This window comes from Oncorhynchus masou, chromosome 31 (assembly GCF_036934945.1).
Source record: "Oncorhynchus masou masou isolate Uvic2021 chromosome 31, UVic_Omas_1.1, whole genome shotgun sequence".
In the NCBI taxonomy this organism is placed as follows: Eukaryota; Metazoa; Chordata; class Actinopteri; order Salmoniformes; family Salmonidae; genus Oncorhynchus; species Oncorhynchus masou.
In genome coordinates this window covers 85,212,901-85,273,848 of record NC_088242.1, presented here as the reverse complement: position 1 = coordinate 85,273,848, position 60,948 = coordinate 85,212,901, and the positions used below count along the sequence as shown (strand labels likewise).

Sequence of the window (60,948 nt, the reverse complement as noted above, 5' to 3'; positions counted from 1 at the left end):
TCCAGGCATTGTAGGAATGGTAAATATTAAGGTGACTTTCCCCATCCAACATCTTTGCATTCTCAAGTGGGAAGTATTTCAATTGCTTTTATCCAAAACACTCCTGCCCTCCATGCGCTTTCCACACACACAAGCATCACTTACCTCATTACATTACCTCACATTGGGGACATTCCTGTGAATGTATTGTGTAAATGGTGGTTTCTACAGTGTTATATTGTATATCTGTATTGATGTTGATCTGATGATTTTTTTTTTGTTCTGAGCCAACACACAAAGATAAATTCCTAGTATTGTTTGTTGCATGGCTGTAATGTTTCCTGATTCTGATTCAATGTCCTATTAAAGTCACCTCAAAATGACTTGCAATAGAGCAGACATCCTATGAATGCTTTGAAGTTAACACAATTGAATCACATAGAATAAAAACATCATGCAAAAGTAATTCATAGCAACAAAACCTTACTGTTCAGTGTATTATTTTTCATTATGAAGGCATGATCGTTCTAAATAGATAATGCTATTGAGCAGAACATATTAAACGTCACTGACATCCTTTTCATGGCAAATCAAGGCAATATCCTTTCCTATGCAGGCTTTCCAATGTGTTCTGATTTACATTGGTATTTGACCAGATAACTATATTCTTCATAATTATTTTCATACAGTTATCACAAGCTAACTTAATTCCAAAACATTCCACTATGCACTAAATAGCTTGAAGGCAAACATGAACATATCTTTGTTCAAATAAATAAAGTATATTTTACGCTTCAGAGACTACATTTATGAATTAGAGCAGTAGTGAAACTTTCGCCATTTTTATAAAATTTAGAAACATCTGTTGGTAAAACAATAACTTATTTATCATTACTTACTGAATTTATTATCCCCAAGGGGAAATTTTGTTGCAGTGTCATGTACACGTTTAAAGTGTACATGACACTGCAACAAAATTTCCCCATTGACAAATGGCACTTGTCTAGGCCAACTACAACATGACAAAAAATGTTTTGCTCAATCATGACTCAATAATTTTGGCCACAAACTTATTTTTTAGATATTGTGATAAATATGCAAAGTTGGTTTTAATTTCGAAACATATTAAAAAGTATTTATATTATGTCTAAAACATCATAATGCATCAGTCACTTCCGCTGAGGTTTAAAGTACTTTCCACCGTTTCTGTCCCCTACTACTTCTATTGGGCACACATCCCCTTGCACGGATTGGTTGATTCGCCTGTCTATCATTGACTCATAAACCTGTTGAAGAGTGGGAAAGCGCAAGGGGTGGCATGTTTTTCCAGCCTAACTTTATTACCAAGAATGCTCGGAGAAATTATAGTGAAAGTTAAAAGAAAGCCTTAGGAAGTCTGAAAGGTAAGACAAACACATTTCAATGATACATTATTGCATGCACTACATATTCCTCGAACGGTAGCCTATCAAATGGGCTCAACATTTGCGTAAAAGCAAAGAGTACAGGTAAAGTTGCCGCTCTATCAGCTGTATGGACCATGCCTTGATTGATTTCTATCTCGTTTCCTTTTTACGTAGACCTACATAACATATTGTGTGCGCTTCTTATTTAGTGCATTGAAAATAGTGCTCAGATAGTTGTGAATGTTACCGACCCGTACGAAGCCCATCATATGCCTACGATACATTTGTTCCGTAACCAACTGTATTCTGAAAAGTCTGTAGCGAACCATCTGCCATAGTTTAAAACATAAACTGTACGGTTATATTTGTGTATAACCAATCTAGTAACGTTATATACGAATAAATTGTCCATAACATTTATTTATTTAGCATTTATTTAGTTTACTGCTCAGAGACAGCACATGAAAAGCCACAAGTAATATCCTGTGTGCATAAAGACAGTATCGTCAGGTCCACAAAGACCCCCATTTGAACAAAACTGGGCTAGTCCAAGAACATCTGTTTGAATTTAATTCAAATTAATTAAACATTTTTAGAGTGAGTTTAGTCTTGAGAAGAGAGAGAAATTTACACACCCCATGCAAGATAACTGTTAAAGTAGTACTTCATCGATGTATAGGCTACTGAACGCATAGAATGGCGTTATAAAGGTATTACATGAGGTTGGATGTCTGTTGATTGGTGACATTAGATTTAGACACGTACATTCAAGATTATAATCCACCCAGGAAGTAAAAAAAGAACTTTTTTACCCCAAGCAAAAAATATTTGGAGTTGTAGCTAAACAAAGTCGTCATCATCAAACAAACTGAAAGACATGACATGGTATGAAAATACTCCATTGTCAGTGAAATCCCCCCCCCCCCCCCCCACCTCTCTGCACATCCCCCATTAGGGCAACAATCTGTGGTGCTGTCAATTGTATTCACTCTGTGGAGGACAAGAAAGTTGTGTCTTGCTTCATAATAACACACATAATCACATTGTGATATGGGGATTACTAAATGAATCACAGCTTCGTGGAATTGGCTTGTTGTGATCACAATTGATTCTCCTATTGTGGGGTGAGTTGTGCTCCAGACATGGCTTGTCCAGACTGTAATTCATCCACTTGACTGCTAACCATCCCCATGTTGTCTGTCATGTGATTCTATGCTATAAACTGTCTTATTGCCAGCTCGAATTCATTAAATCATTGTTTTGTAACGTCCATATGCTTTCATCCTGAATTCACATGTTGTGAACCATCTGGCTTTCTTTGAAATGTGGATGTTAATTGTAAGATGACAAAATGTTGTGCATCTACAAGAACATACTGGTTCATGATGTACATTTCTAAATCTGTTTGTTTATATTTTAATGGAACATAAACCATTGATACAGGCTAGATAATTTCTACAACAATATACAGATAAACACAATTAAACCTTTCACTGGTTACGTGGGAAAGAAATTATCTAAGCTAAGGTTGGATGTAAAACAGAATTAATCATATTTGAGCAGCAAATATCTGTCCAAACAAGAGGCCTCTATTGTACATAGGATAATTGCATTGACTTGTTGTGCCCTTAGACAGTAGCCTCCATAGTTAAAAAATAAGTGGCTTTTTTTCTGTTGTCTCTTAGAAAAGGCAAACAGTTTTATGTTAAGTTTTTGAGTGTGATTATTTATGTTTAAGCATGAATTCACTGCCTCCGCATTTTCACACCATCAATGCAATGCTTTTCAAACTGTTATTGAAAACAATATTTCCTCCTGAGATCTATTTGAACAACCCCAAAGTTTTAGTAAAACGTCATATTTAACCTTTCTTGTTGTAAGTAAGTATCCATATGAAACGGCTTCATAACAATGTGAACATCCTCCTATCCAATAAAATATTAATGGTAAAAAGTTGGCAGTTGACACATTTGTATTCAGTTAGATTTTTTACCAAAACGCAATGTGGGAAAAAAACTAAAAAGTGGGTTTAAAGGCTTTAATAGGAGATGAAATTGCCTTTCTCAGATTGACAGTAGCTAAAGCACTTGCTCATGGCTGTTGTCAACCCGTTTGAGGAGCAGTGACTGATGTCTTGTTCTGCTATATATGTCTTGAGATTCATTGTAGCAAATCACAACAATTAAGCGTGTTGGACGGTAACATGTTAAGCTTTCAACAACATTGAGCTCACAGGGGGGATATGGTCGGGTTCCTGCAACTGTACACTTGAGTATGACTTACAGTGTCTGTCTTCAAAAATAGAACCACCATAATGTAGTGACGGGTGTTGTGGGGGCAGTGAAACTGTCTGATGCTGAGGACGTTCTCAGCATCTAACAAAACAAGAAAATATATATTACATTCTGTAATATATCGGTCTATATTCCAAAACCTTGATGCCATCATAGTAAATTTACTATGTTTCGTTTTCTTCTCTGCCTGTTCCCTTTACCTTTCATTCACCTTGAATATCCAATCTGCAGAGAGATTTGTTCATTGTTTGATTGAGTTAGATTATTGACTTATTCATTCAAGGCCACTTGAGGTTTGACCGTTCCCTGAACACTAGTTGTACAATCATCTCCTTTGATCAAGGCCTTCAGTGGATTTGATGTCTGCATCCCCATGGTTAAGTTGGCTCCATCTGCCATAGAGAGGTCTTTATATTGCATCTCTATCAATGAATCAATCAAATATATTTACAAAGTCCTTTTTACATCAGCCGATGTCACAAAGTGCTGTACAGAAACCCAACCTAAAACCCCAAACAGCAAGCAATGCAGATGTAGAAGCACGGTGAAAGGCCAGAACCCTAGGAAGAAACCTAGAGAGGAACCAGGCTCAGAGGGGTGGCCAGTCCTCTTCTGGCTATGCAGGGTGGAGATTATAACAGAACATGGCCAAGATGTTCAAATGTTCATAGATGACCTGCAGGGTCAGATAATATTAATCACAGTGGTTGTAGAGGGTGCAACAGGTCAGCACCTCAGGAGTAAATGTCAGTTGGATTTTCAAAGCCGATCATTCAACGTTAGAGACAGCATTTGTGGTAGAGAGAGGGTCCAAAACAGCAGGTCCGGGACAAGGTAGCGCGTCCAGTAACAGGTCAGGGTTCCATAGCCGCAGGTAGAACAGTTGAAACTGGAGCAGCAGCATGACCAGGTGGACTGGGGACAGCAAGGAGTCATCAGGCCAGGTAGTCCTGAGGCATGGTCCTAGGTCTCAGGTCCTCTGAGAGAAAGAGAGAGAGGAAAAAAAGAGAAAATTAGAGGGAGCATACTTAAATTCACACAGAACACCGGATGAGACAGGAGAAATACTCCAGTTTTAACAGACTGACCCTAGCCCCCGACACAAACTATTGCAGCATAAATACTGGAGGCTGAGACAGGAGCGGTCGGGAGACACTGTGGCCCTCTCTGACGATGCCCCCGGACAGGGCCAAACAGGCAGGATATAACCCCACCCACTTTGCCAAAGCACAGCCCCCACACCACTAAAGTGATATCATTCACTACAGCAGCCATATTGTTTATTGTTGATGATGCAAATGGCTCCAATATTCCGCAAAGAAGGCCTCTACTTGGATGTTTCTGACATTGGAGGAGTTATCATTCAAATAAAATAAAATGTTATTGGTCACAAACACATACAGTTGAAGTCGGAAGTTTGCATACACGTTAGCCAAATACATTTAAACACAGTATTTCACAATTCCTGACATTTAATCCTATTAAAAATTCCCTGTCTTAGGTCAATTGGGATCACCACTTTATTTTAAGGATGTGAAATGTCAGAATAATAGTAGAGAGAATGATTTACGTAAACTTCTGACCCACTGGAATTGTGATGAAGTGAATTATAAGTGAAATAATCTGTCTGTAAACAATTGTTGGAAAAATTACTTGTGTCATGCACAAAGTAGATTTCCTAAATGACTTGCTTTAGTTTTTTAACAAGAAATTTGTGGAGTGGTTGAAAAACGAGTTTTAATGAATCCAACCTAAGTGTATGTTAACTTCCGACTTCAACTGTATTTAGCAGATGTTATTGCGGGTGTAGCGAAATGCTTATTTTCCTAGCTTCAACAGTGTAGTAATATCTAACAATTCACAACAATGCACACACATCTCAAAGGAAAATAATGGAATTAAGAGGGTGCAGGGTTGTATAACCGATGGTAGGCGGCTAGTGATGGCTATTTAACAGTCTGATGGCCTTGAGATAGAAGCTGTTTATCAGTCTCTTGGTCCCAGCTTTGATGCACCTGTACTGACCTCGTCTTCTGAATGATAGTGGGGTGAACAGGCCGTGGCTCGGGTGGTTGATGTCCTTGATGATCTTTTTTTTTCTTCCTGTGACATCAGGTGCTGTATGTGTCCTGGAGGGCAGGCAGTGTGGCCCCGGTGATGCATTGGGCAGACCGCACAACCCTCTGGAAAGCCCTGCGGTTGCGGGTGGTGGCGTTGTCTTCACCACACTATTTGTGTGGGTGGACCATTTCAGACTGTCAGTGGTGTGTATGCCTTCTCCACTGCGGTCCCGTCAATGTGGATAGGGGCATGCTCCCACTGGTTTTTCCTGAAGTCCACGATCATCTCCTTCATTTTGTTGACGTTGAGGGTGAGGTTATTTTCCTGGCACACTCTGCCAGTCCCCTCACCTCCTCCCTGTGGGCTGTCTCATCATTGTTAGTAATCAGGCCTACTATGGTTGTGTCGTCTGCAAAGTTGATGATTGAGTTGGAGGTGTGTGTGGCCACGCAGTCATGGGTGAACATGTAGTACAGGAGGGGTCTCCAGGGCCCCGATCTTGATGATGAGCTTGCAGGGTACTATAGTTAATGAACAGTATTCTTACATAGGTATTCCTCTTGTCCAGATGGGATAGGGCAGTGTGCAGTGCAATGACGATTGCACAGTCTGTGGATCTATTGGGGCAGTAGGCAAATTGAAGTGGGTCTAGGGTGTCAGGTAAGGCAGAGGTGATATGATCCTTAACTAGCTTCTCAAAGCACTTCATGATGACAGAAGTGAGTGCTACGGAGCCGCGTTGATGGCACTGTGTTATTCTCAAACCTGGCGAAGAAGGTGTTTAGCTTATCCGGGAGCAAGACGTCGTCGTCCGCGACATGGCTGGTTTTCCCTTTGTTATCCGTGATTGTCTGTAGACCCTGCCACATACAGTTGAAGTCGGAAGTTTACACACACCTTAGCCAAATACATTTAAACTCAGTATTTCACAATTCCTGACATGTAATCCTATTAAAAATTCCCTGTTTTAGGTCAGTTCGGATCACCACTTTATTTTAAGAATGTGAAATGTCAGAATAATAGTATACAGAATGATTTATTTCAGCTTTTATTTCTTTCATCACATTCCCAGTGGGTCAGAAGTGTACATACAGTGGGGCAAAAAAGTATTGTATCAGCCACCAATTGTGCAAGTTCTCCCACTTAAAAAGATGAGAGAGGCCTGTAATTTTCATCATAGGTACACTTCAACTATGACAGACAAAATGAGGGAAAAAAATCCAGAAAATCACATTGTAGGATATTTTAAATGAATTCATTTGCAAATTAAGGTGGAAAATAAGTATTTCTGAGTCAGGTTTGTCGGCCTCTTTGCTCACACATGCTTTTTCAGTTCTGCCCACAAATTTTCTATAGGATTGACTTCAGGGCTTTGTGATGGCCATTCCAATACCTTGTCTTTCTTGTCCTTAAGGCATTTTGCACAACTTTGGAAGTATGCTTGGGGTCATTGTCCATTTGGAAGACCCATTTGCGACTAAGCTTTAACTTCCTGCCTGATGTCTTGAGATGTTGCTTTAATATATCCACATAATTAACCTAAGTGTATATAAACTTCCGACAACTGGACATCTCGTGTCTGAGCCGTTGAATTGCGACTCCACTTTGTCTCTGTACTGACTGTACTGTTTGATTGCCTTACAGAAGGAATATTCAACCATATTCCAAGTCACCTTGCCATGGTTAAATACGGTGGTCGGTGCTTTCAGTTTAGCGCAAATGCTGCCATCTGTCCACGGTTTCTGATTTAGATATGTTTTAATAGTCACGGTGGGAACAATATCAACATCTCCTATACACTTCCTGATGAACTCAGTCTCCTTGTCCGTGTATACATCATTGTTATTCTCCGAGGCTACCCGATACATATCCCAGTCTGCGTGATCAAAACAATCTTGACGCATGGATTACGTTTGGTCAAACCAGCGTTGAATAGACCTTAGCACGGGTACTTCCTGTTTGAGTTTCTGCCTATAGGAAGGGAGGTGCAAAATGGAGCCGTGATCTGATTTGCCGAAGGGAGGGCGGGGAAGGGCCTTGTAGGCATCCCGGAAGAGAGAATAGCAGTGGCCGAGTGTTTTCCCAGCGCGAGTACTACAGTCAATGTGTTGATAGAACTTCGGTAGCATTTTCCTCATATTTGCTTTGTTAAAATCCCCAGCTACAATAAATGCGGCCTTATTTGGCCAACTTGGAGATTGACACACCATCCTAAAAAGGACTGGTTGTCCTAGAGAGAAGATTTTATTGATATGAGTAGGAGCATACTAGAGGTCGACCGATGATGATTTTTCAACACCGATATCGATTATTGGAGGACCAAAAAAGCTGATACCGATTAATCGGCTGATTTAAAAAAAAAAATATTTGTAATAATGACAATTACAACAATACTGAATAAACACTTATTTTAACTTAATATAATACATCAATAAAAATCTATTTAGCCTCAAATAAATAATGAAACATGTTCAATTTGGTTTAAATAATGCAAAAACAAAGTGTTGGAGAAGAAAGTAAAAGTGCAATATGTGCCATGTAAAAAAGCTACCTTTTAAATTCCTTGCTCAAGACATGACAACATATGAAAGCTGGTGGTTCTTTTTAACATGAGACTTCAGTATTCCAAGGTAAGAGGTTTTAGGTTGTAGTTATAGTTATAGTATTTATAGAACTATTTCTCTCTATACCATTTGTATTTCATATACCTTTTGACTATTGGATGTTCTCATAGGCACTTTAGTATTGCCAGTGTAACAGTATAGCTTCCGTCCCTCTCCTGGCCTCGAACCAGGAACACATCGACAACAGCCACCCTCGAAGCAGCGTTACCCATGCAGAGCAAGGGGAACAACTACTCCAAGTCTCAGAGCGAGTGACGTTTGAAACGCTATTAGCGCGCACCCTGCTAACTAGCTAGTAATTTCACATCGGTTACACCAGCCTAATCTCGGGAGTTGACAGGCTTGAAGTCATAAACAGCGCAATGCTTGAAGCATTGTGAAGAGCTGCTGTCAAACACACAATAGTGCTGTTTAAATGAATGCTTATGAGCCTGCTGCTGCCTACCACCGCTCAGTCAGACTGCTCTATCAAATCATAGACTTAATTATAACATAACACACAGAAATACGAGCCTTTGGTCATTAATATGGTAGAATCTGGAAACTATCATTTCGAAAACAGAATGTTTATTATTTCAGTGAAATACGGAACTGTTTGGTATTTTATCTTACGGGTGGCATCCATAAGTCTAAATATTGCTGTTACATTGCACAACCTTCAATGTTATGTCATAATTACGTAAAATTCGGGCAAATTAGTTCGCAATGAGCCTGGCTGCCCAGACTGTTGCATATACCCTGACTCTGCGTGCAATGAACGCAAGAGAAGTGACAAAATTTCACCTGGTTAATTTTGCCTGCTAACCTGGATTTCTTTTAGCTAAATATGCATGTTTAAAAATATATACTTCTGTGTATTGATTTTAAGAAAGGCATGGGTGTTTATGGTTAGGTACAGTCCTGCAAAGATTGTACTTTACTTTAACTGTAAGGTTGCAAGATTGAATCCCGGAGCTGACATGCATGTTTAAAAATATATACTTCTGTGTATTGATTTTAAGAAAGGCATGGGTGTTTATGGTTAGGTACAGTCCTGCAAAGATTGTACTTTACTTTAACTGTAAGGTTGCAAGATTGAATCCCGGAGCTGACAAGGTAAAAATCTGTCGTTCTGCCCCTGAATAGGCAGTTAACCCACTGTTCCTAGGCCGTCATTGAACATAAGAATGTGTTCTTAACTGACTTGCCTAGTTAAATAAAGGTGTAAAAAAAAAACATTGGCCAAATACCGGCCCAAATTAATCGGCCATTCCTATTAATCGGTCGACCTCTCGAGCATACTGCTTAATGGGCTTTCATTGCACTGAAACATTATTAAATTGAATCTATCTTGGATATTAGATTGAGTCTCTACAACACAATATACAGTGTGTGAGAATAAATGAGCTAAAAATACCCATGTAAACTCTAACAAGGTCTGGGGGAGAGAGCCTATTTACTAATTGAATCTAGTGCCTTGAGATGCTGTTTATTCCCGCTTAAAGTGCAATCAGCTGCTTCTAACAATTTCCCCAAGGCCACTTTTTGAAACACCTAAAGGGATAATTTGGGATTGTGCCTCGATATATTTTAAGGCTCCCGAGTGGCGCAGGGGTCTAAGGCACTGCACCTTAGTTCTAGAGGTGTCACTACAGACCCTGGTTCGATCCTGGGCTGTATCACAAGCTGTGATCGGGAGTCCCAATTGGCCCATTGTCGTCTGGGTTAGGGGAGGGTTTGGCCGGGGTAGGCTGTCATTGTAAAATAACAATTTGTTTTTAATCGACTTGCCTAGTTAAATATACAGTAAATATACAGTATGATTCTCAGCTTTACTTTGAGGTGAGCAGAGCTTACGCATTGCCATTTTTGTTAAGTCTTGGATCTGGAGAAGGTTTTCCCACAAAACAGCTGTCCCTATCCTCCTTTATAAACTTGAAGTAAAGATGTTGGTGAATAAGTGTAATTTGCATCAGTAAAGGAAATAACTGACTAATAAACAGGTTTTGGAGTGTGGTTTTAGACAACTGCGGCAAGCTGACATCTGGTCTTTTTACTGGAGGTATGAAAATAAAACATCTGGCGGCTTCATTTGCTACTGTTGTGAAGAAGGCAAATGGTTCAGTCTCAAATGGTTCAGTCTCTATGCTGCATGCAGCTCCTAGGCTTGCCAAATGGGTCAATAAGATCATGTTTCCAGAGACCTAGACATTAGGCTATGTTTTTATTGCATCATTTATTGGACCATTCCAAGTCCAGTCAAGTCGTTTTCTTAGTTGACAATATAACAGTTTGAAAATAAACCATTTGAAAAAGTAAAGTAGTTAATTCAATCTCAGTACAGTGACTTGGGTTGAAGTTGAACAGTAAGATGTTGCAGAACCATGGCACTAATTTTAATTTGATCCACTTTCTCCCCAGTGACATTACAGACAGTACATGTCAGAATGTCTTACCATTTCTGTTTTCCACTAAGGCCTATATGAGGACCCTTGCTGATGAGCTAGACCTTCAGACCATTTTAGAAAGGGCTTTGGCAGTACATTGACCATTGTAAAATCTGCATGCAAATAGCTCCACTTTGAGTGTGGTGCTTGGAGCCAACATGGTTAGACTGGGTTTTGTACTTGGCCTTCCAAACACCATTCAAAGCCACGGACTTCCCCAATGCCTGATTGAATTCACTTTGTGACATTTTGAACCCTTTGGGGAGGGAGAGTGAGGGGGAACGGGAATGGGAGATTGAACAAGGAACAAGGAGACCTCAGAAAACTTTTGCAAACAGCCTCACCACCGAAGTGGCATAATGCCTCATTGTGGGGCTTGAATGTGTGTGGGGGAGGGGGGGATGCATGTGATGTTTGATACCCAAGTTGATAGTTAAAAGATTGGGTTTTAGTCTAGAAGCGTATTTAAGGCTGTAAGGGCAAAACTTTGGACTGCAATGTGTTTGTGTATCTCGAAATCCCTCATTGACATCAACGCATGATTTACGAGACAGAATTACGGATACGGATGTGGCCCTAAATACCTGGGGAAACATCTGGTGGCAGGGGTTATTTCTGTGAACTTCCCAGGCACTTCATGCTGTGTACACATTTGCATGTCTAATTTCTGCATTATGTGTCGTGATGGGATGCTTGGATGCCAGGAAAAGACCAGGAGCTGTAGTGGATTTGCGTTAATGTGTGTTTGCGTTAGAGGTCGACCGATTAATCGGAAAGGCCGATTAATCAGGGCCGATTTCAAGTTTTCATAACAATCGGAAATCGGTACTTTTGGGCGCCGATTTGCAAATTGTTATTATTATTATTTTTTTATACCTTTAATTAACTAGGCAAGTCGGTTAAGAACACATTTATCACACACTTATTTTCAATGATGGCCGAAGAACGGTGGGTTAACTGCCTTGTTCAGGGGCAGAACGACAGATTTTCACCTTGTCAGCTCGGGGGATCCAATTTTGAAACCTTACAGTTAACTAGTCCAACGCAATAACGACCTGCCTCTCTCTCTCGTTGCACTCCACAAGGAGTGCCTGTTATGCGAATGCAGTAAGCCAAGGTAAGCTGCTAGCTAGCATTAAACTTATCTTATAAAAAACAATCAAACATAACCACTAGTTAACTACACATGGTTGATGACATTACTAGATATTATCTAGCGTGTCCTGCATTGCATATAATCTGACTGAGCATACAAGTATACAAGTATCTAAGTATCTGACTGAGCGGTGGTAAGCAGAAGCAGGCGCGTAAACATTCATTCAAACAGCACTTTTGTGCGTTTTGCCAGCAGCCCTTCGTTGTGCATCAAGCATTGCGCTGTTTATGACTTCAAGCCTATCAACTCCCGAGATGAGGCCGGTGTGACCGAAGTGAAATGGCTAGCTAGTTAGCCTGCGCTAATAGCGTTTCAAACGTCACTCGCTCTGAGCCTTCTAGTAGATGTTCCCCTTGCTCTGCATGGGTATCGCTGCTTCGATGGTGGCTGTTGTCGTTGTGTTGCTGGTTTGAGCCCAGGGAGGAGCAAGGAGAGGGACGGAAGCTATACTGTTACACTGGCAGTACTAAAGTGCCTATAAGAACATCCAATAGTCAAAGGTTAATGAAATACAAATGGTATAGAGTGAAATAGTCCTATAATAACTACAACCTAAAACTTCTTACCTGGGAATATTGAAGACTCATGTTAAAAGGAACCACCAGCTTTCATATGTTCTCATGTTCTAAGCAAGGAACTGAAACGTTAGCTTTCTTACATAGCACATATTGTACTTTTACTTTCTTCTCCAACACTTTGTTTTTGCATTATTTAAACCAAATTATTTACTTTAGGCAAAATTGATTTTATTGATGTATTATATTAAGTTAAAATAAGTGCTCATTCAGTATTGTTGTAATTGTCATTATTACAAATAAAAAAATTAAAAAATCGTCCGATTGATAGGTATCGGCTTTTTTGGTCCTCCAATAATCGGTATCGGTATTGAAAAATCATAATCGGCCGACCTCTAGTTTGCGTTCCTGTGTGCACGTGTTCTTGTTTTGCAGAAACTTAGGCTGCTTTTCGACAGTAAAAGCAGTGTTACACTAGTGTACATCTCCTTTGTTTATACTAGGGAAATTGTGTTTCCAAAGCTAGGGCTGACAGTGAGAACTTGTGAAGAGCAGAATCAACAACCTCTTCATAATCAAAATAGTTGCTTTGTGAGAAGGTGTTAAAGTTCACAGTTAGACAGTGTTATGTAAATTACAGCTGAAAAGTAACAGTAGCCTGGCTTTGGCTCAGTGAGACACGGGTAGATGGAAACAGAAAAGTGAGTCTTTTTGGTAAAACAGGGGTTAATCCTGTATGGCAATACACAAGTAGCGTGTTTGTTCAGCTCCTCGTTTTTGCTTGTCTTCTCCCTGGATTTTTCTTCTGGTGTCACAGGAAGCAGCTTTTTGGCCTTAGCGATGGGTTTCCTGTCAGGATTGGAGCGGCCCTGAGTTCCTACTGCGAGACAATAGGAGGTTTCCCCTGTGGGCCGGGTGCTGTTCTCAGACCTGCTTCCCTTCAGGAAACTGCAGATTTATCCCAGCAGCTGAGCTGTACTGAGCTGAGCCACACTGACTCAAACAAGGATTAGAGTGAGGCACTACCCTATGAGTGTGTGTCTCTTCTGAATGGGGCTTTTGTTATGTTCAGTAGTCTGATGGTAAAGATGAGCCTGTAGTTGTGGTGGGGTGGGGTGGGCTGGAAGGATGAAGGAATAGCCTTGCCCAATAAGACCCGAATCTCGGTTAATAAGTGTGGGCTGATCTGGAGTGACTATCGTCTATCTATGGAGCTAGAAGCCTTGCTTTCTCTATTGTCAGCCGGATTTGCTGTTGACCCTCTCCTTTGAGGGAAAAGGGAGGTGGTGGCCGGGATGAGGTCACTTTTCCAAAACATGGCTCCTACCATGTAGCCAGCAGCCCTTGGCCAGAACACTTCCTGTTGAAAAGCAGCGCTGGAAAAGTATTCTTCAGTGTTAGAATTATGGTGAATGCCGGGGAAACAGTCACCTCAGTGATAATGGTAGAGAGTCGTTATGTTAAACAGGATATCAAATCTCTATAGAAACCCTCAACAGCTATTGGAAATATGTGCAATTGCTTAGTTTATAGTAGCTTGGCTTCAATTTGTAGAGTATTCCAGTGTGTCCGAATCCAATGACGGCTTTACAAAGTTAAACCCTTCTATTAGTTTTATATTGACTTACAGCCATAGGCATTTGTTTTTGTCATTTATGGGATCATATGACATGATCTACAAGATTGCAACAACAACATAGAACATTGTGTAACAGGCAGTTGCGCTTGCATGTGTCTGTGTGTGCGGTCACATCATGCGGGTGTATGTGTGTGTGACATGGCTGTGGCTGTGGCTCACTGCTGTTGATGAAACAAAGGGGGATACCTAGTCAGTTGTTCAACTGAATGCCTTCAACTGAAATGTGTCTTCCACATTTAACCCTACCCCTCTGAATCAGAGAGGTGCGGGGGGCTGCATTAATCGACATCCACGTCCTCGGTGCCCGGGGAACAGTGGGTTAACTGCCTTGCTCAGGGGCAGAACGACAGATTTTTACCTTTACAGCTCGGGATTTGATCCAGCAACCTTTCAGTTACTGGCCCAACGCTCTAACCACTAGGCAGAGGGATGTGGCTTCTCCCGCTGATTGTGTGTTGTAATTTGGTGCCTGTCATCAGGACCTGGAAAAACATCTTGAACGGGCCTGTTTGTGCTGAGTGGGAGCTGGTGACACTAAGTAAGGAGGAGTGAGGGAAGGAGTGGGTGGCATAGAGGCTCGGCTTCATGTCTATTTTACACTCCTCTAATCTGAGGAGAGGGAGTGGGTGGGATGGAGGCTACGTGTCTATGTTAAACTCTTCTGATCTGAGGAACAGGCATCTGGGGCAAATCTGAGACACTTGGAATTTGGCGGTTGCTAATACCTGACTAAGGGTTTCTTTGTGTTTATCTAAGTGTGGTCAATCCTGCCTCGTTACCCCTGGCTTTTTCACAAGGTTGGTTATGAGTTTGTGGCTGTGTAGATAACCTAATCCTTCCAACATGATGATATGTGCAACAGTGGCAATTGTTACTGAGTGGACTATCCTGGCTAAATAAAATAAATTAGTTGTTTGGAAGTTGAGATGATTTAGAGATTGGTTAATATGCGCAGCACCTTGACTAATTTGACTGGATGTTGTGAAGAAGGCCTTGGAGTTATACCAGACTGGGAATTGAAATCCTGGCCCTAGTAAAGTTATAGGCTATAACTAAGGCCCAGAGTTTTCCCTAGCCAGGAAAATGTTTTTGCTAGATGGCCTTAGAACCCTGTGTTTGAAGGAGAGGGTTTTCCCTCTGGCTGGAAGAACGAAGCGGTGACAGCAGGCATGTCTGAAGCTAACCAGAGTCCCCCAGACACCTCTATTTTTTTTGTGTTTTATTTTAATCCAATGCCTCTCTTTGTGGAATATTAATGTAGGCTACGCTGGGCTTTGCTGTCAGTGTCATCATTTTGTGCATAGCTTCTCCTTGAATTACAACGAGAGATTACAGAAAATCCATGTATTTGGAGATGTTTTTTAAATTTATCCTTCTATGTTATCACAACTGCCATGTCGGTCTACATGTCCCAGCCTGGTCCATGCCAGAAAGTTGTGAGAGGGAAGTGTGGTGGAATGTGCCAGAGGCTATAGGGAAACAGAATCTGTGTATTTGTGTGTTAGGGTGCTCTGACCCTGTGTCGATCTCTCTTTCTTAGTCTAGTTGTCTAAGGAAATGTGACCCACAACTCTGGACTCTGTATATGTGTTGGTGTGTATGTTAGCTTTTCTATAAGAGTTGTCATTCTGGGTCGGTGAGAGAAATAACATACTACTTTAGCTACGAAGGCTTTAAAAACCCCACCCCAGACCAATGGAAGAAATTGCTTTTCAACAAGGGGTGAATTCAGAAATATTGCTAAATGGATTCTCTCTACTTGTAATTTGCCCAGCAGGCTGTCTTGTAAGCCATGTGAGAACATATGTGACCGACTGGCTCAATTCGGTCTTCTGTAGCAAAATTTGAAATTGTGTTTTTTACATTGGATAAAAGTAAAGACTCAGAGCTAGAAAGTATATATTGAACACAACAGTTGAGGAACAATGGGAAAGTAATTCTGCTTTGAAAGTTGATAAACTTGTAACCCCACTTTTGAGAAAATGTTCCTTGAATGTTTTGGTACACCTACTGGAAAGCTCTTCGTTGTCTACACTCATTCAGCATCGTCACACCCTCTTAAGCATTAGCCCCACCAGTCTCTTTATGGATTCACTTGAGGCCATGTGCTAAACAACCAAAGATTTCAATACTGGTTTATACTACGTCTATTGACATGTCTGTAGACAGTTGTCGCAGTGACATCATGAACATTCTATTGTTGTTCGACATCAAACTTGTCGTTGTTCTTATGAAAAAGTATAAACACAAAAATGACAGGCTGCATGACATCAGCAGCCTGGTGGTCCAAAATAGCATAACTGGTTTATTTTAACACCAATAAACCCATCTGTTTAAAAATGAATTTAGTATATGTCAATCTAGCAAACCAGGCAACTAAAAGCAACTTTCTCAACAATGTTTTGGTTCGTTTCTAGCTTGTTAACTGGCTAGCTAAAGTTAAGTTAAGTTAGCTGGCTAGCCAGTTCAAATAATTACCATATCATATAGCTGACAATGTCTCAACTTTAGCTAATTTGTATTCATTATTACAGGAAAATAAACTCACAACAAGATCATTATTTGCTAGTTAATGGCGAGCTAATTTCAGAAAATAGCTTATGGTTGTGAGTGTGACGAAATAAAAGTCGGGCATTCTACCGGAGAATTTTAGAACTTGGTCTCGTTGGCCTAACGTTTATAACCTAATTTTGACTTTGGTGCAGGTCATGTTGATCTTCACATTACTGTCTCTGGTAAATGCACACTATATCAAATAAAAGACAGGTTTATTTGTCACATGCACAGGATATAGAAGGTGTTAGCTACCAGGCTATAACTATATATATATATTTTTTTACATTTTAATTTAAGCAGGTAGGCCAGTTGAGAACAAGTTCTCATTTACAACTGTGAACTGGCCAATATAAAGCAAAGCAGTGGGCCAAAAACAACAACACAGAGTTACACATGGGATAAACAAATGTACAGTCAATAATACAATAGAAAAATCTGTATATAGTGTGTGCAAATGAAGTAAGGAGGTAAGGCAATAAATAGGCCATAGTGGTGAAGTAATTACAATTGAGTAATTAACACTGTGGTGAGAGATGTGCAGATGAAGATGTGCAAGTAGAAGTACTGGTGTGCAAAAGAGCAGAAAAAACAAAGACAAATATGGGATGAGGTAGGTAGTTGGTTGGATGGATGGGCTATTTACAGATGGGCTGTGTACAGTTGCAGCGATCGGTAAGCTGCTCTGACAGCTGATGCTTAAAGATAGTGAGGGAGATATCAGTCTCCAACTTCAGGGATTTTTAAAATTTGTTCCAGTCATTGGCAGCAGAACTGGAAGGAAAGGTGGCCAAAGTAGGTGTTGGCTTTGGGGATGACCAGTGAAATATACCTGCTGGAGCGTGTGCTACGGGTGGGTGTTGCGATGGTGACCAGTGAGTTGAGATAAGATGGAGCTTTACCTAGCAAAGACATATAGATGACCTGGAGGCAGTGGGTTTGGCGACAAATATGTACAGCCATAGCCCAAATTTTTGAGAATGACACAAATATTAATTTCCACAAAGTTTGCTGCTTCAGTGTAATTAGATATTTTTGTCAGATGTTACTATGGAATACTGAAGTATAATTACAAGCATTTCATAAGTGTCAAAGGCTTTTATTGACAATTGCATGAAGTTGATTCAAAGAGTCAATATTTGCAGTGTTGACCCTTCATTTTCAAGGCCTCTGCAATCTGCCCTGGCATGCTGCCAATTAACTTCTGGGTCCCATCCTGACTGATGGCAGCCCATTCGTGCATAAGCAATGCTTGGAGTGGTGCTCCATCATACTGGAAAAGGCATTGTTCGTCACCAAATTGTTCCTGGATGGTTGGGAGAAGTTGCTCTCGGAGGATGTGTTGGTACCATTTTTTATTAATGGCTGTGTTCTTAGGCAAAATTGTGAGTGAGCCCACTCCCTTGGCTGAGAAGCAACCCCACACTTGAATGGTCTCAGGATGCTTTACTGTTGGCATGACCTTGTCTTCTCTGGACAAGCTTTTTTCCGGATGCCCCAAACAATCGGAATGGGGAATCATCAGAGAAAATGACTTTACCCCAGTCCTCAGCAATCCAATCCCTGTACCGTTTGCAGAATATCAGTCTGTCCCTGATGTTTTTCCTGGAGAGAAGTGGCTTCTTTGCTGCCCTTCTTGACACCAGACCATTCTCCAAAAGTCTTCGCCTCACTGTGCGTGCAGATGCACTCACACCTGCCTGCTGCCATTCTTGAGCAAGCTCTGTACTGGTGGTGCCCCGATCCCACAGCTGAATCAACTTCAGGAGACGGTCCTTGTGCTTACTGGGCTTTCTTGGGCTCCCTGAAGCCTTCTTCACAACAATTGAACCGCTCTCCTTGAAGTTCTTGATAATCCAATAAATGGTTGATTTAGGTGCAATATTACTGGCAGCAATATCCTTGCCTGTGAAGCCCTTTATTTGCAAAGCAATGATGAGGGCACATGTTTCCTTACAGGTAACTATGGTTGACAGAGGAAGAACAATGATTCCAAGCACCATCCTCCTTTTGAAGCTTCCAGTCTGTTATTCAAACTCAATCAGCATGACAGAATTGTCCTTGTCAACACTCACACCTGTGTTAACGAGAGAATCACTGACATGATGTCAGCTGGTCCTTTTGTGGCAGGGCTGAAATGCAGTGGAAATGTTTTTTTTGCGATTCAGTTAATTTACATGGCAAAGCGGGACTTTGCACATTACAGCCCTATTCTTAAATTGATTAAATAAAACATTTTCATCATCAATGTACATACAAAAACCCATAATGACAAAGCAAAAACTGTTTTTTAGAAATGGTTGCAAATAATTAAAAAACAAAACAGAAATACCTTATTTACATAAGTATTGAGACACTTTGCTATGAGACTTGAAATTGAGCTCAGGTGCATACTTTTTCCATTGATTATCCTAAAGACTCTCAGACCATGAGAAACAAGATTCTGTGGTATGGTGAAATTAAGATTGAGATCTTTGGCCTGAATGCCAAGCGTCACGTCTGGAGGAAACCTGGCACCATCCCTAAGGTGAAGCATGGTGGTGGCAGCGTCATGCTGTGGGGATGTTTTTCAGCGGCATTGACTGGGAGACTAGTCAGGATTGAGGGAAAGATAAACGGAGCAAAGTATAGAGAGATCCTTGATGAAAACCTGCTCCGATCCTAAGCACACAGCCAAGACAATGCACGAGTGGCTTCGGGACAAGTCTCTGAATGTCCTTGAGTGGCCCAGCCAGAGCCTGGACTTGAACCCGATCAAACATCTCTGGAGAGACCTGAAAATAGCTGTGCAGCGACGCTCCCTATCCAACCTGTACAGAACTTGAGAGGATCTGCAGAGAAGAATGGGAGAAACTCTCCAAAAGAGCTTGAATGCCAAGCGTCACATCTGGAGCAAACCTGGCACCATCCATAAGGTGAAGCATGGTGGTGGCAGCATCATGCTGTGGGGATGTTTTTCAGCGGCAGTGACAGGGAGACTAGTCAGGATTGAGGGAAAGACGAACGGAGCAAAGTACAGAGAGATCCTTGATGAAAACCTGCTCCGACCCTAAGCACACAGCCAAAACAACGCACGTGTGGCTTTGGGTCAAGTCTCTGAATGTCCTTGAGTTGCCCAGCCAGAGCCTGGACTTGAACCCGATCGAACAACTCTGGAGAGATCTGAAAATTGCTGTGCAGCGATGCTCCCCATCCAACCTGTACAGAACTTGAGAGGATCTGCAGAGAAGAATGGGAGAAACTCCCCAAATACAGGTGTGCCAAACTGAATACTTATGTAAATGTGATATTTCCTTTTTAGAATAAGGCTGTAACATAACAAAATGTGTAAAAAGTCAAGGGGTCTGTAAACTATCCTCAGAAACACACATACAGTACACAGGTATCTGAGTCTCTGTGTCCATTCTCTGCCCAGGTTGTGAGTAGATTCTCTGGGGGCTTCTGCTGAAAGGTGTCAGTCCACAACCATGACTCAGTCTGTGCAGGTCAACCCAAAGCTGCCTGGTAAGCACATTTCACCTCTATTTTTTTCATTAGACGTTCAGTTCCAGCTGGTATTTACCAAGTCATTATGTGGTAACAAATTATGGATATAGTCTAATTGCTACCTGTTATTATAATGTTTTATTGCGACTTGCAGATCTGGGCGCACCGTTTCTATACTCCAGTCGGGAAGAGGCGGATCAACAGGGCTCTTATTCGGTCCAGACACCGTATGGCTTCCAGCTGGACCTGGACTTCCTCAAGTATGTGGAGGAAATAGAAAGCGGCCACCACGTCCGACGGGCACCCGTAAACTCCCGCAGGTCATCCCGGGGGGTCAAAGTCTCCCAGCGGAGCCCGAGTGTGGGGGGACGCGCCAGCGGCTGGACCTCCACAGAGTCCCTCTCCTCGCCCGCCAGTGAAGATGGTCGAGTGCCCCCTCCCCCACCCCCACGGAATCGCATTGGCTCTGCTCCCAGTGAGGGGCAACCCCTGTCCTCGCTATCTGTCCTCAGCCCTCCTCTCTCTGCCGGCGCCAAAGTGCCACCACCACCTCCACTACGTAACTCCAGAGTAGAGAGGACCCTCCTGGAGACCAGCCTGAGACTGCAGCAGGAGCAGAGCCATCAGCACCAAAATGGCACCCGTTTCCAGCTCTCAGACCCACCAAAGCAAAACTCTAGGACTGCCCCTATCCATGTCACCCCAGCTAGTGCAGCAGCCAGCGTGGATGGACAGCTCTTGCACCTGTCCTCTGCCTCTCCCAGCCCATCTCAGAGTAGCCTGCACAGACCCAGTCCCCACACCTCCGGTAAGAGCACCCCGGCCTCTAGCACCGGAATGGCTACTCTGCCCCCCAGCCAATTGCAGACGGTGAGAGAACAGATGGCCACTGCCCTGAAGCAACTGAAGGAGATGGAGGAGCGAGTAAAGGGTGTCCCAGTGCTGGAAAGAGAGGTGGCCAAGCTACAGGCTGAGAAAGACATGCTCCTACTGGCACTGCAGGAGAAGAAGACCTTGGTGGCCCAACAACAGGCTACAACAGTAGTCAGCAGTACTAATACCACCACGTTGGACTCAGGCACACAGAGTCAGGAACGTCCTATTTTATCCCCGAAGAGTCCCAGATGTCCAAAGAGTCCCAGTAAATTAGAGGACCTCAGAAAGCTGACAGAGAAGTTCGAAGGCAAGACAGAAAAAGATGGAGCACGTTCTGAGAAAGTTCTGGAAAAGGTTGTGGAGAAGAAGTCTGTGGCCATCGGGGACGACATGTTGCTGGATGCTGGGGTCTTCTACTACAGCCTGGGCACCAAGGACGCCTCAGAGGGCACGCTGCAGATGGACGTCTGCGAGAAAGGAATGGCCACGGAGGCGCCGGCCATCCGCGAGGAGGGGGTGCAGGCTGTAGTGGAGACAGAGGAGGCCTCAGTTTGGGTGATGGAATCCCAGCTGGGCCTAAGCAGCGATGCCCAGAGGGAGATCGACACCCTACAGGACAACATCAAGTTCCAGCAGGAGTCCATCTCGGTTCTGGAGGGGCGACTTGGCCAGGCTGACGAGGTCCTGGCGGTGCTCAAAGCCCAGGAGAATGAAAGGAAGTCCAAGGCAATGTCCGAAAAGGGCGTCCTTGTTAAACCAGACTCTGCCCATGCCCAAGTGGGGACTGAAGCCTCTACAATGTCCGCACCAGCTTCACAGAATGTCGCAGTCTCCTGTTGTCCTGAGGTGGTTGACGCATGTGTAGGTGAGGATTTGAGAGCCAGATATTACGACCAGAGCACTCAGACTGACTCTGTGGAGATCCCTGCAGAAGCGGAATCAACCCCAGTAGTACTGGTCAGCACTGGAAGTCAATGGGAGAATCTGTACAAGGAGGAGGACATAGAGCAGAAAGCTCCAGTCACTGCGCTGAAGAGGAGACAGACGACCATCGCGGAGTACAAGGTCAACCCTGGCAAGGAGACGGTCAGTTTACCCAAAGGAAAGGGAGTAAAAGAGGAGGAAATGGCGCCCAGCACTCCAACAACTGCAACAACGGTTGGAAGTGAGTGCCAAGTGTATTTATTTAACTGTTATACAATAGTACTTCATATAGAAGATAAATGATTCCCCCACACTAATAAAGCAGGTATAAAAGTAATATAGAATTCCATGTACTAGTATACTGGTTGGGTCACTCGCCACATCCGTTGTGGCCACAGGTCTGTTGAAATCAATCATGAAGAAGAAGGATGGGAGTAGTTCCAGTGAATCACGCAGCAGCGGCAAGAAAAGCTTGCAGTTTGTTGGCATTCTCAATGGGGGGTAAGTGGTGCTTTGCCATCAATGAATGTGTCAAGTAGCACATATTACCATTACACTGACAATACACGGGCCATATTCGAAGGAAATTATGATCAATCTTAAAGATAACTAACTAGACATGTGCTTCTGTCCAGGTATGAGTCGACATCTAGTGAAGAGGAGGAGGATGATGATGAGGAAGAGGGGAGTTCCTCAGGTGGCAGTGAAGTAGGTGATTGCTCAGACGGTAGTGATGATGAAGATGCAGCGGCCGCTCTGGAGGAGACCTCCGATGAGGAGAGGAGCATGAATATGGATGACACCGATAGTGATGATGTGGCCTTAGCAGCAGGGACTGGAGCCACTGAGGAGATTCCAGATAAAGTGAAAGAGAAGTATGTTTGATTATGGCTACAGCTCATAGAAGTCAGTGGTAGCAGATACAGTGCCTTCAGAAAGTATTCACATCCCTTGATCCCTTGACAAAGTGGGATTCAAAGGGATTGCATTTTTTTTTCAACGATCTACACAAAATACTCTATCATGTCAAAGTGGAAGAAAAATTCTAACATTTGTAAAAAAAAGAAAAAAAAAGAAATAAAACACTAATATCTTGATTAGATAAGGATTCAACTCTCTGAGTCAATACAGTAGAATCACATTTGGCAGCGATTACAGCTGTGAGTCTATCGGGATAAATCTCTTAGAGCTTTCCACACCTGGATTGTGCAATATTTTCCCATTATTCTTTAGCAAATTCTTAAAGCTCTGACAAATTGGTTGTTGATCATTGCTAGACAACAATTTTCAGGTCTTGCCATAGATTGTCAAGCAGATTTAAGTCAAAACTGTAACTTGGTCACTCAGGAACATTCACTGTCTTCTTGGTAAGCAACTCCAGTGAAGTTTAGGCCTTGTGTTTTAGATTATTGTCCTACTGAAAGGTGAATTCATCTCCAGTGGCATGTATTCATGAATGCCAAGAGAAACCAGGCTGCCCAAAAAAAATGTACCAAGAAAAAAGAAAACAAATTGTCTCTGTGTTTCATAAATTTCCTTCAATTCGAAGAGGCTGAATGTATCTCACTGGAGAAAGCATCCGAGAGAACAAAACAGCGCCCCTCTGTCTCAGTATGTCACGTGTCTATCTGATGCTGTCTGGTCAGAAACAGTATGACATTGTTGCTGCCCATAGCATTAAATTTAAGGTAAGCCAGCGAGTGTTTGGTCTCCCTTGATATAAAAATGAATAAATAAATAGACAATCGGCGTTGAGATAAAATCAGTGAGCTCAGCTGTGAATGGTCCTGGCATACCAAAAAAGGGGTCAAGGGACGCCAGTTTAGATTTGGCTAGAGGCCAATCCCATCACAAGCCAAACTTCATTATTGACAGACAAAAACTTGAATTGTTGCGTCTCGTTGTGTTGTTGTCCTCGGTGGCTAGCTAGCTAACTAAAATCATCCCTTTCCTAAATTAGCCATCGGTAGGGATTTGGACTTGTGGCTTTTAATTCATTTTCCGTACTGGCCAATAATTATAACGATGATTATGATCCAACCATAAATTCATACATTGTGCCCCTGGCCTGAGAAGATGGAAATTCTAGATGTAGTATGCAAATGTTAACTAGTTGGCCTGGTTGCCCATGAAAGGAAGCTAGCGAGCAAGTATTTTAGCCAGGAAGCCTAGGACAACCAAAACTAAAAGTGGGTACTGTATGACAGAGTCATACACCGTTTAGGCAACATGAATGAGGAGGGTGGCATTTTTCTACAAGTGGGGTGAGTCAACATGTTTTTTTAGCACAACTCTATACCATGGATATCCACGTCATATTTAGCTTATGTTGATTTGAGAGATTATATATTTTAGAGATTAGATGTGGTTGAAGTTGAAATGGTGCTGGAATAGTGGCGGCAGTTCCTGTTTTCTTTGCGACTTGCGGTAAATCTCCATGGTTCTAAATCAATAGTTGTTTAATAGTCCGAAATGTCGGAAACATTATCTTGCTTGTGTGGTTGAATTAATGTGTGGTTGAATTTATTCTGCCACTGTGTCTTCTTATTGTCTCGGTCTTAGGCCTATATATCACGATGTCAAGGCATATTAACTAACTGGTTATAGAGCAAACAATGCAATTATCACAACACATAGGTTGTAAATATGGCTTTTTTTTGTTCTGGATTTGCTTCCCCGGTGATTTTACCCATGCACTGTTCATCTCCCGGTGTCTGATGGAAAGCAGACTGAACCAGGTTTTCCTCAACGATTACAAACACCCATTTCATAATGCAACTACCACTATGCTTGAAAATATGTAGAGTGGTACTCAGTAATGTGTTGTACCGCCTCGCAGCACTCACTTCCGTCATCATGAAGTGCTTTGAGAGACTAGTCAAGGACCATATCACCTCCACCCTACCTGACACCCTAGACCCACTCCAATTTGCTTACCGCCCCAATAGGTCCACAGACGATGCAATCGCAACTACACTGCACACTGCCCTAACCCATCTGGACAAGAGGAATACCTATGTGAGAATGCTGTTCATCGACTACAGCTCAGCATTTAACACCATAGTACCCTCCAAACTCGTCATCAAGCTCAAGACCCTGGGTCTCGACCCCTCCGTGTGCAACTGGGTACTGGACTTCCTGACGGGCCGCCTCCAGGTGGTAAGGGTAGGTAACAACATCTCCACCTTGCTGATCCTCAACACTGGGGCCCCACAAGGGTGCGTTCTGAGCCCTCTCCTGTACTCCCTGTTCACCCACGACTGCGTGGCTATGCACGCCTCCGACTCAATCATCAAGTTTGCGGATGACACAACAGTGGTAGGCTTGATTACCGACAACGACGAGACGGCCTACAGGGAGGAGGTGAGGGCCCTCGGAGTGTGGTGTCAGGAAAATAACCTCACACTCAACGTCAACAGAACATGGGAGATGATTGTGGACTTCAGGAAACAGCAGAGGGAGCACCCCCCCTATCCACATCGACGGAACAGTAGTGGAGAGGGTAGTAGTGGAGAGGGTAGTAAATTCCTCGGCATACACATCACGGACAAACTGAATTGATCCCCCCACATAGACAGCGTTGTGAAGAACGCGCAGCAGCACCTCTTCAACCTCAAGAGGCTGAAGAAATTCGGCTTGTCACCAAAAGCACTCACAAACTTCTACAGATGCACAATCGAGAGCATCCAGTCGGGCTGTATCACCGCCTGGTACGGCAACTGCTCCGCCCACAAACGTAAGGCTCTCCAGAGGGTAGTGAGGTCTGCACAACGCATCACTGGGGGCAAACTACTTGCCCTCCAGGACACCTACACCACCCGATGTCACAGGAAGGCCATAAAGATTATCAAGGACAACAACCACCCGAGCCACTGTCTGTTCACCCCGCTATCATCCAGAAGGCGAGGTCAGTACAGGTGCATCAAAGCAGGGACAGAGAGACTGAAAAACAGCTTCTATCTCAAGGCCATCAGACTGTTAAACAGCCACCACTAACATTGAGTGGTTGCTGCCAACATACTGACTCAACTCCAGCTCACTTTAATAATGGAGATGGATGGAAATTGATGTAAAAAATGTATCACTAGCGACTTTAAACAATGCCACTTAATATAATGTTTACATAACCTACATTACTCATCACATATTCTGTATCCCTTTACACTTGTGTGTATAAGGTAGTAGTTGTGGAATTTTTAGGTTATATTACTCGTTGGTTATTACTGCATTGTCGGAACTAGTAGCACAAGCATTTCCCTACACTCGCATTAACATCTGCTAACCATGTGTATGTGACAAATAACATTCGATTTGTATTGGATATGCCCCAAACATAACACTTATTCAGGTCACATTTTTGCAGTATTACTTTAGTGCCTTGTTGTAAACAGGATGCATGTTTTGGAATTATAACGACACAGGGCGAGACCCAGATGCAGACACAGGAGGCAGATTGTTAGAGTCTCTGATATTTATTAAAGGGGCAGGATATTTATTAAAGGGGCAGGCAATAGACAGGTTGAGGACAGGCAGAAGTTCATTAACCAGGTCAGAGTCCGAAGGGTACAAGCAGGCTCGAGGTCAGGGCAGGCTGAATGGTCAGGCAGGCGGGCTCAGTGTCAGGGCAGGCAGAATAGGTCGGAAGTGGGAGGGCTAGAAAACGGAGACTAGGAAAACAGAAGCACGGAAAAACACGCTGGTAGGCTTGACGAGATAAGACGAACTGGCAACAGACAAACAGAGAACAGGTATAAATTCACTGGGGATAATGGGGAGGATGAACGACACCTGAAGGGGGGTGGAGACAAGCACAAAGACAGGTAAAACAGATCAGGGTGTGACAGTACCCCCCTCTAGGGGCGCCACCTGGTGTGTTACCTGGGTGCATACCTGGTTGACCGGGGTGCATGTGGGGACAGTCGGCGATGAGGGCCGGGTCCAGGATGTCCTTAGGGGGGACCCAGCACCTCTCCTCCGGGCCATAACCCTCACAGTCAACCAGGTATTGGAAAACCCAGCCCCTATGTCGAACACTCAGTAGGCGCCTTGCCGTGTACGACGGATGGCTGTCGATGAGACGGGGAGAAGGGGTGGGTCTGGAAACAGAATACATAGAGCTGTGAGACAAGTGCTTAATCCTGGACACATGAAAGTGGGATGTATATGGGGGGTACGGGGCAACAGAAGATGAACAGCAGTGAGACTAAGGACTTTAGAGATGGGGAAAGGACCAATAAAACGGGGAAAGTTTACTGGACTCCACCCAGAGAGGCAGGTCCCGCGTAGACAGCCATACCCTCTGCCCGAGACGATAGCGGGGAGCTGGAGTTCGGTGGTGGTCGTCTTGTCAACAATACCTGGAGGTGGTCTTGAGAAGAGCAGACCGAGCTCTCTTCTTTGTATGCCGACAGTGGCAGACGAACATCTGGGCCGGGGGTATGTTGATCTCTTCTTCTTGCTCTGGGAAGAGCGGGGGCTGATACCCTATGGACTCGATGGGTGAGAGCCCAGTGGCCGAGCAGTGAAGAGTGTTCCGGGCGTACTCCACCCACACAAGTTGCCGGCTCCAGGTGGTGGGGTTGGTTGAGACGAGGCACCAAAGCGTCGTCTCCAGGTCTTGATTGGCATGTTCCATCTGGCCGTTGGCCTGGGGATGAAACCCAGAGGACAGGCTGGCCGACGACCCAATGAGGGTGCAGAGCTCCTTCCAGAATCGGGACGAGAATTGAGGACCACAATCAGACACAATGTCGACAGTGACTCCATGGATTCGGAAGACGTGCTGCACCATGAGCAGGGCCGTCTCCTTGGCTGAAGGTAACTTGGGGAGTGGGATGAAATGGGCAGCTTTAGAGAACCTATCCACTACTGTCAGGATAATGGTGTTGCCATCAGACGGAGGAAGCCCAGTGACAAAATCCAGGGATATATGGGACCAGAGGAACAGGGAGTGACTGAAGAAGGCCAGCCGGAGCTTGCCGCGTAGTCTTATTCTGAGCACACCGTGCATGCGGCGACGAAGGCTGAGACGTCAGGAACCTTAGTGGGCCACCAAAGCATTGTCGGAGGAAGGCCAGGGTTCGACGGGAGTCGGGATGGCAGGTGAGCTTGGAGGGATGAGCCCATTCCAGGACCTGAGATCGGACCAAATCAGGGACAAACATCCGGTTAGCCTGGCTCTCGATACCCCAGACAACTGTAGTTGCAAGACATGAGGTAGGGAGGATGGTCTCAGAGTCAGAAGGTGTGGCAGCGGGACTGTACAGGTGAGAGAGAGCATCCGGCTTCACATTCTTGGACCCTGGGCAGTAGGAGATGGTGAAATTGAACCTGGTGAATAGCAGAGCCCAACGGGCCTGCCTAGAGTTACTGCCTAGAGTTAAGGTGCTTGGCGATGCGAAGATATTCTAAATTCTTATGGTCGGTCCACACCAAAAATGGATGTTCCGCCCCTTCCAGCCAGTGCCTCCACTCCTCCAACACCATCTTGACAGTCAGAAGTTCCCGATTTCCTACGTCGTAGTTTCTCTCAGTGGGGTTGAGACGATCGGACATGAAGGTACAGGGATGCAGCTTTTGGTCCTGGGCAGACCTCTGGGACAGGACGGACCCCACTCCAACGTCAGAAGCGTCGACCTCAACCACGAACTGATGGATGAGAATGGGGGCTGTAGTAAACCGATGCTTAAGGTTCAAAAACGCCATGTCTACAGCTGGGTACCATGTGAACGACCCCTTGGGAGAAGTGAGTGCAGAGAGGGGAGCAGCCAGGGTGCTATAGCCCTGAATGAAGCGGCGGTAGAAATCCCAAATCCACCACCTCTCTCACCTTTTCATGATATATCTGAACATTCCCTTCAGCGATGACATATCCCAGAAAGGAGACAGTGGAGCGGTGAATTCACACTTCTCTGCTTTCATGAACAACTGGTTCTCTAGGAGGCGCTGAAGAACTTGTCGGACATGGAGAACGTGTTCTTGAGCAGAACAGCAGAAAACAAGGATGTTGTCGAGGTAGACAAACACAAATCAATTCAACATGTCACGAAGCACATAGTTGACCAGGGTCTGGAACACTGCGGGAGCGTCCAAACGGCATGACCAGGTACTCATAGTGTCCACTAGCTGTGTTGAAGGCCGTCTTCCACTCCGTGGTTGCCCCCTGGAGAGGTTTGAAAGTAAAGGAGAGGAGTGGTGTCATTGAGGCCCCGGTAGTTGATACATGGACGTAGGGTCTTGTCCTTTTTTTCCACGAAGAAGAACCTTTCGCTGGCAGAGAAGGCAGAAGGACGAATGCTCCCAGCAGCCAGAGAGTCCTCAGTGGTCTCAGGGCCAGACAGGGAATATTGTTATTCTGTCCAGGCATCCTTATTTTTCACCCGTCTACTAATAGGTGCTCTTCTCTGTGAGGCATTGGAAAACCTTCCTGGTCTTTGTGGTTGAATCTGTTTGAAATTCATTGCTCTGCATTTCAGATAATTGTATGTGTGGTACAGAGGTTAAAAAAATCATAAACACTATTATTGCACACAGAGTGAGTCCATGCAACTTATATGACTTGTTAAGCACATTTTTACTCCTGAACTTATTTAGGCTTGCCATAACAAATACATATTGACTCAAGACATTTCAGCTTTTTTTTTTTATTAATTAGTTAAAATTTTGAAAAAGATTTGACATTAATGGGGTATTGTGTGTAGGACAATGACAAAAAAATCAGGCTGTACAACAACAAAATCTGGAAAAAGTCAAGGCGCGTGAATACTTCCTGAAAAAATGTAAATGAGATTCAACATAATTTTAAAGGGATAATTAACAGAATTTTCATATTTTGTTGATAGTTTGCTTTCCTTGAAAGAAGTCTGTTGGGAGTAAAACTTGAATCCTTTATTTTGGTTTGTAGCCTATAGGTAGCCTGAATTTGTAAAAGTTAGCATAAATGCCAAATAAGTAATGGGAGCAAATCAGTCCTGAATTAACAAATGAAACCCTAATATCTCAAAGTTATTTCGCAACATTATCATCTGTGAAGCTATGCATCTGTATAATATTGCCGAGCAATTATAGCCAAGGTGTTTACAAAAATGAGTTGAATACTTTTTATAGGAGCCTCATCCATCGGCTAACTGCACAATTGTTAGATCCCCGTTTGTCACGGCCCATAGATATCTTCCACATCTAATTGCAGTAATCCTTTGTCCTAGGTTTGAGCTGAGTGCAAAAATGCGTGAAGCTTGTCTCATTTTGAAGAACCATCTGAATGATGATGTCAAAACACTGAAGAGTAAAGAAGTGGTGAGTTTCAGCATGCCTCTAATTTCTCTGTTTGATAATATTCTGGAAATTTTACATTTCCCATACAATTTCCGGTTAGTTTTTTTCCAAAATGCACACAATCTCTCAAGTGTTCCCTTTCAGTATTAAGAGTGATATTTTAAAGTTCCATGACTTGAAGTGTTTATAATCATATTAGTATGATAACTTTTATGTATTTGTATTCCATCCTTGATCTTATCCCACATCCTCTCTTCTTCTCCCTTGTCTTGTCCTATAGATCTCCAGCACTCACACTGTGCAGCTGGAATGGTTCCGCATCTCCAGTGCCAAGCTGGCCCAGCAGCCCCGTGTCTCAGACTACCTGATGGCCTTCACAGAAGTCTCCTCTTCCTTGCTGGCCCACGTCGTCAACATTACCGATGGCAATGGCAACACAGCCTTGCACTACAGCGTCTCCCACTCCAACTTCACTGTGGTGGGGCTACTGCTGGACACAGGTTAGTTGGAGTGAGGAGTCTTCACTTATCTTTGGGAAGTTGTGTTAGGGTCAAGGTTTATGACCTTAGTGAAGAGGGCCTATTATAATGAATATTCAGAAGTTTGGTTATTTATAGTTTAACTACAGGCATAAACTCACATTAGTTATGCCGGGGTTTCAACAAGGTGTGTGTGTGTGCTCTGTGCAGGCATGTGTTGTGTAGATAAGCAGAACAAGGCAGGCTACACTGCGATCATGCTGGCGGCCCTCTCAGCTGTGAAAGAGGAGGATGACATGGTGGTGGTCAGGAAGCTCTTCAGTCAGGGCAACGTCAACGCCAAGGCCAGCCAGGCAAGTCCTTCTCAATCACTTCACATCCACTCTATCCCCTCTGTCAATACTGCTTATGTGTTTCTCTAACACTATGCTAACTGGGCTAAGTTGTGTTTAGGCTGGCCAGACGGGGCTGATGCTAGCTGTTAGCCATGGACGACAGGAGATGGTGCGGGCATTGCTGGACTGCGGGGCTGACGTGAACGTGCAGGATGACGAGGGCTCCACGGCGCTCATGTGCGCCAGTGAGCACGGCCGTGCCGAGATTGTCTCGCTGCTCCTGGACCAGCCGGGCTGTGACATCTCCATTGTGGACAATGTGAGTTCCTTTGCTGTCTGTCTGTCTGTCTGTTTACCCTGTACACTCACAGAGTGTGTCTTGATATGCTTACCTGGCTTCCTCTTCCTGTCCACCTTCCTCATCCTCTACTTCTTTTCTGTTTCACGCTGAACTGAAAAAACTAAGCAGATCAAAGCAAGTGCTCTGATAGGCTTTAGCCATATTTCCCATCTTAACATCAGAGCTGCAGATGAAGGACAGGAGAGCAGAGGAGGAAACCACAATAGATTATTTGAGATGCACCCAAGAAGTGAATACAAAAACACATATTCAATTTATTTATTTGATAAATTCTTGTTTGTATGAACACTTTTATTTTCACAATAAGAGAGAATCATTTTAGAGTCTATACACCAAGTGTTTTTATACAGTAGGACTTTACAATACATTTTTCTCAGACTACTTTGAACCTCCAGCCCAGACTCATATCTGGGGGAAAATGTGTTAGCTGTGCAGCACATGGATTGGGTTTCAGTAGGACACAGCTGGACTGAGAGGGGCTGGGAAAGTATTTGGGAACATGCTTTTTTTTCCCAAGCCTGTGACAATTGGATATAGCTAATTGTTGAGGACTGGGAGACAGACAGAGATGTGGGTTAACCTTTGCTGGTGTGTAACCTAGAGCGAGGGTTGGGGGTTGGGGGACGACATTAAGAGCCAGTGTGGGTGCAGGGTTTCGTTCCAGCCTGATTCCAGCTTCACTTAGTTGGTATGTTGCTTAGCTGCCTAGAAGAAAACCCTGTACCCACACCGGCCCAGCAGTTTAAAACCTCTACAGGATCAGTGGGTTCCCCGTGGGACGGTTGAGCTAACGTAGGTCAATGCGATTAGCATGAGGTTGTGTGTAACAATTTATTTTACCAGGACATAGACATATCTGATATTGGCAGAAAGTTTAAATTCGTTTTAATCTAACTGCACTGTCCAATTTACAGTAGCTATTACAGTGAAAGAATACCATACTATTGTTTGAGGAGAGTGCAGTTATGAACTTGAAAATGTATTAATAAGCCAATTAGGCACATTTGGGCAGTCTTGATACAAAATCTTGAACAGAAATGCAATGGTTCATTTAATCAGTCTAAAGCTTTACACACACTGCTCCCATCTAGTGGCCAAAATCTAAATTGCACCTGGGCTGGAATAATACATTGTGGCCTTTCTCTTGCATTTGAAAGATGATGGAACAAAAAACATATTTAAAAAAAGTGCTTTTTTTCTTTGTATTATCTTTTACCAGATGTGATGTGGGGCGGCAGGGTAGCCTAGTGGTTAGAGCGTTGGACTAATAATCGAAAGGTTGCAAGTTCGAATCCCCGAGCTGACAAGGTACAAATCTCTCGTTCTGCCCCTGAACAGGCAGTTAACCCACTGTTCCTAGGCCGTCATTGAAAATAAGAATTTGTTCTTAACTGATTTGCCTAGTAAAATAAAGGTTAAAAAAAATGTGTTATATTCTCCACAAACTTCAACGTGTTTCCTTTCAAATGGTATCAAGAATATACATATCCTTACCTCCTGAGCTACAGGCAGTTACATTTGGGTGTGTCATTTTATTGGCCAAATTTGGCTCGCAGGTGATTTTATTTGGTGCCCTAAGTTTTCTGAGGATAACATATATATACTGTGCCTTCAGAAAGTATTCACACCCCTTGACTTTCCCCCCCAAAAATGGTGTTACAGCCTGAATTTAGAACGGATTTACATTGAGATTTTGTGTCATTGGATTACAGACCCCATAATGTCAAAGTGGAATCATGTTTTTAGAAATGTTGTCAAATTAATAACAAATGAAAAGCAGAAGGCCTCCCGAGTGGCGCAGCTGTCTAAGGCACTGCATCATAGTGCTTGAAGCGTCACAGCAGACCCGGGCAGAGAAATGTGGCAGAGAAATGAACGTTATGTCCTGAATACAAAGTGTTATGTTTGGACAAATCCAACACATCACTGAGCATTATTCTTCATCTTTTCAAGTATGGTGGTGTCTGCATCATGTTATGAATATGCTTGTCATTGGCAAGGACTAGGAAGTTTTTTGGATAAAAAGAAATGGAGTAGAGCTAAGCACAGGCAAAATCCTAGAGGAAGATTTGGTTCAGTCTGCTTTCCAACAGACACTGGGAGACAAATTCACCTTTCAGCAGGACAATAACCTAAAACACAAGGCCAAATACACACTGGAGTTGCTTACCAAGTCAACACTGAATGTTTCTGAGTGGCCTAGTTACAGTTTTGACTTAAACCAGCTTGAAAATCTATGGCAAGACTTGAAAATGGCTGTCTAGCAATGATCAACAACCAAGTTGACAGAGCTTGAAAATATCAAAATAGAATAATGTGCAAATATTGTACAATCAAGGTGTGCCAAGCTCTTAAAGGACTCACCACTGTAATCGCTGCCAAAGGTGATTCTAACATCTATTGACTCAGGGGGTTGAATACTCTAATCAGAAAGTATTCATACCCCTTGACTTATTCCTCATTTTGTTGCTTTACAGCCTGAATTCAAATGGATTAAATAAAAATAAATCTCACCCATCTACATACAATACCCCATAATTACAAAGTGAAAACATATTTTTTGAAATTTTGGGAAATGTCAAAGTATTCACACACCTCAATACTTTGTCGAAGTATCTTTGGCAGCGATTACAGCTTTGAGTCTTTCTGGTTATGTCTCTTGAGAGCTTTCCATGCCTGGATTGTGCAACATTTGCCCATTATTCTTTTCAAAATTCATTAAGCTCTGTCAAATTGGTTGTTGATTATTGCTATACAACCGTTTTCAGGTCTTGCCATAGATTTTCAAGTCAATTTGCGTCTACAAATGATTTGTAATTACGTTCTGGCATATAGCTTATTAATCTTCCTAAACTGTGTGTTGTGGCTATGAATGTGCAGGAGTGCTATGTGTATCCTCAGAGGATTTATAGCTAAGCCTGCTCTCCCTTTCGTGTTCCCCCCTCTCTAGGACGGCAGTAATGCTCTGTCCATCGCCCTGGAGGCCTCTCACAATGACACAGCTGTGCTGCTTTACGCCCACATGAACTACGCCAAAGCCCAGACAGCTGTGAGTTCCCCAGACTGGTCTGGAGGCCTGCCTTTTTTTATATGACAAACAGCCAGTTAGACCATGAATCCAGTATAGGTCGCACTCACAACATATCTGTGTCATGCGCAATGTTGCTACTATTTGAAGTGTGTAATTTTAGCGCTTCGGCTACACTCCAATGTTTAGTTTGGGTGTGGTATGTTGGCTGCTAGTTGAAAGATCCTGTCTTGACATGTGTAGCAGTAGTGACCCATAGAGCACATTCTATAAAGCACTATGTATTTTCCCCCTCCAGTTTATTACTGTTCATTGTGATTTTTGCCCTGTTTTATTACTATCAGGCTGAAAACGTTGGTATATTTCTTTCAGGGGACAACCAAGACTCGAAGCCCCACTAGTCCTCAAAAGACATGGCCTGCTGCGGAGTAACGGGCCACCAATATGGAAAAACAAACATAACTGGACTTGAGCATTGAAAATACGCCACTGCAATACTACCGCTGTCTACGTAAATATATGTATTTATATAATGGCATACGTCATTCATTTATTTGTATTGTTAATATAATATTATTTTTTCAATAAATGCCTTAAACCGTTATTATATAAGCCAATTATCTGCATTTGCAACATTTCTGACTAGGTCAAGGTCTGCAGCATATTTTTCTATGATACAGTAAAGCAGACCTCACATATATTTGCACTCATTGATTGTGTTTAGTTTGAGTTCCCCTCCCCCTTTTAAAGGCGCACTCCAGCTATTAAAAAAAAAAACTTTTCCTGTTGAAAAACAATATCCCACGTATAAATACAGTAATGTACACACACTTAAGTGTACAAAAAAAATGTTTTGAGCAAATTAGTGTTTTTTAGACACAAGTGCAAACTTCATGGAGTAGGCCATTCGACAGGTTGGTCTGATGGTGCCCTCTGATGTCGGCCTCCCCCCCTGCTTGTAGTAACAATAGAGAACACCTGGACCACCTATTTATATGTTTCTTTTGTTAAGTAAATCAGATGATAAATTAACTGAATATGAGACGAGTAGTAGTCTTCTCAATCTTCATGCCAAAATAGTTCCAAGTTTGCACTAACTGTCTATGCCTTGTATATCCATGTATCTATTTTCATGTAAAAAAATAAACATATATTTACATAACATGTGACTCTGTTAAATTTTGTACTAAGCTGATATACCAGAAGGTTGCTGTTAATGTTCATTAAATAAGATGATGTAAGGCAGGTATTCCCAAACTGGGGTACGAGTAATGCCTACGAGTAATGCCGTCCGGGGTATGCCAAATATAAATATGATTCACATTTAAAAATAATAATAATAATAATATTTGTTTTCTTTTTTTTCTTCACATTTTCTAACAGTATATTTATGTTTTCCAACGGGGCTATATATTTGGGTGAGTTTCTCTCTCTCGCCTAAGTAGCCTCATTTCACTGCCAAAAATAAAATGAAACCCTCCAGTGTTCAGCGAAATAACAATACAATGTCAAATACAGGTAGCCTAGTCAAATAATTAACATCCAATCACATTAACCACATCAACAGCTACCATTAATAAGAATGGGCTAGAAGCGTCTTATATGGTGAGCTACCGAGTGGCTAGGACAGGCAAGCCCCATACTATTGTGGAGGACTTAATTATTCCTGCTGCCACGGATATGGCTGGGACAATGCTGGAGGAAAAGGTCAAACAAAACCATACAGACAATGACTTCATCAAACAACATTGTTTCATGACGCATCAGGAGATGTTATGAAACAATTCCTGCTTTGCATACAAGCCAGTGAATTATATGCGTTACAGCTGGATGAGTCAATAGACGTGGCAGGCCTGGCACAGCTCCTGGTATATGTCCGTTACGTTTATGGGGGGTCAATTAAGGAAGACATCCTCTTCTGCAAACCAGGACAACATGAGAAGATATTTTTAAAGTACTGTACAGCTTTGTGACATCAAATGGACTTTGGTGGTCAAGATGTGTTGGTATATGTACTGATGGCACTAAAGCCATGACAGGGAGATAGTGGAGTGGTAACGTGAATGCAAGCATTTGCTCCCGGCGCCACTTGGGTACACTGCAGCATCCACCAAGAGGCTTTTGCTGCCAAGGGAATGCCTGACAGCTTGAAAGACGTTTTGGACACTACAGTGAAAAAGGTTAACTTTGATAAAGCAAGGCCCCTGAACTCTCGTATTTTCTGCATTATGCAATGATATGTGCAGTGACCATGTAACGCTTTTACAACATACATGCGCTGTCCCAGATGCTAATATATGCATATTATTATTAGTATTGGATAGAAAACACTCTGAAGTTTCTAAAACTGTTTGAATGATGTCTGTGAGTATAACAGAACTCATATGGCAGGTGAAACCCTGTGAAAATCCAACCAGGAAGTGGGACATCTGAGGTTTGTAGTTTTTCCAAGCTTGGCCTACCGAATACACAGTGTCTATGGAGTCAAGTTGCACCTCCTACGGCTTCCACTAGATGTCAACCGTCTTTATAAACTTGAATGAGGATTCTACTATAAAGGAGGGACTCATGAGACCTCTTTGAGTCAGTGGTCTGGCAGAGTGCCTTGGTCTCATGATGAGCGCTCCCGACAGAGTTACCTCTCGTTCCAGTGCTTTTCTTCAGACATAGGAATTCTCCGGTTGGAACATTATTGATGTTTTATGTTAAAAACATCCTAACGATTGATTCAACACATCGTTTGACATGTTTCTAAAGGACTGTAATGGAACATTTCGAGTTTTTATCTGGACAAAGTGCCAGCGCCTCATGAAGATTACTGGGCTGAACACGCTAACATGTGGCTATTTGGACATAAATGATGGACCTTATGGAACCGTTCAGTAATTTATTGTCGAACTGGGATTCCTGGGAGTGCCTTCTGATGAAGATCATCAAAGTAAGTGAATATTTATGGTGTTATTTCTAACTTCTGTTAACTCAAAAATGTTGGATGTTTCTCTGGCTGTTTTGGGCTCTGAGCGCCGTTCTCAGATTATGCCTTTTCCGTAATTTTTTTTTGAAATCTGACACAACGGTTGCATTAAGGAGAAGTCTATCTTTAATTCTGTGAATAACAGTTGTATCTTTTATCAATGTTTATTATGAGTATTTCTGTAAAATCACTGGATGTTTTGGAATCACAACATTACTGCACGTAACGCGCCAATGTAAACTGAGATTTTTGTATATAAATATGCATATTATCGAACAAAACATACATGTATTGTGAAGATCATCAAAGGTTAATGATTAATTTGATCTATATTTCTGCTTTTTGTGACTTCTATCTTTGGCTGGAAAAATGGTTGTGTTTTTTTTGACTTGGCTGTGACCTAACATAATCATATATTGTGCTTTCACTGTAAAGCATTTTTTTAATCGGACTTGATGGGTAGATTAACAAGATGTTTATCTTTCATTTGCTGTATTGGGTTTGTTAATGTGTGAAAGTTACATATTTCTAAAAAATATTTTTCAATTTCACGCGCTGCCATTTCAGCGGAATTATGTGGAGGGGTTCCGCTAGTGGAACGCCTGCCCTAGAAAGTTTAACCTATGGTGACAGTTTTTCATGAACCAATAAGGTTTTATATGTAAGATGGCTAAATAAAGAGCAAAATTACACCTATCTTCCCCATTATTTATACCTGTGTTTTCTGTCTGTGCCAGTTCAACCAAGACAACCAGTGTTTTCTCTTAGCCTCTATTTTTTTTCTCTCATCTTCCTTTGCCTTGCCTGTCCTGACTCTGAGCCCGCCTGCCTGACCACTCTGCCTGCCCCTGACCTTGAACCAGCCTGCCGCCCTGTACCATTTTGGCCCTGGCTATGAACTCTTGCCCCTCCCCGACCTGCATTTTGCCTACCACTTGGATTATAATAAATATCAGAGTTCAGACCATCTGCCTCCTGTGTCTGCATCTGGATCTCGCCTTGTGTTGTTATACCCTGGTCCTATATGAGCTCCTTGTTTACTTCCCACGAGCCGGGTCGTGACAAAAACACTAATTCTTATGTTTAATAAATGTATTGTATAGTTTGTGTGTGGCAGGCTTACAATGATGGCAAAAAACAACATTTGAGAGTACGCTGACCCTCGTGCTAGAGGGGGTACGCAGCTGGACGTTGAATGTTTGAAGGGGTACGGGACTAAAAAGTTTGGGAGACATTGATGTAAGGTATTCTTCTGTCAAACATGATCAAGCCATAAAGGTGAAATTTAGTTTAAATAGTATTTCAAGCAATAACCATCCTGCCAGACATCAAGACATCTTTTAATGCAAATTCGTGTAATAAAATGACATATTATATTGTTTATACAATTTATCACCTGACACAGAACCGTGTCTCTAATCTGTGTCAGAGAATCTTGCCTCATAAAATAGGTCTGACTGTCTGTATAGTCTACGGGCCAGTCCAGAGCCTTCTGTTGCAATAAATGGCTCTCATGGCCATAACTACATATGAGGACAACGAGGTCCGGATTTCGTATTTTTTTTCTAATTTGAAAAATGAATGAATAGTGCAAAATATACATTTGGTAAACAAAATCACTTACGTGTCAACATCTAAATATTACTCCCAGCATTGATCAAAGCTCAGAACACTTATATTCTTGATCTGACAGTTCTAATCACACTTGCCTTCTTTGCGAATGAGTGGAATCATGAACAGTGTTTGTTCTTTATGTTCGCCCGGATTGGCTTTTTTTAGCAGCACATTCACCCAGTGGCACATATTCATGGATGACAAGGTTTCCTCAAGAAATGTACCAAGAGAAAAAGGAATTCTTTCATCTCTGTGTTTTTATAATTTTACTTCTGTACTGCCTGGTACGGCAGCTGCACCGCCCGCAACCGCAGGGCACTTCAGAGGGTGGTCTGTCCAACGCATCACCGGGGGCAAACTACCTGCCCTCCAGGACACCTACAGCACCCGATGTCACAGGAAGGCCAAAAAGATCATCTAGGACAACAACCACCCGAGCCACTGCCTGTTCACCCCGCTTTCATCCAGAAGGCGAGGTCAGTACAGGTGCATCAAAGTTGGGACCGAGAGACTAAAAAACATCTATCTCAAGGCCATCAGACTGTTAAATAGCCATTACTGGCACATTAGAGGATGCTGCCCTATATACATATATTTTAAATCACTGGCCTCTCTAATAATGGAACACTAGTCACTTTAATAATGTTTACATATTTTGCATTACTCATCTCATATGTGTATACTGTATTCTATCCTATTCTACTTTATCTTAGTCAATGCCGCTGACACTGCTTGCCCAAATAATTCTATATTCTTAATTCCATTCCTTTACCTTAGGTTTGTGTGTATTGTTGTGAAATTGTTAGATATTATTTGTTAGATATTACTGTACTGTTGAAGCTAGAAACACAAGCATTTTTCTACCCCCGCAATAACATCTGCTAAACATGCGTATGTGACAAATAAAAATTGTCTCACCAGAGAAAGCATCCGACCGAGTGAAACATCGCCCCTCTGTCTCTGTCTCTGTATGTGTACATTGATTTAGGAAAGTATTCAGACCCGTAGGCATTTTTCACATTTTGCTACAGCAATTACAGCCTTGAGTCTTCTTGGGTATGACACAACAAGCTTGGCACACCTGTATTTGGGGAGTTTCTCCAGTTCTTCTCTGCAGATCCTCACAAGCTCTGTCAGGTTGGATGGGGAGTGTCGCTGCATAGCTATTTCAAATCAAATCAAAGTTTATTTGTCACGTGCACCGAATACAACAGGTGTAGAACTTACAGTGAAATGCATACTTACAGGCTCAAACCGATAGTGCAAAAAAGGTATTAGGTGAACAATAGTTAGGTAAAGAAATAAAACAACAGTAAAAAGACAGGCTATATACAGTAGCGAGGCTATAAAAGTAGCGAGGCTACATACAGACACTGGTTAGTCAGGTTTTTTGAGGTAGTATGTACATGTAGATATGGTTAAAGTGATTATGCACATATGATGAACAGAGAGTAGCAGTAGCATAAAAGAGGGGGTTGGCGGGTGGTGGGTGGGAAACAATGCAGGTCTCTCCAGAGATGTTAGATCGGGTTTAAGTCTGGGCTCTGGCTTGGACATTCAGAGACTTGTCCCGAAGCCACTCCTGCGTTGTCTTGGCTGTGTACTAAGGGTCGTTGTCCTGTTGAAAGGTGAACATTTGCCCCAGTCTGAGGTCCTGAGCTCTCTGGAGCAGGTTTTCATCAAGGATCTCCCTGTACTTTCCTCCAGATGTGACACTTGGCATTCAGGGCAAAGAGTTCAATCTTGGTTTCATCAGACCAGAGAATCTTCATCAGATCAGTCACTGTCAGTCCTTTTTAGTTTTGAGTCAGTCTCTACCGGACAAAGTCATGTTAGGATACATCAGTTATCCTGTTAGAGCTTTTGTGTCGAATCCACTGCGCTGCTTCAGGTGGAACATTTATGGTCATGTTGCAGCAGTGTCTCGGAGGGAGATTCCAAGATGTGGGAAGGGCATGGGACAGAGGATTGTGTAGTTTCGGTGGATAAAGTTGTGTGTGTCAACTGTAGGGGTGCCCGTGTTGCTGGGGTTCGAAGTGCTAGAGGCAGGTTGAAGTGGCCAGAGTCAGAGTATAGTGCAGAAGGTGTCATATGCTGGGTTAAGGTTGGGAGATCCTGAGAGGATCCCACTGAGGAGTGGATTTAAGCCAGCAGAGGGATAGAACAACGAGTGATATATGCTTCATTATAAACTGGGTGGTTGAAGCCCTGAACGCTGATTGGCTTAAAACCTGTTAAGGCTCGGGACAATACTGCCCCCTTTGGATGAATTGCGTGCCCATAGTAAACTGAAAAAAAATCTGTCCAAAATTGCTAATATATGCATATAATATTTAATTATTATTGGATAGAAAACACTCTAAAGCTTCTAAAACCGTTTGAATTATGTCTGTAAGTATAGCAGAACTCACAGGGCAGCCAATCTCCCAAACTAGTTTTGGAAACATGAAAGTTGGGCCAACTTTGACGTCATCGCCCCCACCCTTCCCAACCAGCTATGGATCTGGAAACACTTTCTATGTCTTCCACTAGATGTCCTCATTCAATAGAGCGTTTAATTGTGCAAATCCCGCGAGCTTTGACCCTTTGGGAGGCAAAAGAGTGGGTGTTTTGCGAAAAAATACATGCGCGTTAGGGCGCGAATTGTACACAGTCATTCCTCTGTTCCAGATTGTCTGAGAAGAATTGCTTTTGTCCGGTTGAATCGCCAATTGTTTTGTACGTTTATAACATCCTAAAGCTTGATTCTGCACTTAGTTTGACCAGTTTAGTCGACATATAATATGTAATTTTGAAGTTTTGATGCGCAACTGTTCGGGACCAGAAGTCATTTTGGATAAATTTCAGCTGAAAGTGGTAGCATATGCTAATACAAAGACACACGACTTGAAACAAAACGATGTATTGGGTAAATATGACTCCTTCCACTACATTCTGATCGAAGACCATCAAAGGTAAGGGAATATTTATGTTGTAATTTTGTATTTCTGTTGACTCCAACATAGCGGAGAAATATTGCTTACGTCTGAGCGCCGCCTCAGATTATTGCATAGTGAGCGATTTCTTTAACGTTAAAAATAAATGTGACAAAGCGGTTGCATTAAGAAGCAGTGTATCTTTCTAACTATATGTAGAACATGTATATTTAGTCAAAGTTTATGATGTGTATTTCTGTTATCTGGCGGAGCTATCTATAATTTCTCCGGACATTTTTGAGGATTTTATGAACATGGCATCAATGTAAACGGAGATTTATGGATATAAATTGCATATTATTGAAAAAAAACATAAATGTACTGTGTAACATGTCCTATTACTGTCATCTGATGAAGATTTTCAAAAGGTTAGTGAATTATTTTTCTTTTAATCCTGCATTTGTGATTGCATCTTTTGTTCGACATAATGGCTGTATATCGTCTGTGTCTTTGTGGTGGTTTGACATAAAAATGTGCTATGTTTTCGCCGTAAAACATTTTAGAAATCTGACTCGCTGGGTAGATGAACAAGGTGTTTATCTTTCATTTGAGCTATTGGATTGTTAATGTGTGGAGGTTAAATATTTCTAAGAATATTTTTGCATTCTGTGCGCCACCTTTTGAGTTGAGCGGAGGGGGGGTGTGGTGCCCTTGGGGAACCTGTACCGTGAACACGTTAAAGCCATGGTATATCAGACAGTATACCATGGATATGACAAAACACTTATTTGTATTCTTCTAATTACGTTGATAACCAGTTTATAATAGCAATAAGGGACCTCGGGGGGTTGTGGTATATCGCCAATATACTACGGCTAAGGACTATATACAGGCACGCCGCAACATAAGAACGGCCCTTAGCCGTGGCATATTGGCCATATACCATATACCGTTCATAGCAATGGTTATCAACTGTACTGCAGAAATGGAACGTAAATCACAGAAAATGTATGTTGTGGTGGCAGCTGCAGAGAAGTATTTGGGTATATGAGATTTGACAGAAGAGTTACAGGGTGTGTTGTGGGGTGATGTCCCATCCTCCCAGGCCATTGGCATGGTGAAGGGTCAAAGTAGTGGAATGGGGTAGTGGGTTTTTAATGAGTGTAGGTGGCAGCTGCAGAGAAGTACCTGGTTGTTTGAGGATTTACTGCAGATGAGTTCTAAGATGTTTTGAGATGTTTCTTTTTTTAAATAGTGTTATATAGGTGTAGGGTTGGTTGGGTGTGCAATTTTTTAAAACAATTGTTCCCCTTTTATATCACTAATGTCAGAGGATTGAACAAACACTACCACACAGTAAGTGGGGGCATGCACAAACAAAATGTGCAAACGCCATGATACCAAAGAAGAAGGCAGTAATGTTGAAGGGTTATGCCCTGCTTACATCGTGACGCATTTCATTACGTCGTACGTCTTCTTCATGCAATCTCGTTCCACTACTGGACGGAGAGCATAGGATACGGTTCACAAGATAGTACAAGATGGAGGAGAGCCTAGTCTCTCATCAGAGATTGCATTTATAAATGTCAGAATTCCACTTTTGTCCAAACCACACCATAATCCTGCATTGTTAGACAGTTAGACAACGGGCTACCATTAGACCACGCACTTCACGTGAGAATTCCTACCACAAAATCTACCACTGTTCACACAGCAGGAATATGGTGCGGTTTGTACAAAAGTTGGATTTTGACGTTTATTTTAAATGTTTTTTTTATTGAGCCTTTATTTAACTAGGCAAGTCAGTTAAGAACACAAACTTTTTTTTACAATGATGGCCTCCCAGGGAACAGTGGGTTAACTGCCTTGTTCAGAATGACAGATTTTTACCTTGTCAGCTCAGGGATTCGATCCAGCAACCTTTCGGTTACATGCCGCCTCAATAAATTGATAGCATTTCATTTTAGGTCTGGTAAATAGAGTTCCGAGAGATTATACATATGCTTTTGTTCACAGGAAAAAAAATGTTGGTGAAGCCAGACGGTTATATTGTGGTATGGTTATTTTCAGTCGCAAACCACCACCATGCACAACTCAGGGATTCCAACCAATACACAGACTCCTGATGTTGTGCCCCAAGGCTATCAAAATGCAAACAATACAGTTCTAAAAATGTCATGTTTTCATTCGTTGTTGATGCTACGTGTTAATGTGAATAATTTATCATATTTCCCCCTGTATAACGTTACAATTGTACAGCTAATAGGCAATAGCAACAGCACAACTTCAGATCAATAGAACACATTCACCTATCCAGTGGTGTAGTGGTGCCTGGAGAAGTGGGTATACTCTAATTATGCCCAAATATTAACAAACGGCTCACCAGGTGACGGAAAGGCCCCCTGTGTCAAAAATTCTATGAGAAACAGGGACAATGACCTACAATTATAAATCCCATATTGGTCTTTCACAGTCAGGCTAAACCAAGCTGTACTGTGCAAATAGTCTAATAGTAGGCCTTCTATTGAAACAGATACATTCAGAGTTTTCCATTTTTTTCAGGTTTTTGATCTCCAAGTCCCTTTTTTGATAGTAAAACAACAACATTGGATGTTGTAAGTCTATAACAATGCTTAACCACATCAGGAGACCACACAAACAAGTGAGTGTAGTTACCCTTTAATTAAAGTGTGCAGCCACTTAGCACTGTTGTTTGGTTAGAGGTGCTTCTGTAGCACATGAAATAGAGTTAGCAAAACAAATGGTCACTGGATTGATTGAAATAATCACGATATCATTCTGCCATTTAGCAGTGGTGTAAAATATTTTGGTAAAAATACTTGAAAGTACTACTGGGGGCAGCATTTTCACTTTTGGATGAAAGGCGTGCCCAGAGTAAACTGCCTCCTACTCTTTCCCAGATGGGAATATATGCATATTATTATTACTGGTGGATAGAAAACACTCTGAAGTTTGTAAAACTGTTTGAATTATGTCTGTGAGTTTAATAGAACTCATATGGCAGACAAAAACCTGAGAAGAAATCCAAACAGGAAGTGAGAACTCGATTTTGAAAACAGTGCCATTTGAAGTCCATTTTAGATATGGATGTTTATGCACTTCCTAGGGCTTCCACAAGATGTCACCGTCTTTAGATTATGGTTGTAGGATTCTACTATAAAGGAGGGGCTCATAAGAGTTCTTTGAGTGAGTGGTCTGGCAGAAAGCCTCAGTCTCATTGCATGAGGTCAGGAGAGAGTGTTCTTCCGTTCCAATGCTTTTCTTCAGACAATGAAATTCTCCGGTTGGAACCTTATTGCTGATTAATGTTTAAAACACCCTAAATATAGATTGCATACATCATTTGACTTGTTTCTACGACCTGTAACGGAACTTTTTGAGTTTTTATCTGGAGGAATTGCTCGTGCTTTTTGAGGTTTGAACGCTGGGCTGAACAAGCGATCAACAAGTGGCTAAATGATGGGCTTTATGGAACAAATCAGTAATTTATTGTTGAACTGGGATTCCTGGAACTGCCTTCTGATGAAGATATTCAAAGGTAAGTGAATATTTATAGTGTTTTTTTTGTAGCTTCTGTTGACGCCAAAATGGCGGCTATTTCTTTGTGTTCTGAGCGCCGTTCTCAGATTATTATTTTTCCGTAAAGTTTTTTTGAAATCTGACAGCGGTTGCATAGAGGATACGTTTATCTTTAATTCTGTGAATAACACTTGCATCTTTTATCAATGTTTATTGTGAGTATTTCTGCAAAATCACCGGGTGTTTTGGAATCAAAACATTACTGCACATAACGCGCCAATTACTCAAGTAGTATTTTACTGGGTGACTTTCACTTTTACTTGTGTCATTTTCTATTAAGGTATCTTTACTTTTACTCAAGTATGACAATTGGGTACTTTGCCCACCACTGCCATTTAGGCATATGCTAAGAGCCGGCTTTTGTAGGTGAACGTTGGGAGCCGGCTCTCATATCAGAAGAGCCGAATCTATTTATAAAAAAATAAAGATATGAATAATCAAAAGATTTAAATGAATAAAATTAACTATTTCAAAGAACGAAAAAAATAAAAATAATAATATAGGCCTAAATGCACAAGTGCACACACATTCATCCTGACTGTTGTGCTCAGACTAACAGACTCACCTGTTGTTCCTGTCAGACACGCAGTGTCAACCAATGAACTAAAGATGCATGTGGGAGGGCAAAGCCAACTCACTCACATTCACACACTTAGCAGCCGAGGAGAGAGAGTAACGACAGCTGTGAAAACAACAGCTGGAAAATTAGTCGGAAGCACAGTAGCATTTGGATGCATTTTAATAATGTAGACAATGTTAGAGCACAGTGTAGAATTTGCCAAAACAAAATCTCATATAAAGCAGGTTCTACCCACAACCTACACCGGCATATGCAAACTGTGCACCCAACTGTGAACTATAGTGGAACTTTGAGAAACTAGCTGGCCTGCTAGTGATAGTGGTGGAGCCAGCACCTCCACACGTGGAGATGTATCCACTCACTCTCGTAGGCCTACTCCGTAACCCACAGCAACGCAGTCTTCTATGGACCAGTTTATACCAACGTCTGTCTGTAGCAAAACAAGGCCAAATTGATATTGCATTGGCTAAAATGACTGCCACCGATTTCCAGCTATTTTCGATCGTGGAGAACAGAGGTTTTAGAAATTATAGCAATAGTCTAAATCCAATGTACACATTTCCAAGCAGGAAAACCCTTTCAAAATCACTTACTCCACAACTATACGAGAGTCCAAAAGCTACTGCAGTTTGCCTTACCACTGACTGCTGGACAGCAAGGGTAACCACTTCTTTCTTGTATGTCGGTTACATGTCACTTCATTGAAGATTTTTTGATGTTTAGCTGTCTTCCAAACTGCTTTGAGTTCAGCGACAGACACACCTCAGTGAACTTGGCAGATGAACTGTTGAGAGTGGCCAGAGAATGTCAAGTAGATGGAAAAGTGGTCTGTTGTGTTAGTGACAATGCAGCTAACATAACCAAAGACATGAACATTTTAAAATGGATCCATCATCCATGTCTTACCCAAACAATCAACCTGATTGTAAGAGATCCTCTGAGCTGGTGGAAGAACAAGTCCTCTGTCTACCCGTGGCTTCCTAAAGTCATGACAGGGAGACTCTGCATAGTGGCCACATCCGTTCCCTCTGAGAGGGTCTTCTCGAAAACTGGACAAATAATTACTGAGCGAGGAAACCGCATCAGCCCCTCAAGTGAGGCAGCTTGCATTTCTGAATGCAAGTCTCTCATGAAAGCAAAATATGGTCAGCATTGCTGTGTGCTGCTGGTTATAACATGGCAATCAAGAAGAGAGAGAAAAGTGGGACCAGTTTTGCACATTGCTGTGTCGCTACAGGCAGCAGAAAACACACACCCTGGTCCCAGGGTCTGCTGGGGATGTGGCCAGCCAGGCCATCTGCGCCGAGATTCCCCATGCCCAGCAGAGCTCAGGGAAACGGCTCGGGGTCCGCATAGACCGGGTAGTGCGGACCCCTTGCTTTCTATCCCAAACACCATCTTCTTCAGGAGGAGCCCACCGGCACAGATGGCGAAGCAAGGCTCCACTTCCCCCAGAAGCAGACGAGGGCAAGCGGATGGAGCCTGTTGTTGTGGTGGGCCGTACCTGTGTTGGGGACTTTTGTCATGTCACTGTAGAAGGGTGCCCTGCTCTGCCCTGGTGGACACTGGGTCCACAGTATCCCTGGTGAGGCCAGATATTGTGCCAGGTTGAACTCAGTGTGAGCCCACAACTGTGCAGCTCCGCACAGTCACAGGTGAGCTGGCACCCATGAAAGGGAAGGGATTAATGACTCTGACAGTAGGGGGCAGGTCTGTGCGTCATCCTGTGTGGGTGGCGGCTGTGCAGGACCCTTGTATACTGGGGTTGGACTTTCTTAGGAGCACAGGCTGCCAGTTAGACCTAAATGAGGGCACACTGAGCTTCCAGGGAGGGCCGACAGTCACCATGGCCCCCCCTAATCTCACATTCATGCAACCCAACAAACACTTTACTCCAAAAGTTAAAGCAGCAGAGACTCACGGCTGCCCCCCCCCCCCCACATCCGTGTGTGACTTTTCCCCAGCCCCCCTGTCACCTACAGCTGTGTGTTACATTCCCCCAGTTCCTCCACAACACATCTCTCCGTGAGTCCAGGCCGCGCCCCCCAGTCCAGCTACCCAGATGGGAGAGGAGAAGACACGGTCTGCAGTGAGGGAGATATGGGGGAGGAGCTGTGTTGGTCTTAACCCCGAGCAGCAGGAACGGTTGTGGCAGTTGCTGTTTGAATTCAGAGACAGCTTTGCGCTGAGTGAGGAAGAGGTGGGTCAGACTCATCTGGTGCAGCATGAGATTGACACAGGTGATGCTCGACCCATCAAGATGCGTCCCCGCCGTATCCCGCTGGCACGCCAGGAGGCGGCAGACAAGGCTGTGTTGGAGATGCAGCGGGCAGACTTCATTGATCCCTCAGACAGCCCCTGGGCGGCGCAAGTCGTCATGGTTCCTGAGAAGGGGGGCAAGCTGAGGTTCTGTGTGGACTACAGGCGGCTGAATGAGGTAACCAGGAAGGACTCATACCCCATACCACGTATCGATGAGTCGCTGGACCTAGTTAGGGGGTCCTGGTTTTCCTCACTACACCTCCGCAGTGGCTACTGGCAGGTACCCCTCTCGCCAGAGGCCAGAGCCAAAACTGCATTCTCCACTAACAGAGGACACTGGCAGTTCAAGATCCTGTGCTTCGGCCTGTGCAACACTCCAGCTACTTTTGAGCGTTTGATGGACAGGGTGCTGGATGGCATCCCCCGACAGCAGTGTCTGGTATACCTCGACAACATCCTGGCCCGTGGCAGCTCCTTCCAGTCAGCCCTGGGGGCGCTACGGCGTGTGCTGGAGAGGGTGGCTACCACGGGTCTGAAGCTCCACCCCGAGAAGTGCCACTTCATGAGGAGAGAGGTGTTCTTCTTGGGCTACCAAGTGGGGAAGGAGGGGATCAGCACCATGGAGGACAAGGTGGGGTCTGTCAGAGACTGGCCCACCCCCACGACCAGCGTCAGCTGAAGAGCTTCCTGGGCCTGGCCTCGTACTACAGGAGATTTGTACGGGGCTTCTCAAGCGTCGCTGCTCCCCTGAACCGCCTGCTGCCGAAGGACAAGGCTTTCACTTGGACCGTGGAGTGTGAGGAGGCGTTCAACACCCTCAAACGTGCACTGATCGAGGCCCCCGTGCTCGCCCCCCTGACCTCACCTTGAGCTTTATCCTGGACACAGACGCAAGCAATGTGGGCATGGGTGGGGTGCTGGCCTAGGTGGGGCCAGAGGGGGAGAGAGTGGTGGCGTACTTCAGCAAAACATTTGACAAACATGAGCGCCGCTACTGTGTCACCTGGTGGGAGTTCTTGGCTGTTGTGGTCTCCGTCAAACACTTCAAGTACTACCTGGGTGGCCTGCCCTTTACTGTAAGGACTGACCACTCTGCTCTCCAGTGGCTCATGTCTTTCAGAGAGCCAGAGGGGCAGGTGGCAGGCTGGTTGGAGGAGCTTCAGCCGTATGACTTCGCAGTGGTGCACAGGGCAGGGGCACGCCACTCCCAACGCCGACGCCATGTCCCGTTGGCCCTGTACTGCAGACGGCTGCCTCCACTGTGAGCAGAGAGAGGGACGGGAGAGAGCTGTGTGCAGAGGAGGGGGTCTGTGCCACAGTGTGTCGGGCGTGCGGCCTGTCTGCTGTGAGCTGCAGACTGTCTAAGTGGCTGAATGGGGGCAGCAGCAGGGGCGGGACACAGTCTTACAGCCAGTGCTACAGTGGGTAGAGGCGCAGGTGAGGCCACCATGGGAAGAGGTGACAGCGCTCTCACTTGTGACCAAAGGGTTGTGGTCAAAGTTTGAGAGACTGCGGCTGGCTGATGGCGTGCTGCAGCAGGCATGGAAGGAGTCAGCTATGGGAGAGGAGAGGTGGCAGGTGGTGGTCCCAAAAGCATTGCGGGAGGCTGTGCTCCAGAGTACTCATGGGGGGGATGGGGACTGGACACGTTGGGGTCACAAAAACACTCCGCCGCCTCCGTCAGTGCTTTTACTGGGGGCAGCACAAGAGGGATGTGGAGGATTTTTGTCACCGCTGTGACCACTGCACAGCGAGAAAGGGCCCCCCAGGCCGCTCTCATGCTCATCTCCAACAGTTCCCAGTGGGGGCTCCCATGGAGAGGGTGGGAGTGGATGTAGTTGGGCCGTTCCCCACCACAGACAGTGGAAACCTCTGGGTGCTCACGGCCATGGACTATTTCACAAAATGGCCCGAGGCCTATGCTCTGCCTGACCAGGAGGCAGAGACCATTGTTGACGCCCTGACAGCGGGGATGTTCAGCAGGTTTGGAGCTGCAAAGTCCATCCACAGCGACCAAGGCAGAACCTTTGAGTCCCGTGTGTTCGCCACCATGTGTGAGAGGCTGGGTCTGCACAAGAACCCCACTACTCCTCTCCATCCTCAAAGTGATAGCCTTGCGGAGCGTTTCAACAAAACGCTTGGACAGCAGCTAGCCATCATCTCTGCCAAACACCAGCGTGACTGGGACAAGCACCTGCCCATGGTCCTCATGGCATGCCGCTCCGCTATCCAAGACTCCACCTCCTGCACGCCTCCTCATGCTGGAGAGAGAGATCCGCACCCCTGCGGAGATGGCGTTTGGTCGGCCCCTGGATAGCCCTCATGTTCCCCCGGGGCCGGAGTATGCCCGGAGACTCCAGGACCGCCTGGAGACAGCCCACACATTCACCAGAGAGCAGCTGGTGAATGCAAGTGTGAGGCAGAAGAGGAACTATGACATGCACACCCGGGGAAGGCACTTTGTGGCTGGGGAGCTGGTCTGGGTCTACAGCCCCCTAAGAAAAAAAGGCAGATGCCCCAAGTTGGACAGTCACTGGGTGGGACCCTGCAGTGTCCTGGAGAGGGTAGGGGTAGTTGTTTACCGGGTGCAGCTTCCTCCCAGGGGGAGAAAGGTGACACTGCACCTGGACAGGTTAGCCTCATACAGAGGGGCCTCTTCTCCCCAAACCCCAGGAACCCCACATAATTCCCCTCTCTGGCAATGACATTCTCCAGGCACCCACCCCCAGGTGCCACAGACAAGGCTTCAGACAGCCCACTCCCCCTGTCTCCCCCCTGTGTCACCGCGTGGTTCCCCCGGAGCCACGGACTGTATTACCCGATTCCGCTTCCTTGACCCCCATATCCCTGCCTTCATCCCCTGGTTCCCAGAGGGGCACTCTGCGGCCATCACGGCCACGCAGGCAAAGGAGACCTCCGGGTCGCTTCAGAGACTTTGTTTGTCCCCTCGGGGATGAAGGACTTTGTGGTGGGGGGGGTTGTGTAGCGACCCGCACAGACAGCTGTGTGTTATGTGTTAGGCTAGTAGGTGGTTGTGTTGTACTTACCAGTACCCAGTGTTCGCGGGGTCTGAAATGCCAATCAACCTGGTATCTGACAATCACTTGAATGCCTGGAATGTTCTGATGCCGGGCATCCTGGCGGTTGGCGGAGTGGCGTGGAGGGGGGTTGGGCAGGGGGATGGAGCATTGGAAGTTAAGACCAGGTTTAGCCTTTGTTCTCTCTCTTACGTCTGGGCTTCACAAGAGAAGGTCACGATTGGCTTGTGGGTTATCTTTCATTTATTTGGCGTGGGCTACGACCAAACAGTAGCCTGTGTAAAGTTGGTTTAATAAACCGTCAATTCGTAAACTCAATCCTCTGTCTGGACAATTGTTCCTTTATGATCAGGTCAGGTCATTACAATACTTTAAATGCAAATGTTTAATATTTATTTATCAAAACAAACCGATGCATTTTTAAATACATTGTGGTTAAGGTAGAGTATGATGTCATTTAATAATTTAATTATAATTGTTTTAACACCAATCATTGTCAAACTATCACAAACTGTTTGACTTGAAAAACTACAAAACATTTTTTTTTAAAGAGCCGTTTGGGAGCCAAAAGAGCCGGTTCTTTTTGTTGAGCTGAGCTGAACGAGTCTGCTCATTGAAAAGAGACGGAATGTCCGTCACTAATTTGACATGTGACTACAGCTTGTATTGAATTGTGGGTAGTATCAACCCCGCAAATGACCATGTTGTTCACTTGTTCCCTCGAGCTAAATCTAGGGCCGAGGGGCAACGTTAGAGCAGGTAGCCTAGTGGTAAGACCGTTGAACTAGTAACCGGAAGGTTGGAAGATCGAAAGCCCCAGCTGACAAGGTACAAATCTGTCGTTGTGCCCCTGAAAAAGGCAGTTAACCTGTTGATGCTCTGGGGGCGCTATTTCATTTTTGGATGAAAAACGTTCCCGTTTTAAACAAGATATTTTGTCACAAAAAGATGCTCGACTATGAATATAATTGATAGCTTTCGAAAGAAAACACTCTGACGTGTCCAGAACTACCAAGATATTTTCTGTGCGTGCCCTAGAACGTGAGCTTCAGGCAAAACCAAGATGAGACGGCATCCAGGAAATGAGCAGGATTTTTGAGGCTCTGTTTTCCATTGTCTCCTTATATGGCTGTGAATGCGAGAGGAATGAGCCTGCCCTTTCTGTCGTTTCCCCAAGGTGTCTGCAGCATTGTGACGTATTTGTAGGCAGATCATTGGAAGATTGACCATAAGAGATCACATTTACCAGGTGTCCGCCCCGTGTTCTGCGCCGAAATTGGTGCGCAAAAGGCAGCTGCCAGTATTTTTCCATGGGATACAGAGAGGAAAGCAAGCTTCCACAAACTGCATATCAATGAAGAGATATGTGAAAAAACACCTTGAGGATTGATTCCAAACAACGTTTGCCATGTTTCGGTCGATATTATGTAGTTAATTCGGAAAAAGTTTCACGTTGTAGGTGACTGAATATTCGGTTCGTTTCGGTAGCCAGACGCAATGTAGAAAACGGAACGATTTCTCCTACACACAGACGCTTTCAGGAAAAACTGCGCATTTGGTATGTAACTGAGAGTCTCCTCATTGAAAACATCAGAAGCTCTTCAAAGGTAAATGATTTTATTTATTTGGTTATCTGGTTTTTGTGAAAATGTTGCGTGCTAAATGCTACTCAAAATGCTATGCTAGCTTTGCATACTCTTACACAAATTAGTCAATTTCTATGGTTCAAAAGCATATTTTGAAAATCTGAGATGACAGTGTTGTTAAGAAAAGGCTAAGCTTGAGAGCAGACGCATTATTTTCATTTTATTTGCGATTTTCAGAAATCGTTAACGTTGCGTTATGCTAATGAGCCTGAGGCTTTAGTCACGATCCCGGATCCGGGATGGGGAGTTCCAAGAGTTAAACCCACTGTCATTGAAAATAAGTATTTGTTCTTAACGGATTTGCCTAGGTAATAATGCACAATGGCAGCACATTCTGATTTCACACCAGAACAGTAGGTGTCAGTAATGCCCATTGCCTGTCTTGAAAATAAAGTATTCTACCGTTGACAACAATGCTACAAAAATGATCCAGAGGCTCAGAAATCTTTTATCGGGGGTAAGCCACAGCTAGATCTCATCACATTGTGTATTTAGTGCAAGTGTCACTTATTTCAAGTTGCCAACACATTTGAAGAGTTTGCAGCCTGTCGAACTGTCTAAGGACATTGCTAACGTTAGCTAGCCAGGTGGCTTGTTACTATAGTTTGCTGACATTGTATGTTGGAAATGGAAGACTCTTTAAAAGCAAGTTATTACTCTTAATTCACCTTATCAAATGTCCACAGCATGACCTGCAAGCAAAGCTACAGTTGCGTTACGGTGAGATTGCAAAGAGGTTAGTGGCAGCTCATTCATGTCTTTAATGTTTGATGATAGCTAAGAATCAATTTAGGCAGAACGTTTTCAGCAGGTTTTGCATGACACTCAGATGGGAGGGGAGGAAAGGATGGTGTTTGTACACTTTGTAAATGCCACAATCTTTGTTACAATCTTTTCTGCAGGACCCTAACACCACCCAAACTTCCTGTTGGGCCCAGCCACAAGTTTGCCTTCAATTACTATAATGGCAGAGATGGGCGTAGAGAGTCTGCACCAGCAATGGTTGTGATGTCGTGTCAAAAGGCCTTGACTGCTTGGTAAGTGGTACATAATAAAGACTATGACAGTGGAACAAGTGTTGGGATTCCTTCTCTGGCAAACTGGGTGGAAGTTGAGTGCATATGACTACTTTACTGCAGTCCCGCTTAGATTAGACTGCATTAGTCTCTTGTGAAAAATGTCTCACACAGTCACACTACTCACTCACACAGACAGACAGACTACTCATACAGACAGACTACTCACACAGACTACTCTCCCTCACACACACTCCTCACTCTCACACACACAGACGACTCACACACACACACATACACTCACATACACAGACTACTCACTCACACACACTCCTCACTCTCACACACACAGACTACTCACACACACACACATACACTCACACAGACTACTCACACACAGACGACTCACTCACACACACTCCTCACTCTCTCACACATACACAGACTACTCTCACACACACACAGACTACTCACACACACACACACACGCAGACTACTCACACACGCACACACACACGCAGACTACACACACACACACACACACACACACGCAGACTACTCACTCACACACGGATGACTCACTCACACACACACAGACAACTCACTCACTCACACACACACACCTCTCACACACACACTACTCCCTTCATTGGCTCACACACTCTCGCATACAATCATCATATACTCTGCTGCTACTCTTATCATATATCCTGATGCGTAGTCATCTTACCCCTATACATATATAACCCTCCAGTATCCCTCCACATTGTAAATATGATATTGGCACTGACCCTGTATATAGCTTACTTACTTTCTTGTGTTCATATTTCTTGTGTGTTTTTGTTCTATTTTACTTTATAGTATTATGGATATTGATTACTGGATTGTTGTAAGAAAGTCCTTTCACTGTACTTGTGCACTTGACAATACAACTTAACTTGCCTACGCAGACACCTAAATCTGTAAATGGCAAATCAAGCAATATTTTTGGATCATAGTAAATATTTTGGACAGTATTATACAATATCGGTGTGCATTTGATTTAGCTAGAGAATTAACTTCCTACTGTATCTTCTGAGTGATGTAACAACATTAACTTATGCTTTCATTCCCTTACAGCCAAGTTCTGGAGGTGCCAGCAAAGCGTCCAGTCACACCTGGAAATGTTCGCAGTGAGCTAACGCTGCCTACAGATCAGCCATACCTCTGAACAACATTGTTTTTTTCCTGACTTATTGTAGGTCTGACAGCAGAGCACGATGTTGCTATCACTATTGTTCAAATCTTTTAAAATATTAAATTGTTAATAAATTATGTAATGTTTGAAGAAATGTTTTGTAATGACCAATTGCTCATGTTACTAGCATATTTACTTTGAGGGTCAATCACAGTTTTGGGTACCTGGTTAAAGGTAGACAGCGATATGGCGTAGATGCAGAAAGTAAACAGCATAGTGGGTCAACTTCCGCAACAACTAAGAGCGTTGAAGCGCGAAGCTCAACTTCTCTGCTGTTTGGTGCCCTGGCTACCACACTGTGAACTGTGTTATGCGAACCCATGCACAGATGCTGTGTGATAGCGAAGTGTTGCATCTCGCTCATCTCTCTCCGGTGCTGCTCTGTGGCAACTTCATTTCACTGAGTCTACCTTTAATATCCCCAAAGTAGCTCATCATTATCAGGATTCGACTCAACCATTCATGCATGTAGTCTGCTGCATATTTTTCACTCCCCCAACCTATAGTACCAGCATGTTCTCTCATTGTGACAGCTTCATGTTTTCCCCCCCTGTACTCTTGCTGGATTTATTTACATGATCAAGTGTAGCAACTTTGAACCTCCCAACTTTTGCCCCAAATAGCCTTATGAATTGTACTTTGTTTTGCATTTGTTCTGGCTTTGAAGTCAACATGATCTTAACTGTAACTATATTTTTCCTCAATGCCAAGTCAGCTCCTGCAAGCATCTGGGTTCTCTTAAATTGTTCAGTGGAAGGTGCAGAATAGGTTCGTTAGGACCAAACTCTGCAATATTACATGCGAATGGACCTTAAGGAAATTAATTGAGGATTGATTGAAGTGGCCACAAATAGATAATTGTTCTAACCTGACCCAGACTACATAGTCTGACATACTATAAAAGGCTTAAAGGTTTAATCTGTTGAATCTGACAATTAATCTTAATGGTTGTACAGTCGTCTCAAATAAAACTGTGAAGGACCTCGGCGTTATTCTGGACCCTGATCTCTCTTTTGAAGAACATATCAAGACCATTTCAAGGACAGCTTTTTTCCATCTATGTAACATTGCAAAAATCAGAAACTTTCTGTCCAAAAATGATGCAGAAAAATTAATCCATGCTTTTGTCACTTCTAGGTTAGACTACTGCAATGCTCTACTTTCCGGCTACCCGGATAAAGCACTATATAACCTTCAGTTAGTGCTAAATACGGCTGCTAGAATCCTGACTAGAACCAAAAAAATTGATCATATTACTCCAGTGCTAGCCTCCCTACACTGGCTTCCTGTCAAAGCAAGTGCTGATTTCAAGGTTTTACTGCTAACCTACAAAGCATTACATGGGCTTGCTCCTACCTATCTCTCTGATTTGGTCCTGCCGTACATACCTACACGTACGCTACGGTCACAAGACGCAGGCCTCCTAATTGTTCCTAGAATTTCTAAGCAAACAGCTGGAGGCAGGGCTTTCTCCTATAGAGCTCCATTTTTATGGAACGGTCTGCCTACCCATGTCAGAGACGCAAACTCGGTCTCAACCTTTAAGTCTTTACTGAAGACTCATTTCTTCAGTGGGTCATATGATTGAGTGTAGTCTGGCCCAGGAGTGGAAAGGTGAACGGAAAGGCTCTGGAGCAACGAACCGCCCTTGCTGTCTCTACCTGGCCGGTTCCCCTCTTTCCACTGGGATTCTCTGCCTCTAACCCTATTACAGGGGCTGAGTCACTGGCTTACTGGGGCTCTCTCATACCGTCCCTGGGAGGGGTCCGTCACCTGAGTAGGTTGAGTCACTGATGTGATCATCCTGTCTGGGTTGTGCCGTGGCGGAGATCTTTGTGGGCTATACTCAGCCTTGTCTCAGGATGGTAAGTTGGTGGTTGAAGATATCCCTCTAGTATTGTGGGGGCTGTGCTTTGGCAAAGTGGTGGGGTTATATCCTTCCTGTTTGGCCCTGTCCGGGGGTGTCCTCGGATGGGGCCACACAGTGTCTCCTGACCCCTCCTGTCTCAGCCTCCAGTATTTATGCTGCAGTAGTTTGTGTCGGGGGGCTAGGGTCAGTTGGTTATATCTGGAGTACTTCTCCTGTCCTATTCGGTGTCCTGTGTGAATTTAAGTGTGCTCTCTCTAATTCTCTCTTTCTTTCTCTCTCTCGGAGGACCTGAGCCCTAGGACCATGCCTCAGGACTACCTGACATGATGACTCCTTGCTGTCCCCAGTCCACCTGGCTGTGCTGCTGCTCCAGTTTCAACTGTTCTGCCTTATTATTATTCGACCATGCTGGTCATTTATGAACATTTGAACATCTTGGCCATGTTCTGTTATAATCTCCACCCGGCACAGCCAGAAGAGGACTGGCCACCCCACATAGCCTGGTTCCTCTCTAGGTTTCTTCCTAGGTTTTGGCCTTTCTAGGGAGTTTTTCCTAGCCACCGTGCTTCTACACCTGCATTGCTTGCTGTTTGGGGTTTTAGGCTGGGTTTCTTTACAGCATTTTGAGATATCAGCTGATGTACGAAGGGCTATATAAATAAATTTGATTTGATTTAATCCGCAGTTGAAACGATAACAAATTGTTTTCCTTGCTGTTACGTATGCCTCTAGGAAAAGGGAACGCAACACCCTGCTCCAACTCATCTCCCCGTGGAGTGAAAGAGGTATGGGATTGTAGGTGCGAGTAAGGATGAAAGGCAGAGAATTTACCGTTTACTGGGAATTTATTCCTTCACACGGCAAATTTGGGGAAAAGGGGCTGAACGGTATCAAAGCAAAGAAAGTAAATGTCAAAGCCCCCTCCTACCTTACCTGCCTACCCACTACTTACCTAACTTAGCACCACCTGGTGTGCTAACCAAAATACAGGGGGTGGTCCGCCCAGGTCTTACCTAGTGTGTATAGACAGTAAATACTACTGGCTATGTATGCCGCAGGCCTCTTGCCTAAGCACTCCCTAGGTGCCTCCCCCCTGGGAACAAATGAAACAGAAGAACACAAACAACGTCAATAATAAAAAAAAAACTGCATCCTATTGACCAACACAGGACATATTAATAAGTTCTCTCAGCAACAACCAACATTGGACAAACTAATCATCTCTCTCTAACAACGGAACACTGGCTTTTTCTCGCTGGAGAAGGAGTCTGTAATGGGATACAGCTGTATCCTCTGACTAGAGGGCGTGGTCAGCTCCAATTAGTAATGGGGCCGACCAATCAGCTGCTTGGGGGAATTTCAGGAATCCATCCTGAAACATACACAAACAAACAAAACCACAACACAGAAACTGGGGAACGTAACACTTGCCCCTGTTTTAGTAAAACACTGATGGATAGGGCTGGAGAAATGTAACCACTCAAATTCATATTCATTGCATGCATAGCTCTGTCTGACCATCCATGATTTAAAAAATTATAGTTTTAACCATGTTTCGAGGCTACATGTTTGTTTACATTTATTTTTTCACAATTTGTTTAGAAAAATAATTGTATATTTTGGGTTCTGATGGTGTACGACAGTTGAACTAAGCTCAAGAGGCTTTTATAAATAATCAATATATATCAAGTCTAAGAATGGAAGTAGCAACTGCAGATTTACCCTTTTAATATCCGAAGTTACAATGTATGAGAAATCAGTTTAGTAGAGTGTTGAGTCTCATTCTCTAGTGACATGGGAAAGATCTCAATTGCATACTCCTCTTACCCTCTCCTCAAATCCCATTGGAGGTGGTCAGAGGGGCGGGACCTCTGGCTTTCTCATCCAATAGGTTTTGAGGAGAGCAAACGTGAGGCGTATGCAATTGAGATCTTTCGTTATACTCTGCTAGCTGATGTCATGGGAACATTGCATTAAATGGTGTCCTGCCTTGTTCATTGTCCGCCCTGGCTCAGTTGATGTCACGGCACATGAATGCAATGTCTAACTGAAAAACCTTATCTGAAACTTAAGCCTATATTAAACTTAAACAAAAAAAAATGCTTTTGCGGCACCGCCATTGGTTATGTGGTGGTTTATTTACATAGCGATTTCCCCAAAAAACAGTACTGCCGCAAAAGTATACTCAAATGATGGGGGCCGCTAACTAGTAATGTCCCATCAATGGAAATATCCCCATTTTGAACTGATAGGGGCTCCTTATGTAGGGGGACTTTCCAAACTCATTAATTCATCAAGCCATTACACACAAAACATATATTTTCCACTCAGATAATTCATTATATGATTATCTTAATTGTACATTTGCAATCGACTTCTCATAACTCCATATAGCACCATAATATAATACATTTACATAACACCACCACTACTGTCATGGTGTTTTCCAATACATCCATTCACATGGGTGTTCAATTCGGGACAGGCACTACAAAGCCAGCCCAATTGCCATAGCTTGCGTCCTTATTCCAGCATTCTCGGAAGCTACAGAGACGGAGAGAGAGAGGAACAGAAACAAGCAAACAAAGTACTCAAAAACATTGATAAGTACAATAGACATCACTTAAATTAAACATGAAATCTTATCTGTATATTCTTTATACCATACCAAACTGTATCTGTAAGAAGGTAAGAATGTGTGTAATGTATGAACTGAAATCGCTAGATTAACTTGTGTCGACCCACATTGCTAACGTAGCTGAGTAGGTGTGTTAGCTTACTAAATGCTGCCCGTGATGGACTTCTTCATCACATACCTTCCTCCTCTCCTGCGGCGACCATGTTTGGGAGCCGTTTCTTTTCCTGCCTTGTGACAGACACAGAACCAGAAGGGCTAGAGTTTCAGATACTGCCTGGTGATGAGAGCATTCCAGTCCTTCATAGTCTGGATTCAGGTCAGGGATCTGGTGGGCGCTTGGACTCATATCTCCCTCACTAGCTTTAAGCACCAGCTGTCAGAGCAGCTCACAGATCACTGCACCTGTACACAGCCAATCTGTAAATAGCCTATCCAACTATCCACGTTTTGAAGCAAGGTTGGTCAGGGGAACCGCAATGGTGGAGAACTGGGAAATGAATCTCTGGTACCACCCTCCCAGACCTAGGAAGAACTTAATCTGTATCTTGGTTCTGAGTTGAGGGCTGTTCCTGATGGCTTCCACTTTGTCCACCTGAGGCCGAATTTCACCCTTACCCAGCTGGTAACCCAGGTACTTTGTCTCTTGTTTTGCACACTCACACTTCAGGAGGTTAAGCATGAGGCTTGCATCAGGGATCATCTCCAGGACTCTGCTAAGATACTGTATGTGCTCCTCACAGGAGTCGCTGTAGAGTGTCCAAGTAGGTAGCACAGCAGTCATCACAGTCCTGGAGGACCTTGTCCATCAGCCTCTGGAAAGTCGCAGGACCCCACAAAGCCCGGGAGGCAGTGTAGGCCTTAGACTGTTTGTCCAGGGGAACCTGCCAGTGCCCTTTGCAGATATTCAACCTGGTGATGTAATGAGCTCTACCTATTTTCTCCAGTATGTCATCAATGTGGGGCATGGGGTAGGCATCAAACTTGGTGGTGGCATTCACCTGCGGACACGCAAAGAACCATCCTTCTTTGGGATGTTGACAATGGGGCTCCTCCATTCACTTGACGATGGCTCAACAACAATCTTTATCAAATTGTGGACCTCTTCCTTGAGGGCTACCAACAGCCTCTCAGGCACACGGTAA

General features: G+C 43.6%; 1 protein-coding gene and 1 long non-coding RNA gene across 4 annotated transcripts; both read left to right on the top strand.

Annotated features, from left to right (window-relative positions):
• Positions 1 to 1,211: 1,211 nt before the first annotated feature.
• On the top strand, positions 1,212 to 35,578 carry LOC135524625 (KN motif and ankyrin repeat domain-containing protein 3-like). 3 transcript variants are annotated; one of them, XM_064952332.1, is made up of 11 exons: positions 1,212 to 1,382; positions 20,069 to 20,157; positions 20,294 to 22,180; positions 22,338 to 22,440; positions 22,575 to 22,814; positions 30,144 to 30,234; positions 30,494 to 30,713; positions 30,903 to 31,045; positions 31,146 to 31,346; positions 34,339 to 34,437; positions 34,789 to 35,578. In XM_064952332.1, exons 2-11 carry the CDS (start codon positions 20,121 to 20,123, stop codon positions 34,846 to 34,848), a joined length of 3,081 nt encoding a protein of 1,026 aa, XP_064808404.1. In that variant the 5' UTR covers positions 1,212 to 1,382; positions 20,069 to 20,120; the 3' UTR covers positions 34,849 to 35,578. The 3 variants fall into 3 exon arrangements, with proteins under 3 accessions (XP_064808404.1, XP_064808406.1, XP_064808405.1); XM_064952334.1 differs by lacking the exon at positions 1,212 to 1,382 and adding an exon at positions 2,370 to 2,509; XM_064952333.1 differs by lacking the exon at positions 1,212 to 1,382 and adding an exon at positions 13,050 to 19,908.
• Positions 35,579 to 45,210: 9,632 nt separating this feature from the next.
• Positions 45,211 to 53,983, top strand: LOC135525317 (uncharacterized). The gene is made up of 3 exons (XR_010453120.1): positions 45,211 to 45,478; positions 53,732 to 53,781; positions 53,948 to 53,983. It is a non-coding gene; the product is annotated as an uncharacterized LOC135525317 (long non-coding RNA).
• The last annotated feature ends 6,965 nt before the right edge of the window (positions 53,984 to 60,948 follow it).

What these genes read in the sequence shown, in the direction of transcription:
- LOC135524625 (XM_064952332.1), top strand. Translation starts at nt 20,121, where the DNA reads ATGACTCAGTCTGTGCAGGTCAACCCAAAGCTGCCTG. An exon ending in GGTCAACCCAAAGCTGCCTG is followed by an intron (nt 20,158 to 20,293) that starts GTAAGCACATTT and finishes TGCGACTTGCAG; the next exon opens with ATCTGGGCGCACCGTTTCTA. An exon ending in GGGGCTACTGCTGGACACAG is followed by an intron (nt 30,714 to 30,902) that starts GTTAGTTGGAGT and finishes TGCTCTGTGCAG; the next exon opens with GCATGTGTTGTGTAGATAAG.